This window comes from Metopolophium dirhodum, chromosome 1 (genome assembly GCF_019925205.1).
Source record: "Metopolophium dirhodum isolate CAU chromosome 1, ASM1992520v1, whole genome shotgun sequence".
Classification (NCBI taxonomy): domain Eukaryota; kingdom Metazoa; phylum Arthropoda; class Insecta; order Hemiptera; family Aphididae; genus Metopolophium; species Metopolophium dirhodum.
In genome coordinates, this window is record NC_083560.1 from 152,911,467 (window position 1) to 152,983,555 (window position 72,089).

General features: G+C 31.5%; 7 protein-coding genes and 1 long non-coding RNA gene across 8 annotated transcripts; 4 read left to right on the forward strand and 4 right to left on the reverse strand.

The window, feature by feature from the left end:
- Positions 1-15,277: 15,277 nt before the first annotated feature.
- LOC132933405 (uncharacterized) lies at positions 15,278-23,632 on the reverse strand. Its single transcript, XM_060999697.1, has 5 exons — positions 23,583-23,632; positions 17,812-22,834; positions 15,908-16,275; positions 15,493-15,807; positions 15,278-15,434 (listed from the first exon to the last, which is right to left on the reverse strand). The coding sequence occupies exons 1-5, from the start codon at positions 23,630-23,632 to the stop codon at positions 15,278-15,280; spliced, it is 5,913 nt and encodes a 1,970-aa protein (XP_060855680.1).
- Positions 23,633-27,072: 3,440 nt separating this feature from the next.
- LOC132933406 (uncharacterized protein K02A2.6-like) lies at positions 27,073-30,012 on the reverse strand. The gene is made up of 3 exons (XM_060999698.1): positions 29,133-30,012; positions 27,471-29,015; positions 27,073-27,239 (listed from the first exon to the last, which is right to left on the reverse strand). Exons 1-3 carry the CDS (start codon positions 30,010-30,012, stop codon positions 27,073-27,075), a joined length of 2,592 nt encoding a protein of 863 aa, XP_060855681.1.
- Positions 30,013-38,819: 8,807 nt separating this feature from the next.
- Positions 38,820-39,380, forward strand: LOC132933407 (uncharacterized). The gene has a single exon (XM_060999699.1). It carries the CDS (start codon positions 38,820-38,822, stop codon positions 39,378-39,380), a length of 561 nt encoding a protein of 186 aa, XP_060855682.1.
- Positions 39,381-39,491: 111 nt separating this feature from the next.
- LOC132934117 (uncharacterized) lies at positions 39,492-40,582 on the reverse strand. Its single transcript, XM_061000392.1, has 2 exons — positions 40,351-40,582; positions 39,492-39,610 (listed from the first exon to the last, which is right to left on the reverse strand). Exons 1-2 carry the CDS (start codon positions 40,580-40,582, stop codon positions 39,492-39,494), a joined length of 351 nt encoding a protein of 116 aa, XP_060856375.1.
- A 7,568-nt stretch (positions 40,583-48,150) lies between these two features.
- LOC132933408 (uncharacterized) lies at positions 48,151-50,258 on the reverse strand. The gene is made up of 3 exons (XM_060999700.1): positions 48,581-50,258; positions 48,327-48,431; positions 48,151-48,254 (listed from the first exon to the last, which is right to left on the reverse strand). Exons 1-3 carry the CDS (start codon positions 50,256-50,258, stop codon positions 48,151-48,153), a joined length of 1,887 nt encoding a protein of 628 aa, XP_060855683.1.
- A 2,108-nt stretch (positions 50,259-52,366) lies between these two features.
- LOC132933409 (tigger transposable element-derived protein 4-like) lies at positions 52,367-54,244 on the forward strand. The gene is made up of 2 exons (XM_060999701.1): positions 52,367-53,828; positions 54,231-54,244. The coding sequence occupies exons 1-2, from the start codon at positions 52,367-52,369 to the stop codon at positions 54,242-54,244; spliced, it is 1,476 nt and encodes a 491-aa protein (XP_060855684.1).
- A 2,093-nt stretch (positions 54,245-56,337) lies between these two features.
- On the forward strand, positions 56,338-57,306 carry LOC132934083 (uncharacterized). Its single transcript, XM_061000365.1, has 5 exons — positions 56,338-56,518; positions 56,603-56,746; positions 56,815-56,925; positions 57,048-57,163; positions 57,280-57,306. Exons 1-5 carry the CDS (start codon positions 56,338-56,340, stop codon positions 57,304-57,306), a joined length of 579 nt encoding a protein of 192 aa, XP_060856348.1.
- A 12,676-nt stretch (positions 57,307-69,982) lies between these two features.
- Positions 69,983-70,399, forward strand: LOC132934230 (uncharacterized). The gene is made up of 3 exons (XR_009663000.1): positions 69,983-70,057; positions 70,130-70,225; positions 70,291-70,399. It is a non-coding gene; the product is annotated as an uncharacterized LOC132934230 (long non-coding RNA).
- Positions 70,400-72,089: the final 1,690 nt, after the last annotated feature.

Genomic DNA, 72,089 nt, shown 5'->3' on the forward strand with positions numbered 1-72,089 from the left:
TGATCTTTATATGCTTGACAAAATTTCATATCATTAAAATCAAGATTTTGCAATTCATTAGGATATTTTTTTCCATTAACTTTAAAAGAATAATTTACAACATTACAATCATCAAAAAAAGCAGCATTACTATCTTGATTGTCTAGTTTATTTTTTTGAAAATAAACAACACCAAAAAATGGATGTTCATTATTCCGATAATTAGGTGATACATCGCATCTTATATTTTTTCCAGTAAGATTTCTTATTTCAATTAATTGCAATGTTTTAAAATCTAAAATAAACGGTTTCTTAATTAATTCATCAACTATTTGAATTTTTGTTATTTCATCATATTCTATTGTTTGCATTTGAACTTTTAATTCTAAAATATTAATTTTACCCTTTTTTGCTTTAATATTTTTTGTATCTGCTGTAGCTTCAGTGTTTGTTTCTAGAATCAATGCATCATCATCAGTATTTCTTGTAAAAATTATTTCAAATCTAGCATTGTAAATTTGTTTTATATCTTTCATTGACCCTAAACCTAAGTGTGATAAAGGAATGATGAGCTCGACACTTCCTCCTCATTGAGATGTAGATTGAAATCCTAAATTTTGTGTAGGACCATTTCCATCAACAGCATATCTAAAATAACCTTTTAGTGTACTTAGTCTTCCAGTATTCTCACTGACGCGGTCCCGCGTAATAGCTGTTTGAATTCAAATAGCCTTTTACGCGGAAATCCGCGCTACGCTTCTCAAACAAACCGCCAATCGACGACGGACGACGCCGGCGCGCGACACCCGCGCTGTGAACCGTCGGCCGGCCGTTGGGTGAACCGGATTGTAATGTTACTAGTTTTTCGACGACCGAAAAAAGAGGTTCAACCCGCGGCCGAGACCGTTGCACCACCCATCACCGTTGTTCTCTTTTTTTTTGTTTTTTTTTCCTTTACAGTTCTTGCGTAGAATTTTGTTTCTCCGTTGTCTGTTGTTTGTTTTTTTTAAGTTTTCTCTCACCTAACCTAACCTAACCTAACCTAACCTAACCTGACTGAGAGCACACGGGCCCGACCAACTCGTGTGCGAACACGTGCAAGGTGGAAGTCCGGTTGGGGGACACACACCGTCAAGCACTCAAACCCGAGCATTCGGTACGGACACGGCACCCGGCAAAGAAAACCGTACCACTCATAAAAGGTCGCGTCGCGACAGCGTAAACAGCTGCCCCGACGCCGATGCTAGTGGGAAAAGAGTCGTTGTGAGTACTCTGGATAACGGATCCTTCAAGCTCATCTCGCGGGCGACGAGGATAGCCCCACTGGAAACCCGACTTAGCTAACGCCCGAACGGTAACAGTGCCCGTCGAGCTGTGTGGCGTGCGTCCGGCCGACGTGCGCGGGTACCTCGAGTGCTCGCGCCCGCCGGCCGCGCGTTCGCGACATATGTGGATGGCCTCGCGGGGGCTGCTGGGAGTAGCGCCTTAGTAGAAGGGGAGTTATTTGCCTGGGGTCGAATCCAGCGCTCGCCGACGCGGTTATACGAAACCCACCGATCTATCTCGTACGAGAGTAGCCGGCGGGGGACCGTCAGCCTGGCGCCAGGGTGCCCTGACGTAACCCGTCGGAGGAATGTTTCCGCGTCACCCAAAGGCGTGAAGGAGCCGCCCTCGAGACATATGGCTAAAGGTGTAAAAACCCCCGAGGTGCTGGTCTTATAACTCCCCGTCACACAGTGGTTAGTAATGCCTAATATTTATATGTTATTAAAAATCGCTGTGACGCTACCTGTGTCCAGTGCTTCTACTAAACGTAGTTTCTCGAAGCTTAAAATTATAAAAACAAGATTGCGGTCTACAATGGCTGAGTCGAGATTGGAGGGACTTATGCGCATTGCATGCGAACAGGATGTTCCAATTAATACAGACAATGTGATTAATAATTTTGCTAAAAACAGTAATAAACTGTTAAAAATATTAACTTAATTTATTTATATATATTTTATTTATAATCATTTTTGTATTACATATAATTTTTATTTTTACTATTTTGAGAAATACATAGGTATTTATTAAATATTTACTTAAAAATTACTGGAGCATACCAAAATACAATAACAACTTAGTACTTTATATTTAATATTATACATAGCAGCAGTTAGTTGTTTAATTTTTTTATTGTAGTTAAGTATTTGTCAGTTATCCTACCACCTACGACGACGTAGGTAAGATATTAATTTCTGAACTATGTTTTTTATATTTTTATGTACAGTTTAGTATAAAAAAAAATGTTTCTTATACCTAAAATAAAATAAATTGTATAATTAAATTATTATGCCTGTACTGTCGAGCGTAGTGAGAAATTTTTTTTGGGTGGGTGGGTATAAAATAGGTTTTTGGTTTTACCCCAGATGTTTATAAATGGATCGGCGCCACTGATAATAAACCAGAAATAAATAAACCCAAATAGTTTTATTTATGGTTATCAATAGCTAACAGATACGTAAATAACACACTGAATCTAATAATAAACACTGATAAATATAGAAATGCTTAAATATAAAATAACTTACGTTTTCATTATTGTTAACGCTTGTCGGGTTATCATGTTCTTCGCTATCCCTTGTTTCCCTTGGTGTAGTTGAATCAGAAATGAAAAGTAGCGATTTATACGCAAACCATGAGGAAGAATAATTTTCTTCCGTGGCAGAACCAGATTTTTTCTTAAGTAATTTTTGTCGTTCTTTAGAATAGTACGATCGCAAGCTCTTTATTTTAGATTTTACTGCCGCCGCGTCCATGTTAAATTTTGTGCCTATCGAGACAATGGCATCGTTTCTTTTAATCTTGTTTGTGTAGTCTTTGTGGTTTGCATCCCATAGTATCGGAAACGATCTACATAATATAAAATAATAATAATATTATATAATTAATTAAAACAATTCCTTAATTAAAACTAATTTTAATAAATAAATTAATTTAATTTAATTTAATGTAATTTATTTAATTTAATTAAAATATAATATTACATGTAATCGTCAATGAATCGTGTTGTTTGATTTTGATCTTCGTTTTCAGTCATTTTTTAACAAATACACACAAAATATAAAATAATATCAGTATATACTAATATATTAATATATAGTACAATACAAAAAAGCACAGCGTGTTGAAAGGATTCCCACCGAGCGCGGGAGACCTTGCGTCGAAGCGTGCGTCACTAAAATGTAGCCGTTCAACTTGAAAGGGCATGCGCTATTGCAAGCTTTTTCGTTCAACTCACGGTGCGCTATAATGCATGCGTCTAACGCAAGAAAAAACGCACGAGTGTAAACATACCTTTACGTCCTTATGTAATATGTTACGTAACGCCGGTTTATCCGTTTTCGCCAGCTAACCACGTTTTTGTCGGATCGCGTCGGGGACTTTTTTCCAAGTCGCGCAACGGGGGGGTATATGATGGTGGTAGTAAGGGGTAAGTTAATAAAGGTTTTCACTTACCAGTGATTCCTGTACGGGGAGCCAGTTGTCGCGGTCCTGTGGGGAGCCGCGAGGATGGGATGGTGAGGGGTCAACAGACCAAGTGAACAAAAAAAAGATTGGAAGCGACACAAACGAATTATTGTTCTAGGAACCGGTGCGTTTATTCAGGTGCGTAAACACAAAAAAAAAAATAATAGAAAAACAAATAGTAAGCACACTATATTATATTCGTCAGTGGATGGGTGATGCGACTCGCGGGGACACAGGTAGGTCGTGTCGTCCGGGTCGTCGAAAAACTAGTGACATACCAATCCGGTTCACCGAACGGCCGGCCGACGGTTCACTGCGCGGGTGTCGCGTGCTGGCGTCGTCCGTCGTCGATTGGCGGTTTGTTTGAGAAGCGCTGCGCGGCTTTCCGCGTAAAAGGCTATTTGAATTCAAACAGCTATTACGCGGGACCACCTCAGTTTTTATGTAATTATTTTGGTAAGTACTTTGCTTAACAAATTTTAACTTTTAACTTTAATAGGTAAAACTATGATTTCAAATAATAATTTGGATGTAAGTGAAATAACAATGAACGCTAATGATGATATAGAAGAACTCACTGAGTTTATTAATGCAGCCACTGATACAGATTTTTTAGTTGAAGGTATTGACTCTACTGCTTCTCCTACTACAAACAACTGCTGGGGTCTTTAGTGATTCTTTAGAAACAAAAAAATGGTTGCATTTATATTTTTATTTTTACATTTAGATAATTTATTTATTTGTCAATTTTGAAATATTTATTTTTATTTTAGACTGCAGTTGTGATAATTCAAAATTAATAACTATTATTGAAAAAAATAAGAAAAAAGGCTCGAAGGAATTCAAATGCTCGACTCTGTAAAGGATTTGAAAATATGGAAAATAAATTACAGGCAATGATGAAATCAGATTTTAGAGTAAGGGCACTGGCTCTTCCAAATCCAATAATTCCAACAGTGTTCCTTAGCATTTTGCCAGTCAAATCATTAGACGAATTAGATATAGCTGAAGCGCTTTTGTCAGTTTAAAACATTGTGTATTTGTTACATAAAGAAAATTTAGTAAGATCATGAATTGATTATTTTAAACCCTTACTTTAAATAACTTTATTAATCAAAATTCAATGTTTGTTACAAAAAAGTTATATTCTTATGAAAGTAGGATCACTCAATTTAAGTTCTGCAATTAGGGAAGCTGTAAACTTATGTTTTGATTATACGATATTGCGTCACTTTAGTTATAAGGGAAAAACAAAACGGAAATTTATTGACTTAGAGCTATTTTCTGTTATATATGGTAAATTCTATAGTTATATATAATTATTATAATATATAAATAAACCTAAGTAATTTAATTAATTTTGACTAATTTAGAATCACTGTCCGGTTATCTCGATACACCTTTGAACCAAAAAAAATTTATAACAGTGCTGGACAACTATTTGAGGCACGCACCTAAAGTGATTGCTCATGAATGATTCTATTTTTAAAATAATAATTTATACTGAATATGTAAAGGTATGACTATTCAGTTTTAAACAGTTATTTTTTTTATTTTTATTTTATTTTTATAATGCTTATATCCTATAATATGTATATTAAATGAACCAGAATTTTAGTTTTTTGTTATTAATAAAAGTATGGTTTTATAATATTCAATTGTATTATTTTGATTTAGACATAATCTATATAGAATACTCTATTAAAGATCAATGGTACCAGGCACATCTACAGGATTTTATTTTTATTTTTGTGGGTGGGGAGTTAAAGAAGTAAGGACTTATGAGTTTGAATTAGTGTTTACATACTTAAAAGATGTTAATTAAGATTAACAATTGTAATAAAAAAAATACATTTTTAAACTTAAATTAATTACAAGAAGTGTCTTTTTGGGCAGATGTATAGGGATAGCAAGATTTCAAGTGTGTACAGGTACCCAACCTCACCTATATACAGTATGTTCACAATAAGAGGTAACACTGAATATCTCAGATGGGTGACATTGTATTGGAATGGGGTTTTCGGGAGGTGATAGGGAGCACTTAAATACATATTTTCAGACCAGTTTAAAAATGTTAGCTCACTTGGTACGCGCATGCGCAATACGACTTACTTTTTTTTAAATGGTAACCCCAGTTTTTTCTGCAGGTTCGTGTAGAGTATTTTTTTTAAAACATTTATTGTATAAAAAGTTTTTTTCTATTTTAAAAACTGGCCAAGTTAGAGTAAGTCAAACATAATATATAAAGTTAATAAATTAAACTTATTTAGTAAGAATTGTATAGTTATTTCTAAGACATTTGTATGAAAAATTAAGAATTATATAATTACAGCTAGGAATGGTTGTTGATTACACCAAAACACGAAAAATGCATCGTTATATAATGATACATAAAACTGTAATTTAACTGACAAATACACTATCATTGCACAATTAATTATGGATATTTTTGGTGCAGTAATACTGTTATTGAACCCAACATTGAACTCTCAGTGCACTATTAATGTGTATACTAATTTTTGCAATAACACGAGTATTGAACCGACGGTTGCACTCAAAAACCACAGTGCAACCCATGTACAAATTCGGTATTCAAAATGACCAAAAACACAGTGCAGTGAACCGGAAATTCACCGTGCATTGAACCATAGAATTACTGATTGGTGAACATATTTGCAGCGCCGAAATTGCTACTCGGGTATAATATGCGGAAATCGCTTAAAGCCCTAACCTATATATTATAATATAATATTGCCCGAACACAAATCACATCATAAATGAGTATAATAATAGTCGTCGCTCGAAGCGTGACACAATTAATTTACAACTTGTAATTGAACGGATGATCTACCGCGGCGATAATAGATAAGACCGCCGTGGCCCACGACGCAATGCCTAAAAATAACCGTTTTATGAACAAAAAGCACCGGGTTTAATAATTACTCACTTTCGCAGTAGAACGATTATTATATTAGCTTCTCGCTAAAAAAAATTGTTTTGCATAAAATGGTCTCATCAAGAATATATAATATGCCCCCCCTCATATTATGACCGTAGATCGGCTCTGATATTTATGAATGTATGTCGTATGGACAACATGTAAACAGACTATAAAATTTGCTGTGGTTTTTTCGAATTCGAATAATAACTTATTATGATTATTATCAAGTAAAAAAAAGGTGCTCTGCTGTACTGTAGTAGGTTACAAGTGGGTCACTGTATAATGGATGGTATTAAATTCGAATTCAATCGAAGAGTCTTGCTAGAGACTCCTTTCTGTGCATAAGTAACACCGATAAGAAACAGCACACCGACAACCGATAGCGAGACTATTATACATTAAGTTTCGTTTCGGCGCTCGGACCTCTCACTCGCACGCGTTGGTTGAATGCAGAGTGCGAGAGAGACAGAGCTAAAAACTGCAGTTTTGTGAGTCTTTTTCTTTCGTCCATCATACAGCGAGATGCGGCCGCCCAAACTTCCCCTTCCAACGCCGCGCCGTAGCAACCGCCACGCGCCGGCCGCTACCGTACCGCGAACCTCACCCACAACAACAGATAGCTAGTCTTCTATTCTATGGCTATTCTATTCACTCTGCGAACGCCGTGGAACATACTACGATTTGTGAATTTTGCTGTTTCAATAAGTATAATTTTTTGTCACAAATTCGTATGATTATTATATGATACTTTACATAACCTTTGTATTGTATGTTCTTGTAAAAATGTCCAAGAATTTCAATCAAACATTATGCGAGTACCCATAAAAAATGATTCGAAAATAACGTATGAGTTAAAAACAATTATGGATTTCGAACGTTCAATTAATAAACCTGGACTACATGTTTAAGTTGTAACAAGGATACACCTCATAATGTTCAGGTTGATCCAAAAATTACCAACAAAGTTTTGATTAATCAATTACAGTTGGAAAACTCCTATAATAGCAATCCTGGGGATTATATATTCTGTAATTACAAAATAAAGGCTTTGCCAACGTCTGTACTGAAAATTCAAAATCGCTCCTATAAGCTACACAGCTGCATTTTCTACGAGAATAATCTTAAATCTGGCAGATACAGCATAATGATCAGGGAGAACAAAACCAACTGGGTACAAATAAAAAACCAAATCACGAAAATACAAAAGTGGCCCCAGAATTCCCAAAACGCCCACATTTTAGTATTCGAAGCAAAATAATTACATTGTCCTGAGATATCACAGTAAAACGTGCTTCGGAAAAATAATTGAAATCCTCAAAAAAACTACTTTGGAGTTGTTGACTTGTTTACAACAATATAATTGATATAAATTTAAATTATGGCTGTAATATATTATATTATGATTAATTTACACGATATTTATACGATAAACAATAGTATTATTATAATGCATATTTACAATAATTACAATAAAGTATATAAGTACATGTTTGCTTGTCTTTAATATTTGAATTTATAATATGTAAGAAACATATTTCCAAATAAAATTAAATATAATAATATATATAATCCTCAGTATATCACAGTACAACGTGCTTCCGAAAAATAATTGAAATCCTCAAAAAAACTACTTCGGAGAAGTAAAGAAGGCTTTCTGTGCGTAATTTGAAGAGATTGGGAGAAAAGATAGAACTTTGGTGTTAATAAAGATGTGAAATCAATCTCAAAGTTCTGTGCCAAAAAGGGCCACGGTTGAAAAAATAGAATTTGGGGCTTAATAAAGAAGTGAAATCAATACCCAAATTATGTGCCTCAACTTGAAAAAATATCTTATTCAAAAAAATTGCAAGATGTTCAATTGTACAAACATTAAAAAAAATATTAGCACAGAACGGCGTACAATAATGATGAATTAGCCATAAATCGGAGTTGTTGACTTGTTTACGAGTTAATCTGTCTGACTAGAATTTTTGTTGATAATCTGTAATTAGGGCCGCTTTGTGCTAATTTTCTCATTAGTATGAATTTTTGTTGACAAACTGTAATTCACTCCGTGAATTAAATTTGAATTCAATGATATAATATCATTGTATACGAAAAACGATTCTGAGCGGAGACGCTTTATGTCAGTCTAGGTTTAAGACATATTATATATGTTACTGTGTTACGTACCCACGTATTAATTAATCATATATTAACTATGTACAGCGCGCCGCACGTTTCTAATAATATTTGACACTATAACTAATAAGGCAATTAGTATAGTATAACATGCGGAGGTCGTTGCAAAATCGTAGAGAAAACAATTAAACTATAGAAGGTGCCGTCACATACGTATCCTTCCTGGAAAGCCAACGCCCATACGCAGGATCAGTGGCGTGCCCAAGGGGGGGAGGTTAGGGGTTATATCCCCCCCCCCAATTGGATTTTTTTTGTTAACTTCAACTTATTAGATATTACCATAGACAAACATTTATATATGGATATGGATATTACTTTTAAAATTATCAGTAATAAGTTATTGCTTACAAATTATTTCCCATTGGCTATTATAAACATTCACTATACGGATTATACTGATTATAGATCAGTGATTATGTATTCATGCTCATGAGCAATAAATCCTCTAAGTAATAATTAATAATTAATTATGTTTATGGTATGATAGAAGATAGAATGATGGATCATGCTAATCACGTATACTAAAAATATAAGGTCTATGGGTAAATCAGTGGTTACCAATCACTAATCAGATATAAATTATCAGCTACTTCAATGACCAGTTCTTATCTCTCAGTAGATCATAATATAATTGTGATATTCTATTAATAGCTAATACTCTATTATTGTTACTTTGTGATAATACCAATTGCAGTGATAGTATACACTATACCTACATACAACATACTTACAAACATTTTTATTTATTGTTTAAGTATTTGACATTTAACAATTTTAAGTTCTTTTATTTATAATGGCAAAACGTGATGGATCGATTATGTCATTTTTGTCAAAGAAACCTAAAGCTAATCAGAAGGTAAGTTGGTATTGAAATATTAAGAATGTAAATAATATTATGAAAAAAATAAGTTTATAAAGTATTATACAATTATGTAGTTTAATTTAATATTATGTTATTAATAATAAGTAAGTTTACATAATATTTTGTTAATTTAAATGAGTTATAGACTAAGAAATTATTAACACTCATATATAATTATATTTATATAAAATATACATAAATATTATTACATTTTTAGATAAACACATCACTTATGGATACAGATTTTAACACAACAAATGTTGACAAATCAGACTTTTTTTATGTTGTTGATTCAATATCCAAAAATATTAAGGTAATATTCTTTTATATATCTATTTAAATCTTAAATATTTTTTTTATTATTACAAAATAATAATAGTTTGTTTATATTTTGTATATACTAATGTTAATTTATATTTACCTATTGAATTTCACAACATCATTATTGGACTTACCTCATTGATACATATCAAGAGGATTTGAATAACAGTAGCTTAGTTATAACTGGAGAATTATATTTATGGCAAGAAAAGTGTAATGAGATTCATGTTTCAAAAAGCGCTCTTGATGTTTTTAGTGAATGTGACCATATGATATTTCCACACATACACAAATTATTAAAAAATTTAATAACCCTACCAGTCACTACCGCAACTGGTGAACGATCATTTTCCACATTAAATCGTTTAAAGACTTATATAAGGAATTCTATTGGACAAGCAAGATTAAACGGCTTAGCTCTGATGAACATTCATCGAGACATTAAAATAAATACTGATGAAGTCATTGATGAGATGAGTACAAAATCTAGGAGGTTAAATTTTCGTTTGGAATAACTAAGTTGTTTTTAAGAATTATTTTTCTTTTGTATATTAATTATTTTAATAAAGGTTATAAATGTTTTTAGTTTAATGTTGTCCTTTTATTTAAACAATAGTGTATAGTGTGTGGCTATTTAAATTAATTCTAATTGTAGAATGATACTCAATATGCATGAATGTACATATTATACATATGTTTAGCAATTTTTGTGTTTGGATAACCATGATTAATTTAAATGTACTTTTACTAAAAAATTTACAACATATATCCCCCCCCCCCCCCCCATTGAAATTTCCTGGGCACGCCACTGCGCAGGATACGAGTCGACCAGCATACCAAATACGAGACCCGAACTCTGTCTCATGACCGAGCTTAGCCACTACTACAACCACCCACTCCAAAGGACACAATCATATATATAGAAGCCCAGGACAAGAGCTCTTCAGACGGTCAGGGACATTCAGAGTCAGGTCGTAACACCACTCACAGTTTATATTCTATCTTTATATTATAACATTGTATTTTAGTACTACGTTAATAAACATTCATCATACCTAGTACATCACGTATTTTATCTCTGCGTTGATGTATATATCGACGTCGGTTGGGACGTAACAACTGTGAATGTCCGCAATTGGTGAATGCTGACACTCACCTGGTGAATGTCAACATACACCTAATGAATTGGTGAATGTTGAAAAACTAAAATAATACAGACATTTACTAGTGGATGATGACATTTTCGTTAGGATTTTGGACAATGTTGACATACACAACAAGATTTTGGTTAATGTTGACATAGATACGTATTCGCACATATATTATTATTAAAGTACTATACATATAGTTAATAGTTGAATGTATTTTATGTTATAAAGTAGAAACAACATAATATCTTTAATTAAATCAAAAAAAAATATTATTATTACTATTATTATTAAACAATATTATACAATATTATATTTGTATAATTATTAGGTATTTAAATTATGATTATCTTATAATATTACTTATTACAGCATGACAAACAATATTATACTATATTATATTTGTATAATTATTAGGTATTTAAATTATGATTATTTTATAATATTACTTATTACAGCATGACAAACTGTCATGACATTGTGTACTACATAAAATGCCAACATTTCTACATTTACACTTTTTTGCAGTACACTTTGTTTTACAGTTACATCTTGTATATCCTTGCCCACCAATCAATGAATTTGATGTAGAAGCTTCCCTTAAAGAAATTTGTACATCCCTTTGTACATCAGTGATTGATATTAAATTTTCTTTACACACTGAAAACTGGTTTCTGGTGTATAATCAATTTATAACACCGTTTTTGGTAGCTAATTTATAAAAATCATTATCTACTATATCGAATACTACACCTAAAATATTTTGGGGATCCATTTTACTACGATCAACATCTGGAACTCGAATACGGACAGTTTCTCCAACATTAGCCGGCTGAAACTTTTGTTTTGAAGTTCGCAACATTTTTACAGCTTAATATTTTATATTTGTTTTTCCTGGTTTTAAAGGGACTATAAGTTTATTACTTCCGAGTATATTCAAAACATCATACCGCTTTAATCGTCGATAGTCATTACGTTGTTTATTAGCTTTATCTTTTGAAATGTTCACTTCACTAATTAAAAATTTATATTTTTCAGCTGATAGAAAAAAAGAATTATCATTTCTTTAAATCATTAAATTTATTATAAAATAATTCGCTATTTTTTCCTTTTTAAAAAAAAAATTGTAAATAAAAATAAAAATATACAACTAGGTACGTTGAATGACAATACCACACTAAATTATAGCAAGACAGGATAGCATGGAGGTTATCTAGATATAATAAAAGTAGTTGGGTAAGACAATAAAACACTTTATCGAAATTATCAACTTGTACAATACTTTATGCTGCATAGGTACTAGATAGTATGTAACAAAACATTTTATCAAAATTATCAATTTGTATAATACTTGTTTTATAATTGCGATTAAATAATATCGGCATTACCAACATTCACCAATATCGTTGTATAAATGTCGACATTCACTAGTGTATGTTTACTAAAGTCACAAATTTAATCAATAAGTCGACATTCACCAATGAATTTAGTGTATGTTGGCATTAACCGGTGACTGTCAGCATTCACCAATTGCGGTCTTTCACAGTAACATATACATATCTTTGGTATTAAAAAAAAAATTGACCTATAATAAATTCCAAATTAATCATATCACAATATCCATTAGGTACTTATAACGCGTTATACATCAACAACAAACCGTGGTACTATCATAGATATATAATAGTACACTTTAGAAGTTTCAAGTACCCACGAATAATATTATACAATCACAACAAAATAACTAAAATAGTATTCTAGGTTTTTTAATATGTAATTTTGTCCAAATTTGAATTTAAAATGTCTGTAAAAAATAACTGTGTTCATATATTTTTTAGATTTGTTGGCTACAGTATGAACTATTTATGAGAATCTTTGTTTTAAATTTTCAATCCTAAGCTATAAAAACTGAACATTTTATAATTTATTAATTACGATGATGATTGATAATTTTCGAGATTTTGATAAATTTTGTCAAAATTCGATCTTTAAATGCTTATAAAAGAAAATTTTATGAATTTATAACTCGAAATAATTTGCAAATTTTCGTGATTTTTTCCATATTTTGTCAATTTTTGAACTTTAAATCCTTATAAAAAAAACTGTGACCAACGATTTTTAATATTTTTCATCTGTCTTTGAAACAATATACTAGGAGCCTTGTATTAAATTTTCAAGTATTTTTACTCAATAAATAAATTTTTATTGATATTCATAAAAAAAAAAATAAAAAAATTGGAAACTGAAAATGTCCCTAAAACAGTTCAAAATAAATCAAAATATTTTGAAAATGTTATCATGTATAGAAAATGCAAATATAAACAACCAGTGAAAAATTCATGTATCTACGGTCATTTGTTTTAAAGTTACACGAAAAACCAAAATCGATTTTCTCGAAAACAGATTTTGCGTAAAAATTCCCGTTTTTCCTTAATTTTTCTTTTGTTTTTCCCGGCGCTTTTGAAAGCTACTGGGGAATTTAAATTTTGACCTCCCCAATGCACCAACGATATTCACTTTCCAATCGAACAAGATACTGAAGTTGAAAATCGAAGCATTATTTCGACTATTTATCGTGTACACAGACACAAAAATAAAAAAATAAAAAAAGACACTTAGACACTAGTCACTAACGTATATATATTAACAGCTAGGAGGAAGAGTTGTTCACGTCTTGTACCACAGACTAGTGGCGGTTTTGAGTTTTGACATGAGTTTTTATTACACAGAATTTGGCGATCGGTGGAGTGTTTTAGTTTGTATTTAAGTACAACCTTAATTATATTACTGTCGTCATTTGTAAATAATAAATGGTCAGATTCACGATAGGTTCTAATTTCGTGTTTTTAAAATTAGAGTTTTATATCAAAAATTAAAGTAATCATTATCAATTCAGGAAGTAATTATTTATTACCCTGTTGACCACTGGCGTACCTGAGGCGGTGCATGGGTGTATGGCCCGTTCTTGGAATTTTTTATTGGTGATGTTCACGATTATATCCTGAATAAAATTGTAGTGTATTACCTACAACTTTTAAATTGCCCCTCACTATCCCCACCTTGATTGAGCTCTGCAGCTACTACGCTACTGCTGTTGACTGTTGTTTGTTTGTTTTTAAAAGTAAAAGACATTAAATTAGGTTCAGCTATATTTGATTTTAAGTAATATATATAAAATATACATATATATTGTTATAAAATATGTTTGCCGAGAGCCCGAAGCGCCAGAGAGAAGAGATAGTATTATTATTGCGCACAAATCAAAACGTGTCGTCCCCCGCCAAAACAATAGGTCATCATATATGACATATATGACATCGCTAGCCGTGGTGAGTCGTAAATCCACGAACTAGACCGTGAAGTAATCACATTGTTATTCGTTTGGCAATTTGAGTAATATTTTAATAGTTTAATTTATAAATAATAATATTATATTATAATAGTCGCAGTCGCACGTCCAAAAGAGCTATATAAATAGTAAAAATAGTCATCAACACAGTGGACTAAAATTACGAGAAGTGAAGTATATAGGTATATATATTATTTTGCCTTAACATTAAAAACATGAGCTGTTTAAGTCAAACCAGTAAAAAAAGACGGATTCGCGAAGAGCTTAAAGAACTTAAAAACCAAGATCAGTTTGTAATTAATCAATTAGACTTTGAAGAACATGATGATTGATGATGAAGCTGTTGGCTTAGAATATAAAAATAATGCAGGTTGGTGTATATATATTATATATATATATAATATAATAAATAATTGTATACCTAGTTATTGTATACTAAGTAATTATAAATTATTGTTAACATTAATAGTTTACAATTAGACTTATATATATAGTTTAGAATTATATATATACTATCTAAAATTTCTATATCTATTAGATACTAAACTTACGAGAATAATTACGTTTTACTATTTATTAAATAATGAAAATAATGTTTTCAAAAATGAATAATCGCATTTATTCGTATATTATTGTTTATTACACAAAATTTTTTTTCAAAATGTTTAGATTAATTCTTAGTTTATACCACGGACCTATTTGAATAACAACCGTCGTAAAACCGTTCTATACTGTGTGTCTGTGTATAGGTAAGTCAGTACCTATACCCAGTGATGTATTGATAAAATAAACAGTGGGCCTTATTCAAGTAGATTTATATAATGGAGGGATCCAGGTAGGATCAAAAAAAAATTTTCTCGCTTCGCTCCAACTATGAGTTTTATTTATCTTTTTACAATATACTAAATTAAAAACAAAAAAATTATTTTAACAATTAATAGTCTAATATGACAAATGTTTTACATTTTTTTTTTTTAATTTGCTTAAAGTATTTTCCAAAGGTTTGATTTGTTTTCACTATTTGCAACGATAGCTGGTCGACATAATTTGGTTCTAGTGTCTTCTGCAGATCTATGACTAACCATCCACGATTTCACATAGTCTTTGGGGTCCCATTTTTCTAATGGAGGACCATTAATACTAATAAACATTAAGTTGGAAATATTCTTCATGGTAAGCCTTGCTCTTAGTTTAGTACCTACATTTGTTGTTCATTAAACTGAACCCTCTTTCACATTCCGCTGTTGAAACAGGAAATGTTTTATAAAAATTATCAAATTCTGGCATAATGTCTTTTGGTAAAACTGTTGGATCATGAATTAGTTGCCTGATTCCATTTATTGCATTTTCATGGTTGAGCATAAAGCGCTTACATAAACGTTTAACCTCGGTTTCTCCAAATCGTATGTCAATATTTTCTGGCCAGTTGGTCATATCCATTATTTGCATATCTTGAATAATCATATCATCTTGTTTATTATCGAGCAATCTAGATTTTAAGTTGTTTATCAGACTAGTAAGAAATTGACTGATTAATTTTAATTAGTTTTGTATTGGTGAAAAGCTGAATATTTTTGAACTTCATAGTATCTTCAATTTTTAAAACTTCAGACATATGTTCCCCCGGTACATTTTTAAAAGAAACTAATACCCTAATTGTTCTATTTATATGTTTTTGACCAATAATGAGTGTTGTGGAACGATCTTGTAGTTGTTTTGACAAAATAGTTAATTCTTGAAGACAGTCACACATCAGGGCTAAGTCGGTCAAAAATTCTGGACTAGCTAATCTTGCTTTTAAACCTTGATACTTTTTTCTTGCTTTAGAGTCTTTATGAGTATCTTCTGATGCCTCAGAAAAATGTTTGCATAAAGCCGGGAACATTCTCCAAACAACATTGACAGCTTTCTTGCTGCTAGCTACCCAACGAACATCTAGAACGCGTCCCACTTTCAAAAATAATACATCTAAATCATGACACTTCCCACACAGCAAAATGTTGACATTAATATTCACTGTATATTTATTTTTTGTACATTTTCATATTATATTGCATTTTATATATCTGTGTAGTATTAAATTAGTAACTTAAATATCTAGTAATTATTTGGATAATAACTGTAAGCCAATATTGAAATCTATACATTTTACGGATAATTGTATAATATCCAAATTTGTATGTTTAAAAAAAAACATAAATGATATATTTATTAAATATACAATTTTTAATATTATAGTCATATCATTTTTATAATATCTTAGTAATATCATATTTAAGATAAATATTTTTGATTATTTATTTGATATTTTAGTAATATCTAAAAGTTCATATTCGATTTGATTCAAACAAATACATCAATAATAAATTTCCACAATATACAATGTTGAATAACATGGTAATATTATTTTAATAACATTTTATTAATATTGCAGTGGTACTGGCGATAACTATATCTAAAGTTCATATCAATAATAAGCTATCTCTAATATATGCAATCTCTTTATTTTCGTTTGATTACAATTTACAAAAGTTACAATTATTTTATGAGTCGTAAGTAATAGCGCATACCTCTCAAAACTACGCAACAAACAACTAAAAATATTATCGTACGACACTATACGGTCTATGACGAACGGCTACGCATTTATTACGATCGGACGGACGGCTAGTATAATATCTTATAATATCGTACGATAAATAATAATAATAAAATAGTTATCGATATTCGATATAGTTTTTAGTTATCAACAGTAACATAAAACATATATATATATGTATATTATATAGTACGATGCGATACGCAACACAACTATTCTGTTTCGGCTCAGTTTCAAATTGAATAAAAAAAACTAATGAAATACTAGTGGACTGTATAATTAATTGATATATTTTATTAATAATACTTGAATAATAATTTTAAATAATAAACACTATTTTAATTGTTATAATAATGTGAATATTACATTACGTCGCGTACATTGACCGGCATTGTCACCGACGCGTCGTTGAGATCGAACTGACGACCCGTGCCTTAATATTAAAGGTGAGGTGTTATTGCCCGATCCATAGCGATATCATAAATGATAATAATGGCTGCTATACATTATCGATAATAATATTGTACATTAAACATAGGGGCCACCTTGAAGGATAGTCTTCAACATGATATAATAAAATAATATTAAGGTCACGGTCTCTGAATGGAACAAAAATAAGTAAAAACATATTAAATTAATAACTAATAAATTTAGCCCACAATCAAAAAGATTATTAAAAATAATATAAAGTTTGCGTTAACTCACCATAATATAAATACAAAATTATAATTATTAGTTAAATAATATACTAAAAATAATATACATAATAAATAATTCGTTAATTCAACATAATATAAACACAAATTACAATAATTAATTGAAAAATACCCTAATAATACATTTTTTTTTTACAACTTTTTATTTTTTTTGACTTGATTCATCGTTATCTTGTATTGGCAATAGGCATAATAGCCTCACCGCTCTCTTCCTCGGCCCACTTGGAGTATTGACCGTTGCGACTCGTACGACGCCGTCACTGCCCGGAAATACTTCGCTCACGCGTCCCAGGTGCCATTGTAACGGGGGCAAATTTTGGTCTTTTATCAAAACCATGGAACCAATTTTTAAAACGGAATTATCTGGCTTATTCCATTTGGAACGTTCCTGGAGTTGACTTAGATACTCTAAGCTCCAACGTCTCCAAATTTGATGCGTAATGTGTTGTACCTTTTGCCACCGTGACAACAAATTATTGGTTAAGTTATTTATTTCTGGTTCCGGCAACGCTGAGAGTGAGTCTCCTATTAAAAAATGGCCAGGAGTAAGGACGGATAAATCAAAAGGATCAGTAGATAACGGGGTAAGTGGTCGTGAATTTAGACACGCTTCAATCTGTACTATTAGCGTATAGAACTCATCGTAGGTCATTTTTACGGATCCTATACTGCGATTTAAATGTTTTTTAATGCTGTGAACCGCCGCCTCCCACAGTCCGCCGAAATGAGGGGCCCGTGGAGGAATGAAATGCCATGTCATTTCATTATTGGTCATAAATTGATTAATCCGTATTTTGTGGTCTTCCACCGACATTAATTGTTTTAATTCGTTAAATTTATTGTTCGCACCTACGAAGCAAGTGGCGTTATCGGAGTATATATTTTTACATAAACCTCGGCGGGATATGAATCTTTTTAAGGCAGCGATAAATGCATCTGTGCTTAAATCACACACTAGTTCTAAATGTACAGCCTTCGTCGCGAAACATACGAACACGCATATATATGCTTTTTGAGCTGCGGCATTTCGTCGATTACTGCATTTCAATAGAAACGGTCCTGCGTAATCTACCCCACAATTCTCGAAACATCTACTTGCCCGATCGACTCGAAATTTGGGTAAATTACCCATTAAAGGTGACACATTTTTCGGTCGTGCTCTAAAACATTTTACGCATTGATGTACGACTTTTCGCGCACATTTCCGCCCGTTGAGTGGCCAATATTTTAATCGCACCGTTGCAAGTGTAGCATGAGGACCAGCGTGCATTAACCTTTCGTGTTCGCGTAACATAATTAATTTCGAAAAGTTTGTCTCCTTAGGTATAATAATTGGAAATCGTTGATCTGTATCAATAAGTGTCGCGTTGGTTAGTCTACCGCCCACGCGCACGATTCCATCATCGTCTATGAACGGGTTTAATTTATATATATTACTACTCAACGACACATAGTGTTTGCTTTTTAAATCTTTAATTTCCGAGGAAAAATATGTGCCCTGTAGTAGTTTAATTATTGATTTTATTGCAGTTAATACCTCGTCTGTATTAAGCGGGCCGGTAATTCGCGGAATATTATTACGTTTTGATAATGAGTTGTTTTTGTATCGTAATAAGTACGCAACGACGTGCGATAATTTGTTCAGCGTCGAGTACTTATCAATGTCAAACGACGCGCCCACATTTGTAGTACACACTATAATAGGCGTAATCTTTTCTTCATTTTTGATATCATTTATATGTGCGGAATCTTCTATATATGCTGTTGAATGTTTAAATTCATTATTTTTTAACCATACCGGACCATGCCACCAAAGCGTCTTGATTTTTAATTCGTTCGGCGTACACCCTCGTGACAATACATCAGCTGGATTGTCGTTCGATTTCACATGTCCCCACTCCAAACTATTAGTTAATGTTTGGATTTCACTGACACGATTCGCAACGAATGTTTTCCACCTGCCTGAATCTGCAGCTAACCAAGCTAAGGTGACAGTGGAATCTGTCCAAAAATATCTTTTTGACACACTTATAATAAGTGCTGGTATAACTGTGGACATTAGACGTGATAAAAGTAGCGCCGCGCATAGCTCTAATCTAGGAATAGAAATTACCTTTATTGGCGTAATACGAGATTTGGCACACACTAATTGACATGTAATATTACCGTCCTTATCTGACGTACGCATGTATATACAGGCGCCATACGCCTTCATGGACGCATCTGCGAACCCGTGTATCTCAATTTGTTTATCATTATTGGATCCAAGCCAACGTGGTATATTAAAAGTATTTAATTCATTTAAACAATCGATATACCCGTTCCACACCGATTGCATGTGTGGTGGAATTTGACTATCCCATTCAATTTTCTTACGCCATAAATCTTGTAGTAATATTTTGCCCACTAATATTACTGGACCTACTAGACCTAATGGGTCGAATAATGTTGCTAGTCCAGCAATAACATCTCTTTTGGTTACCTCAATGTTTATTTTCGGTGGTTGAACAACGTAAGTGTAATGATCACTGTTTGGTTCCCAATACAAACCCAAGGTCTTCACACTTTCCTTATCCATTGATACTGACGATGCTTCGTTTTCATTTGTGTCCGGGATTAGGTTTTTATGATTTGCTGTCCATTTAGATAATTCAAATCCTGCCTTATGCATAATTGAAATCAGTTCATTACGTAATTGTATTGCTTCCGTTAACGTATCGGCTCCGGTAAGACAATCGTCTACACAGAAATCGTTTTTTATAATTTCTTTTAATTTTACGTTGACGGCGTCCTCAGCAACGCGGTTAACACAACTTACTGCCAAAAATCCTGCAGGTGCTAAACCGTATGTTACAGTACACAACTTATAAATTTTTATTTCATCATTTTGATCAGATCTCCACAATATGCGTTGATAATCGCGATCTTCTTTGTGTATTAATACATGTCGATACATTTTTGTTATATCGACCGAGAACGCATATCTATGTGTTCTAAACCGAATGACGATTTCTAACAAATCAGGCTGTATTTTCGGACCATTCATTAATGTATCATTTAATGATATGCCGGTACTTGTTTTTGCTGACCCGTCGAAAACAACACGAAGCTTTGTTGTTCTACTGCGGTCATTTATCACATACGAGTGTGGTAGATAAAAGCAATTATTGTCATCGATTACCTGTTTATCACCGCCTGCGTCGCATACGCACTCCATGTGTTTAAGGTTTTCATATTCTAGCATAAACATTTTATATTTCGTATATAGCTCGGTATTATTGCGTAATCGTTTTTCTAATGATAAGAATCTTCGTAATGCTGATGTATATGAGTTACCTAACTGCCGATAATTGTCCTTGAATGGTAACCTCACCACAAATCTACCGTCTTTATTTCTCGTGACGTTCTCAATAAAATGTTTGGAGCATGTATTTTCTTCGTCAGTGAAATTACGTTTTAACGACACCTCTTCCATTTTCCAGAACGCTTCGATTTTACCTTCTAATATTTTATATTGATTCCGAGTTGCTAACAAGCATGTGTTTGGTCTTGTCATACTTAAATTATTCGTCGTTTTACCTACTGCTACCCATCCGAACAATGTTTTTTGTAAATATGGTCCATCATTGATTTTTATTTTATCAGCGCACATTATGTCCCAATAAGTGTCTCCGCCGATAAGTATATCAATATTACCTGGATAATTAAACGACGGGTCTGCCATATACATATCACTCGGAACATTCACACTGCGTATATACGTTCGTAGTAATGGGCCCGTTATCTTCGATAACACTAATAGGTCAATTATCGTAGAGTACGAGTTATTTAATGAGTTGATTACAGCTGTTACCTTATATTTTATTGTATTATTCGTTTCACTGATACCGCATATTGGAATGTTTACTTTTTCCCGCTGAAGTCCGAGTTTGTTTACCAAATTGTTTGTTATAAAATTGCTCTGTGATCCGCTGTCTAACAACACTCGCCCATGCGAATGCCTGCCAGCGGGACTCGATATTTTAATTATTGCCGTAGCTAACAACACTTCGCTATCAATGTTGACTTTTGCTGTATGCGCAGATACTGATGCATTGTTTGATAATATATTGACATTTTCGTCAACTGAACTTGTTTCCTTATGTAAAAGTAAATTATGCAACTGTTGACATTTTATACATTTTCTCGATGGACATAAATTTACATGATAATCTGTTTTTTTTAAACAATTTTTGCATAATTTTAATTCATCGACCTTCTTTATTCTGGACGCTATGTCAAGTGCCAGAAATATGGTACATTTGTAGATTGGGTGTGGTTGTTGACACATGTAACATTTCATTTTGTATGTAGATAAAAATGTTGACGCACCCTTCTTTGATGTTCCAACTTTTGAGATTTTTGATAGTGAATAATTAGATTCGTTTTGCTTGCCTGTTAGTAATCTAGCATTTTCGACTGACTCTAACATTTGATTCCTTTTACCTAAGAACTCCACTAACATTTCTACACTAGGTAGTTCTTCTCTGGACGTTTCCATTTCCCATTGCTTGATAGTGTTCGTATCAAGTTTCGTGTAAATTACATGTAATAACAACGCACCCCAATTGTATGGGTCATGGTTTAGCGCTTTTAATGCTTGCATATGTCCGTTTATCGAATCAGTTAATTGTTTTAATTTGATTGCCGATTCTTTATTGATTGGCTCTAGATCAAAAATACGTTTTGTATGCGTTTGTATTAACATACGTGTATTATTGTATCTTGTGGTAATTATTTTCCACGCTTTTTCATAGTTCGATGAGGAAGTTTCCAAATTTTTTATTAATGAAGTTGCTTCGCCTTCTAACGCATTTCTTAAATAATAAAATTTTTGGATATCTGATAAACAATTATTTGTATGTATCATTGCACAGTATATGTCATGAAACGTTACCCAATCATCAAATTTTCCCGTGAATGTAGGAATTTCGATCGGCTGAAGTTTTACAAATGAAAATTTGTGACTTGTTTTTTCACTTTGATCAGCCTGTATTAATTGTCGACCTTGCGCGAGTGCGTTATTTCCCTCTAATCTATCGTCGACTTTTGACAATAAATCATAGTATAAGTCTTCGAATGTGGACCTATATTGTACCTGTTCATTACTAACGTCTAATATCTCGATATTATTTTGTATGGCATCAAATTCGCTCCATGCTTCACGTATCTTTTCAGCCCGTAATCTTAATTGCGTTGTAACATTGGACTTTGGGTCATCCAGTAATGTTTGAAATCGTGTAAGCTGCCCTTTGATCTGACCGCGACGTAGAACGAATGCTGCTTATTTATTATTATCGCTAGCCATTGTGATCGACCTCTACCCACTATCTACCGTTTATAATGTTATGATGATATAATATTTTGGATATAGGTTTAAGCACAATTTCCCTAACGGATTTATTTTGAGTCAAGGACGAATTAATAAGACTTATAGGAGGCCACTTTTTATTTAAATACGTGTTAAATTGAGACTCACTCACCTGATGCTGTCTTCTTTCTTGAAGCTTTTTACTGATCTTCTTCCGTGAACTTGTAATTCAAAATACTACAATGCGTGTAATAATATTGACGCGTACGTTACGATCCGGTTCGTTTGGACCAATGTTTCGGCTCAGTTTCAAATTGAATAAAAAAAACTAATGAAATACTAGTGGACTGTATAATTAATTGATATATTTTATTAATAATACTTGAATAATAATTTTAAATAATAAACACTATTTTAATTGTTATAATAATGTGAATATTACATTACGTCGCGTACATTGACCGGCATTGTCACCGACGCGTCGTTGAGATCGAACTGACGACCCGTGCCTTAATATTAAAGGTGAGGTGTTATTGCCCGATCCATAGCGATATCATAAATGATAATAATGGCTGCTATACATTATCGATAATAATATTGTACATTAAACATATTCCATATACCTTTTTAAGACTAACACTGGCTTTGAACAGCGGAAGGAGGAAAACCCCATGTTCCTTATCACTGCGTAGCACGACTGTCTGCCTACCGGTAGGTAGTCAGCAGGCCACAGCAGATACCCGTTCGTTCGCAGTTCAACAATATTATTTTTGCATTTTGCGCGCCTTTCGAGTTTCGACGTCCAGCTATTATATTTCGTCATCGTCATATAAGTATATTATATTTCATTATTTAAAGAGGTTGTGTAATACTGGTGATGGGTATAATATTAAGGTAAATAGTAGAACTCTGTTGGGATAGGTATGTAGATAAATTGACTAGTATTTACAATGTATCAAAGTAAAAATAAGTTTAGTAAGTCTACTAAACGTAGAGGAAAAATTAGAGGAAAAATGTTTACAAGAACATTGATTGAGATAGATAATGTCCCTGCAGTAAGTTAATGAACCATCACAAATTACTCATAATATTACTTCTTCTGAGAGTATTGAGTCTACTTCAGATTTAGTCATTTCTGAGATTAATGAATCTTCTAGTTTAAATATAATAGAACTAAACCCTGTTGAAGATAATACTTATGATTTTTTAGAAGAATCTAATGATTCTTCAGCTGATGATACCGAAAGTAAATCTGATTCTCAACAACAACCATTTACTAGTGACTTGGCCGATTGGGCCGTTAATCACAATGTACAAAATTCAACTTTTTCTAATTTGTTAAAAATTTTAGAAAACCGTAAGTTCTTTAATGATTTTCCCTCTGATGCTCGGACTGTTTATAGTAATTATTCAGGTATTTCTTATAACAAAAAAGTGGATGTTACAACTGCACCACCAGGTATATACTACCATTTTGGTATTTTAAATGGTATTAAAAAACATATAGCTAAAGATTTTTCTTGTGACACAATTAAATTAGTTGTTGGAGTTGATGGTGTACCATTGACTAAAAGCTCGAGTAGCACTTTCTGGCCTATATTAGGATATGTTAGACAAACACATTCAATAGTATTTCCGATTCGAATATATTGGGGTAATGACAGTAATATTTTTATGAAAAACTTTAATGATGAATTAAAAGATCTTATTGTAAATGGTATAAGTATTGAAGTATGTGATCAAAACAATAGATATATTACAAGTAAGAAAAAAGTTACTATCGATGCATTTTGCTGTGATTCACCAGCCAAATCATTTTTATTAAAAACAAAAGGGCATACAGGGTTTTATTCTTGTAGCAGATGCACTGTACAAGGTAAATTCCTACAGAGACGTGTATGCTTTCCGTATTTAAATTGTTTAAAAATAACTCATAGTGATTTTGTTAATACAATTAATGAAGAACATCATATAAGTGTTACTGAATTAATTAATATTCCCGGTATTGATATAATTCAAAATTTCCCCCTTGATTATATGCACTTGGTGTGTTTAGGAGTAGTTCGTAAAATACTTCTATTATGGAAGGGGAGTGGAGATATTGGTAGAGTAAATGTTAATTCACAAAAATTACCAACTAATGTTATTAAAACAATATCATGTAGACTCTTATTAGTAAAAAAAGATATACCTAATGAATTTAGTCGTAAACCTAATAGAATGTTGGATGATCTATCACGTTGGAAGGCAACTGAATTTAGACAGTTTTTATTATACCCCGGAATTATTGTACTTCATTCCGTTATACCTAAAAAGATTTATGATAATTTTTTATATTTACATGTGGCTATGATAATATTTTTGAGCCCTAATTATAATCATTTAGCAACATTTGCAAAATCATAATTAAATGATTTTGTTAGAGAATTTGGATCTTTGTATGGGAATCACTTCATATTCCATAACGTACATGGACTTATACATTTATATGATGATTTTGAAAAGTTTGGCGGTCTCGATAAAGTTAGTTGTTTTATGTTTGAGAACTACATAGGTCAGCTTAAAAAAATGGTTCGCAAGCACGAAAAACCCCTCAAACAGGTTGTAAAGAGGTATCATGAACAAAGCATAAAAGTCTTGGGTCATAATAAAAATACCAACAATTTAAGTTATGAACCACAATTTGAAATGCCACACAAAGAAGGTCCATTAGTTGATGAGACAGAATCATATGCATGGTTTAAAATTTTAGTTTTGGAAAAATTTAAAATAAAAATCCACAATGATGCTGATTCGTATGCTGGTGTAAATATTAATGGAGTATTAAGTATTATTAAAATTATAAATATTTGTTATAGTAAGAATTTAAGAACAGAAATAGTAATGGGAAGAAAATTTGAAACACTTGAAAATTTTTTTGAACACCCAATAAATAGTTCTACATTAGGGATTTACAAAGTCAAAAACTTTTCTAAACAAATTTTATTATATTTAGAATATTTGTAATTTAACTACTAAATATATTGTTTCAACTTCTGATGAAGGGTTTACTGTAGCTTTGCCAATTATACATTTTGATAATTAATATTATAAATCATATTAAATGAACAGAATTAGATAATTATACTGTCTTAAATAAATGTAATAAGTAACATTAGTATTACTATAATAATGTTGTATTTAGTATAAACAATATGTATTTAAACGTCTGTAATTTTAGATTAGCTTTAATATGTGGAGTGTCGTTCATTTCTATGATGACAATAGTGTGGAGGTTGTTCCTACTTATTGGATTGACAAAGAAGTGTGTGCATGGCCAAAAAACAACTATCATGCTGCTAAATTAAGAGATGGCAAAGTAAAGCCAAATAAATTTGAATTTGATTACTATAGAGCAAGAGTTTTATCGTCAAATATTTGTAAGTTTATGTTTTTGCTACCTATGTTAACACATCATGATAATAAGACTAATTGCACACTATTATATTAGATTGTTATTTCATTAAATACCTTTAATTTAATGAACAGGATTAGCTAGTCTTTATTTCTATAGTTGTTACTATACAAAATATATGTCAAAATATTAATTATTGGTTAATGATTATATAGTTGTTACTCAAATCCTATATGTATAGTTACATTTATTAATATCACAAATCATCATAATCAGTAATAAATAGTTATGTACATTAGGAATAATAAGACAGTATTATTTTATAAACACTTTACTTCATTTAACTTTTTATAACATTAGAGTTGAGAGCGCACATGGTTAGTCGCTTGCTCAACACATACAATACACTTACAATATATATTAGGTTAGGTTATGTTATCATATACTTAATCATATCACGTTATCACAATCCTTATCCCTAGTTATAACATAATACATCAATACATAATTAATACATAACAAATTTTTTACATTATACAAAATAATTTAACAAAATTAACAATTAACAAAATCATCTTAACCTAAATAATTATATGTTCAACCTATCTGGTTTTTTCCTTTTACTTTTAGATCTCTTAGGTACAGAGACTTCTACTTCCTCTCCTAAACTTACATTTATATTCTCTTTAACTTTTTCATTTATTTCACTTCCTTCTATTTCAATATTTTTTTTTATCAATAGTTTCTTCTTTTGCTTTAATAATTTCCTTTTCCTTCAATACCGTTTGTTCTTCTCCTTTCTCCTTTTCTACTGTTTCCATGCCATTTTCCTTAACCTTACCCACTTCCATTAGTTGGTCAATGTGCCTTCTCCAAATCACATTTTCTTTTTCCAATCTCACTATATATATTCTCTCACCTAAAACTTCCTCGATTGTTCCTTTCTTCTACTCTTTTTTATTTGGGTTTGAATAATCTCTAGCATAAACTATGTCCCCTTCTTTAAAATATACTTTTCTAAATCTTTTTATGTACTTATTTTTTTCTTTAGGAATGCATAATTTATCTAATCTAGTTTTAATTTTCCTTCAAAACATTCTATAACTTGGTGACTCACCCGTTATCCAGTGTGGTGTATTCCTATATACTAACAGATATCTTTGGATTAGTGTATTTAACGAAACATTTTTATTCTTTTTATCTTTAACCGCCTTTAATATACCATTTTTTAAAGACTTAACAGCATTTTCAGCCGATCCATTCGTAGCTGGATGATAAGGAGGGGACGTCACAAATCTGATCATATTATTTTTACAAAATTGTATAAACTCTTCTGATCTAAATTGCGGTCCATTGTCTGACACAATTTTGTTTGGTAATCCAAACCTGGCAAATATTTCCCTTAATTTTTCAATAACTGAACAACTATTCATTATTTTCATTTCCGCTACTTCTGGCCATTTTGTAAATATATCTGTCATTATTAAATAATTTTTTCCTTGTAAATATAGAAAATCTATGTGTACTCTATCCATTGGACAACTCGCTTCCTCCCACTTTTTTGGTTCAGCTAAAATTGGTTCTGATCTACTTTGTAAACAAGCATCACAACTCTGCACCCAATTTTCTATATCTTTATCTAATCCAGGCCACCACATGTATGATCTACATAATGTCTTCATTTTGGACATACCCATGTGTGTTGAATGTACTTCTTTCAATAAATCCTTCCTCAGACTTTTAGGAATTAAAATTCTGTAACCCCACATTAATATATCTTTATCTACACAAATTTCTTCCTTTCTAATTGCATACGGTTTCAGTTCCTCCCTTACTTTAATCGGCCAACCTTCATTCAAATATTTAACAACTAAACTAAATTCATTATCTTTTTTAGTTTCCACTCTAAGTATCTCATAATCAATAGGCATAGTATTTTCCATAAAATCAACATAGTCAGCTTCATTTATTTGCGTTTGTACCTCCTCTTCATCAGGTAATCTCGAAAGTCCATCTGCCACTTTATTATCATTACCTTTAATATGTAATACTTGATAATCAAACTCAGATAAATATAATGCCCATCTTTGAATTCTCCCAGAGGCCATAACAGGAATACCTTTATTTTCGCCATACAAAGCTAATAGAGGTTTATGGTCAGTCTCTAAGAAAAATTTTCTGCCCAAGAGATATTGAGAAAATTTCTTTACACCCCAGAAAACCGCCAAAGCTTCTTTTTGTATTACTGAGTATTTTTTTTCAGCCACGGTTAGGATTCTTGATGCATACCCCACCGGTCGCTTTTCTCCATTTTCAAACATATGCATTAACACTGCTCCTATACCATACTCCGACGCATCGCAAGACAATACAACACTTAACTCTGGATTGTAATGAACCAATAATGATTCTGATGCCATTGCTTGCTTTGTCTTATTAAATGCCTTTCTACATTCATTTGTCCATATAAATTTCACTTCTTTTTTTAATAAATTGTAAATAGGACCCAATAAAGTTGATAAATTTGGTATACATTTAGCATAGTAGTTTACCATGCCTGTAAATGCTTTTACTTCAGTGACACTCTTAGGTTCTACTGCATTAAGCATTGCTTTAACTTTATTTTTATCCCTTTCAATACCTTCTAATCCAATTATGTGTCCTAGGTAATTTATTTTTGGTTGAAAAAAACTACATTTTTTTTTGTTTAATCTAAACCCAGCATTTTGCAACTTTTTAAACACTTCTCTTAGGTTATCTAAGTGCTCCTTTTCATTACTACCAGTCACAATTATGTCATCTAAAAAGTTTTTAACACCCTTTGTTCTTAACAACACTTTTTCAATAACACTCTGAAATTTTGAACAAGCTGGTTTGGTACCGAAAGGTAATCTTTTAACTATATAAATACCTTTACTTGTACTCCAAGCTAATAGTTTTTGTGTACTTTCACATAATTCTAATTGGTTATAAGCATTCAAAAAATCTAATTTAGAGAATGTTTTACCTCCTTGTAACGCCACAAATACCTCTTCTACTCTTGGTAATGGGTGGTTAATATCTACCAAATATTTATTAACAGTAGTTTTATAATCTGCACATAAACGAATAGATCCATCTGGTTTAATAACCGGTACAAGCGGAGTACCCCATTCACTGGTCTCAACTTTCTGTATTATGTCTTCTCTTTCTAATCTATCCAACTCACCCTCAACTTTTTTCTTAAAAGCAAAAGGTATTGGTCTCGGTTTACAAAATATAGGTGTACATTCCTCTTTAACTTTTAACGTCACTTTTTCATATTTATATTTACCAATTTTTTCCTCAAACAATTCTTCAAATTCATTTATTAACAATTCTAACTTATTATTCTTATTTGTGCTTTCTACTTCAATTTTTGAAACACCTCTAATCGTTATTCCTAATTTGTTCATTCTGCCTACCAGAGCTCTATGTCCTTTTTTAACTACTAATAATTTACAATATAGTTCTCTTTCACCATACATTAGTTTAACTTCAATCTCTCCCGTTGGTTTAATAATTGACCCATCATAAGTTCTTAGCTTTAAAATAGTAGGATGAATGTATATATGAGGTAACTTCTCTTTTACAATTTCTTCAGGTAATATTGAAATTCCTGCACCTGAATCAACTTCCATTTCAATTAATGCATTTTAAACTTTTACCATTATCATTACAGGACTTAGCCCGCAGTTATTTTCACTTTTAACCTCAACTTGAAACATTTCCATTACTTCATTTTCCTCCACTTCAATAAAATGATTTTTAACTGTTTTACACACTTTTGCCAAATGCCCTACTGTATTACAATTTTTACATTTATATTGTTTATACTTACATTCTGCAAATTTGTGATTTGTAAGACCACATACATAACAAGCCTTATCATAGTTTTTCTTCGAAGTCTTCTCACCTCCCATCGCTGTTGATTGTTTTTTCGGTGGACCATAATTTTTTTTCTTCTTAACTCCTTCCTTGCTTTTCCCAATCGAATGTACTTCAATGTTCGTTGTTTTGATTGCAGCTTCTTTCTTCATTGCAATTTCAACAAGATCATTTAATTCCTTGGTCGTTTCTTCTTCATACAAACGATCTTTTATCGGACCGTCCTTCATCACCGTAGTGAACTTATCTTTCAGTACCGGAATCAAATTTGTTCCAAAACTACATTGTGCTGCAAAATTCTTCATTTTTGCATACCACTCTGTTACAGACTCATTAGAATTCTGTCTTATATTGTAAAATTCCTCTCTTTTTCTATAAACTAATACTTTTTTAGCAAACTGCCTAGTCAGTACTGTGCATAATTGCTCATATGTCCTATCAGCTGGCTTAATCGGATCACATAGATCCTTAAGCATCTTATATGCTTGTTCGCCCATGCATGTTATTAGTAAAGGTACCTTACGTTCTTCAGGAATTCCGTTTGCCAAAAAAAATTGCTCCATACGTTCCTGGTACACATTCCAGTCGCCATCGATTCTGAACTCAGCCAAAGTCCCCATAGTACCATACGTTTGGACTTTCTGTACATTTGAACCTTCATTCCCTCCTTGGGCGTTCTTAAGGTGGGTATCGACTACTCGCGGCTGCCGCGCGCGCCATGTTCGACCGCGGCAAACCAGACATTTGCCGCGAGAGCCATATTTAGGTGTCAACTTTTATTAGAGCGCGGCAGCCTCGCGCGGCAGGTGATCCAGCTGTTCGCCCGAGCGATCCCGTTCAGTTGTGGTCCAATATCAACCATGGACGTTTCACGTGCCCGTGCTGCTGCTGCTTTCATCGTGATACATCAAATTATTAAAAAAAAGCCTAAACGAAAACCACGTTGGTGGATGAAGAAATTTTTTTTTTTTTTTTTTTTTATTAAACAACTATCCGCGGCGTCTATGGCCATTGGATGTGACAGTACATTATTGTCCTTAAGTATATTTACATATTACATTAATATTTAAAAGGTGTACAAATTAATTTAGTATTTAAAGCAAGACAAGATAGTAATAATTAGGAGAGAGGTTAAGTGATTGGTATTATTTACAATTTACAGTTTGTTTATAAGATTAGTTTGCTTGAGAAATTGTATGATCTTGTGTATATTGTTGGGGTCTGGATTGAGTGCTTCGGCGAGGTGGTTGGATATTTGGTATAGCCTTCTTTCATTGTCGTAAACTTTGCAATCGGTTAAGATGTGTTTCACAGTGAGGAGTGTTCCGCAGCATGTGCAAACTGGGGGGTCTTCCTTCTTCATTAAGTGAGAGTGTGTAAGGTGGGTGTGGCCAATTCTGAGGCGGTTTATAGAGGTCTCATGTTTTCTTGCGATGTTATCTGGAGGAGGATACGGTAGGATGGTTCTCTTGATTTCGCTTAGTTTGGTTGACATTTCATTCCAATCCTTTTGACAGTGAATTAATGTATCCTTTTCGATGACCCTCTTTATGTCGTCGAGGGAGAAAAAGGGTAAGGAGAGAGAATATGGGGATGAGTGAGCGAGTTTGGCGGCTGTATCTGCTAGTTCGTTGCCGTCTATATTGCAGTGGCCAGGGATCCAAGAATATGTGATGTTTTTGTCCTGTTGTTTTGCTATGTAGTGGGTGTTTTGGATTTTTCTGACGATATCAGACGGGGAATACAGATTTTGGAGGCTAGTAAGAGCGGAGAGGGAGTCACTAAATATTGTAATATTGTTGTCATTTATTTCAGAGATGATGAACTCGATAGCTTTGAGGATCGCCAGGGTTTCTGCTGTATATATCGAACATTTGTCTGAAAGTTTCCATTGTATTGTAGTTTCATCGCATATGATAGCCATCCCGACTCGGCCTTCGATGATGGAGGCATCTGTATATATGTGAGTTTGTGGGTAGGTGTGTGAGCAGAAGTCTCTGAATGCATTCTTGAAAAAGTGAGGACAGGTTGAGTTTTTGGGGAATTGATGTAGGTCAATGTTGATGTTCATGCTGAACTGCCATGGGGGACATAGGGGATTTTCATATGGGATTATATTTTCGAGGTCGTATTTTATGAATGAGTGATTGAATGTATGTTTAGGGTGATGAATATGATTTTGGGGGGATCTTGAAATTCTTGCTGCTAATTTATGGGTTTGTTCTCTCCACCGTACTTCTAAGGAGGGGATTCCAGCGATGTTTAAGATGCTTTTTATGGGGCTTGAACGGAAGGCACCGATGGAAAGTCGGATTCCGGAGTTGTGGATAGTCTCCAGTATTTTAAGTTTAGTGTGTTTCGCAGATGAGAAGATTGGAGCGCCGTAATCCAGTTTCGATAGTATGAATGCTTTGTGTATCTTAAGAAGGGTTTGAGATTTGGCTCCCCACGAGGTATGACCTAGAGTTTTTATGATGTTGAGTCTTGGTGTAGTAGTGTTCTTTAGGTTGAAAATATGAGGGATCCATGAAGCTTTATGATCAAAAATGATGCCCAGTATTCTAGCATTGGGTTGGTTTTCTACGACTTGGTCTCCGATGTTAATGTGTATTTTCTTCTTATTCCTCTTGTGGCTGAAAACTATAAGGTTGGTTTTTTCCGGAGAAAATCGGAAGCCGGAAGTTTTTGACCAGGACGTTAGTTTGTTCGTGGAGTCTTGAAGTATCGATTGAATAGAATTAACGTTAGTACTGCGGCAGAGAATAGTGAAGTCATCTGCGAATAGTAGAGGAATGTTTGGGCGTGAAATTCCTTCAGATATATCATTGATAGCGATCAGGAAAAGAGTTACAGAGATAGAGGACCCCTGTGGGACCCCACTTTCTTGGAGGAAGGTGTCCGAAAGCGTGTTGGAGGTTTTTACTTGAAAGGTGCGGTGGTTGAGGAAATTCGAGATGAAATCTAACATGCATCCTTTGGCTATAATTTTGTTGAGTTTGTTTAATATTCTGGGTCTCCACGCCGTGTCGTATGCTTTGACTATATCAAAGCTGATCATTCCCAAGTTTTGTTTGTTGTTTAAGGAAGAATGAAGTTCATTTTTAATGGTTAGAAGGTTGTTCATTGTGCTTCTATTACATCGGAATCCATTTTGTTCGGGAGTGAAAAAGTTGAGGTTTTCAATAAACCATATGAGTCGACGGTTGACTATTTTTTCAAGTAATTTACATAAGGTGTTAAGTAGGCAAATGGGGCGGTAGCTTTCTGCTAAGAATTTATTTTTGTTAGGCTTGAGTATGGGGATAACATAACCGTGTTTCCATGATTCAGGGAAGACGTTGCTATCCCAAATTGAGTTGTAGATGGCTAAGAGGTGGTTTAGGGTGTTTTTTGGGAAGTTTTTGATGAAGGAGTAGGGGATCCCATCGGGGCCAGGAGATTTACTTTTACAATTGTGAAGGGCGTCTTCAAGTTCCTCGATCTTAAGTGGAGAGTTGAGTAGGGATTGCTGTGAGTCGAGAGGATCTACTGTGTTGACTGGGTCTACATAGCATTGCGAGTAGTTTAAAAAATCTTGGTCATAGTTAGCATTGCAAGAGTTTTCATGGAATATACGTCCCAGAGAATTGGCTACGTCATAAGGTGATGTGGAGAGTTTTGAGTCAGAGAGTAGATTTATGACGTTAGATCTGTTGGTCCCTTTTATGGATTTAATTTTTTTCCAAACAATGGAAGAGTCCGTTTGGTTATGTATGCTGGACACGAAGTTTTTCCAACTTGAAGCCTTGCTGTTTTTTACGAGGAATCTGGTACGTGCTTTGCATCTTTTGAGGGTGATAAAATCTTCTTGGGTCTTGGAGGTTTGAAATGTTTTTAGTGCTTTGTTTTTGACTTGGATGGATTTTTTGATGTCATCGTTCCACCATGGTACTCTGGGTCTATGTGTAGTCTTATTTAAAGATTCGCCTATGGACATTTTAGCTGTATCTTGAATAAGGGCGGTAAAGTTTGCTACATCAGAGGTGATGCTCGTTCTAGAAGGAGGAGGTAAAGAGGGGGTATTTACCATCAATGTAGATGAGAATAGATTCCAGTTTGCGTTTTTTATTCTCCACATAGGGGGGTAATTAAGGCGGGAGTTGTCCAACGGAAGGGTGATCGATATTTCTATAGGGATATGATCGCTGCTATATATATCAGGGAGAGTGTTCCATTCTAGTTTGTGGGACAGGGACGCGTTGGTGATGGATAGATCTATAGCTGACGAATGTCCATTAGAAGGATTTATTCTGGTGGGTTGTCCATTGTTTAATATAATAAGACTGTCGTTTGAGAGTAGCTCTTCGATTATTCTACCTCTGTAGTCGGTTTTGTACGAACCCCAAGTTTCGCTGTGGCTATTGAAGTCGCCCACAATTACAAACGTGTTGGGTAGTTGTTGGATGATATGCTCTATGTCGTAGAGTGTAAAATCTTTTTGGTTGGGTATATAAATGTTACACAGAGTTAAGGTTATGTGGGGAAGTGTGATTGAGAGTGCTATGGCTTCTAAGTCAGTGTGGAGTGTAATTTCTTGGGTGGGGAAATTGTGGTTGACCAGAATAGCGACTCCTCCGCTTGATCTATTGCATACATTTCTGTTTTTTTTGAAAATGTTGAAGTGAAGAAGTGCGGGGTTGCTTTTAGTATTAAAATTGGTTTCTTGTAGACATATGATTGTGGGGTTGTGGTCTTTGATTATTAGTTGGAGTTCTTCTAATTTGCTGTAGAACCCGTTTATGTTCCATTGTATAATGTTAGCTGACATGTTAATTGTTTTTAAAGATAAGATTTTGCTCTTGTATTGATAAGTTGTGACCAGTTAACTAGGCGCGGAGTGGTGATAGTACTAAGTGTGAGCTGATTAGGGTTGTAGAGGATGTTGATTGTCTTGGAGTGGTGGAAGTGCCTGGAATAAAAAGTTGGCCAGTCTGGTGAGTTGAGCTTTGGTGGTACGTTCAGTGACTTTAGGTCGTATTGAATCGATCAAGAGCATAAGCGATGTAATATCCGAGTTGATGTCTTTACAGATATTGTGGATGTTAAGATTTTTGTTGGTATAGTTCTCCAGAACGTATTTGAATTGGTGTAGCGAAATGGGGGATTCATTGGAGAAGATGTCCTCTGCTGGTTTGAGCCCATCGGATACTTTGTCGGCTATCTTAGATGAGGAATTGGAACGGGATCTATCTACTTTAGCTTTTTTGGAGATATTCCTGCTTCTGTCGGCGTTTAAGTTTGCCTTAGGGGGAGGAGTAGGTAATGATGTAGATGAATTTTCGGACAAGTGTCTTTTATGTGGTTCGCAAGGTGCATTGAAATTTATCTCAGTTTTTTCGGCCTGGTTGTGGGAGGGGGACTGGGATGTATCATTGGTTTGATGGTCTTCTGAGATTCCTTCCATTGTTTGGAGAGGCGTGTGTGGTGTATTAGGATTTTTTTTTGAGGATGGGGAGGGTATATTCATTTCTGGAGTACTTATGCTGGTATGAGGATATAAGCTAGGTTCTTCCATAGTCGGTTCTTCCACAGGTTCAGGTTGTATGGGTGGAGTAGCGGTTTGGGGATTGACATTAATTTTCTTGCAATTGTTAGAAGTGTGGCCAGTGGATTTGCATAAAAAGCAGGTGATTCTATCGTCGGTAAAGAATATTCTATATTCAGTTTGATTATGTAGTAGTGGTAGAGATCCGGGGAGGTTTGGAGATTCTTCGTGTTTAATAAACATTTGGCGGCGGAAGCTTAATATGTGTTCATATCCCTCAATGTTGATACCTGCTTTGAGGTATGCAATTTCGGATACAGGGATAACATTGATATTTTTGAGCGCATCGAGTATGACGTGGTTGGGGATAGAAGGGCAGACGTTAGAAATGACAATCCTCTTGGCTGGATTTATGAGTCTGCGTATATGTATTATCTGTTCGTTAATTGTAATTGTTTGAGTGGCTTCTAAGAGTGAGTCAAGTATTTGCTTGCTTGAGAGAAAAATGCAAAAACGGTTGTTGGATATGCGGGAAACAAATACAATGTTCTTTGGCGAGATTATTTTACCTATGGCGACAATGTAGTCTCTTTGAGGTATTCCGTCTATAGAATTAAACACAAGTGCTTGTTCTCTACTGGGATAGTTTTCATTAGATGCCGCGGACGCATAATTACGGTTTGTGTTATGTGTTGTGGTGTTGGTAGTAATTACTTGATTGTTGATATCACTGGTCGCGGTAGACGTTGATGGCAGAAGCGTAGGTGCAGTCGGAATAGGAGTGTGAGGTGGGGTGGCGGAAGTAGGGGTTTTGGGTATCTTTGAACGACTGAGTAGATGAAGAAATTGTATTTAAATCGAATGCAGTATGGGGTGAAACTTATGGAAGACATGAGACATGAAGCCATTGAAGATACAATAAAAAATTTTACAAGAATGACAACTATAGAGTTTGAGCACCTGAAATCATTAATTGAGGCACAGGTGAAGAAAATTGACACTCAATTCCGAGAGGCAATTTCAGTAACGGAAAGATTGGCTATAACTCTAAGATTTTTAGCAACTGGAGACTCGTATACAAGCCTGCAATATCTTTTTCGAGTATCAAAACAATCAATTTCACGAATAGTTCCAGAAGTTTGTGACGCACTATGTGTAGCTCTGAAAGATTGGGTAAAGGTAAGTAAATCATTCACAGTTTTAATTAAAATTTTATTGTATACCTATAGCAATCACTTGAACTTAAAAAAATTTTGAAATATTTAATCGTATAAAAATTGTATATTATAAAATATAATATAATACCTATGTATTAATCAAATAAAACGTAAAAAAAAACGTAATCTTAAATATTTTTTATAAAACTTAAAAAAATTAAATCCTTTTTATAACATTTAAAAAAAAATTAAATCTTTTTATAACTTTCGTCTTAGGAAAACATATTTTCTTCATCAGTGATAGACCATGTAAAAGAATGGTCAACCGGATTTTCAGAAGATGATTGTAGAAAAAATTCAACTGGAGGCTGAGGATATGAAACTGTCGAAGTTTGAGTAGACGGGACTGGAGACTTATAATATGGAACTGCAGAAGTTTGAGGAGACGGAACTGGAGACTGAGAAGGAACTGGAGACTGAGAAGGAACTGACAGCTGCGGAGAATTGACTGGAAGAGACTGAGGAGATGGAACTGGAGTCTGAGGATATGAAACTGTCGAAGTTTGAGGAGACGGGACTGGAGACTTATAATATGGAACTGCAGAAGTTTTAGGAGACGGAACTGGAGGCTGAGGAGACGATGTCAAATTTTGAGCAGTGTTGTCTTGTGTATGTCCATAGGTGTAGTATCCCAAATCAGCTTCAAAAATCACATTGTTGATTGCATTTTTCACGTAAATTAAAGTTCGTTGATCATATTTACGGAGCTCGTTTGCAATGTGTTGGCCGTAAGTAAAATATGAGTCAGTTGCCGATGACGTTTCATTTAGAATTTGAAATGCTTTTTTCAGCATATGTGACTCTTCATCAGTATTTTGTTTTCTTTTTGTTTTTTTGACTGTAGGAGTATTCGGAGCTTTGTAAATATCTGTCGGTTCTTCTATATGTTTATCTGTACTGTCCATGGCTGATAATTGTATAGGTTCTATATTATCATTGTTTTCAAGTGTTGTAACACTATTTTGAGTTGTTGATATCTATAAAACAACGAATAACGTTAAGAAAAAACTAGGAACTCACTCTACTGTATAGTAGATGTCGAATAGACCTCAGTGGGTAGTTCACTATATGTGTTAAATTTGAATGCAATGATATATATACTTGTGTACGAAAAATGATTCTGAACGAAGACGATTGTCAGCCTAGGATAATTTATATTATTACATATTTTATACAAATTGTGGAACCTCATTTTAAATTTTCAATTCTTAGCTATAAGAGTGTTTTTATATTTTTTAACTACAAAATAATTTTAAATTTTAAATTTGATAAATGCAGTCAAAATTTGAACTTTAAATGCTTATAAAAAAATTTGTGACTACGGACTTTAAATATTTTTTATCCACATTTGAAACAATATATAAGAAGCCTTGTATTAAATTGTCAAGCTTTTTTACCCAACAAATAACATTTTATAGATATTTATAAAAAAAAACTAATAAAATTGGAAACTAAAAATGTCCGTAAACACCTCGAAATAATTTATTTGAAAATATTATAGTGTAAAGAAAATGCCAATATAAATATTCAGTCAAAATCTTAAAAGGTGGTGACAGACAAAAAAAAAATGAAATAATTGTAAAACCAATACATCCATATCTCCGTTCAGAATCTAAAAATTAATAATATTATGCTTATTAAATTGTTTCAGGCACCCGACTCAGAAGCAGAATGGTTAGAGTTAGCACACGATTTTGAAACAAAATGGAATTTTCCTCATGCAATAGGTGCGTTAGATGGCAAGCATGTAATGTTACAAGCCCCTTTTAACAGTGGTACCGATTTTTATAACTATAAACATTTTTTTAGTATAGTACTCATGGCTTTAGTCAACGCAGACTATTGCTTTAGGTACGTAGATGTTGGTTGTCAGGGTAGAATTTCTGATGGGGGTGTTTTCAAGAATACTAAGTTGTACAAGAAACTCGAAGAAAAATCTATGAAAGTCCCCCCACCATCAATACTTCAGGTCCCCTATAGTTTCAAAGTACCTTATGTCATTCTGGCTGACAAAGCTTTTGCACTCAATGAATACACAATGAAACCATTCCACGGAGAACCGGCCAGAGGTTCTCAGGAAAGAATCTTTAATTATAGGCTGTCTCGAGCGCGTAGAGTCGTTGAAAACGCTTTCGGAATTCTCAGCTCAGTATTTAGAGTACTACGGAAGCCTATGTTACTAGAACCAAAAACAGCTACTAAAATTGTCCTAGCCACTATTCATTTGCATAATTATTTGAGGAAAAAACCAAATACACGATCACTGTATACACCACCTGGATCTCTAGACAGTGAGACAAATGGGGAACTTAGACCTGGAACTTGGAGAAATGAATCTGCCCCTACATCACTACTGCCTATTCCTTCAATCACCACCTAACCAATGGTGAAATACCGTGGCAAAACAGATATTAAAACAGATATTACATTATATCATGTTATTAAATTATTATTTTTATTACATTATTATATTTAAACAGATATTAAAATTTTAACTTACATTTTCCAGCTCCGACATTGTGTCGGATGTTTCATTAGGTATGTCTTTATCTTTCATAAAATTAAATTCGTCAAAAGCAAACCACTTTGATACGTAAACTTGATGTGTACCTAAAATATAATTCATAATTCATAAGTGTAAAAAGTTATAATAAGTTGTTTAATTAATTGTGTTCGAATTAAAAATACTATTAATATACTGACTGTTACAAACATTTCTTAAAATAAATGACTTATTCATTTGGTATTAACTATTTAAATTAAATTGTATTTGGGCATGGGTACATTCATTTTATTATCGTAGTATTTTATTTACCATTTCTATTTTTAGATATTAATATCGGTGAAAACAATTTACATAAACACAGTAATATGGCCATATGGGTAACTTATCTTTATCTGACTCCCGAAAATAATGTATTTATTACGAGTAAACTATATAGGATTATATCACTTAAATAGTTGAATAGTTATATTTGCCGATTGTTATTTTTAAAGGATACTAGATTTTTTAAAATCGCCGACTAATACAGAATACTTACACATATCATATTATCACTTGGTATTTTGTAAACACTTGTAAATTGGGATATATGTATACATTAGTACCTATATTGTATAGAGTACCTATAGTAGCTACTATAACTATTTTTATATTATTAATAATGACATTAATTATTATATATTATAACATAATATGGCATATTTTAATCTGGGTTTTGCGGTCCTAGCCTGGACCAGTCTCACCAATTTAGGGCCCCACCTACGGTTCTGAATGTACGCTAGTAAAAATGTTTAAAGTTTATTGTTTTCTAAAATAAATGAAAGTATATTATGCAATACCTACTTACCAGAACCAGTAATGAGGCTTTTTGCTACTCTGGATTTTTCTCTTCTGTAAGATGCTTGAAGGGTGGTCATTTTTTTCTTTAGTTCAGCAACAGGTAAGTTCATTAGTGAACTTATTTCATTCCACGCATCTTCCCTTACAGTCTTATTGTGGTAAAGTGGAGATTTACTGTTCCACAAAAAATCTTTAGCGCCATACAATCGAATTAAAACTAGACACTTTTCACTATCCATGATGAACTATAATCCGCGTACGAATTTTAACGACAAAACCGTCCCAACTGCTCGCGAGCAATTAACTGAAATTCCTTTGCCGCGTGCCTAAATACCGACGCAATTTGGCTCGTCACGCAGCGTGTTCGAGCGCGGCAACTTTTGAGTTGGCTCGCACGGCAACGCGGTATCCATTTGTCGCGGCTGCCGCGCGAGCCAATGTTCGAGGGTTTGCCGCGCATAGTCGATACCCACCTTTATCCTTTTTGATCGCGTTCACATTTATTGTTTTTGCCTCGTCGCCATTGTTATATCTTATGAGGAATATTAAGACAGTATTATTTTATAAACACTTTACTTTATTTAACTTTTTATAACATTAGAGTTGAGAGCGCACATGGTTAGTCGCTTGCTCAACACATACAATACACTTACAATATATATTAGGTTAGGTTATGTTATCATATACTTAATCATATCACGTTATCACAATTATAAATACACTAATTAATAAATATTATTTATACGTGTAACATTATATATTATAACAAAGGTATATTATATATTAATATTTATGTTACATGTATACTGCAGTGTATACTACAAGTGTTTTCATTCAAATGGTAACACAAAGTATTTCTGTTCTTGTTCAGTGACATTATGGGATTGAATTGTGGTTTTTGGGAGGTGATAGGGAATACATTAATACATATGTATACACAACTGTAAGATTTCTTGATTTCATTTGATTTTGAGTGGTATTTTTTTCTCCCAAAAAACCCTATATCAATCCGAGGTCATCGAACTGATATATTTTGTGTTACCATTTGAGTGAATCACCCTGTGTATATAAGATACAAATGTTAAAGGTTTGTTTATGGTTTCAGAATAATAATTCAAAATATTTAAATTCAACTATCAATTAATTTTAAATGATTTGTATAGTTCTACCCCTTGTTCTACCATATCAAATATTATTTTGTCCAAGTTTTAATTGAATTAACTTGAAACATATTTAGGTACTTTAAAAATATAATCATTAATTTATTATAATTATAGGTTCTTTATTAGAGGCAAGAGAAAAATCAGAAAGAGCTCAGTTTACATCTGATTTATCTGATTTCGATGATAGAACCAAAATACAAAATAACAAAAACATCAACTCAAATGTGCAATTATCTCAAAGTACATTATATATATATAGTTTATTACTTATATTATATAATATAATAGGCATATATTTTATAATAACTTATGCTTAAATAAATAATATTTATCAAGTGTATTATTTAGGTTCTTCAAAAATGTCTGATAAACCATCCAATTTGCATGTGAAACATAGCTTGGATATTGGTTAAAAATCAAAAAAAAAAGGATCTGCTATAATTTATTCAGATGAATCTAAAGCAACTGAATCAAACGATGGTGATAACTAACTTATTTAATTTAAACTTAATATATATATATAAAATGATAATGTATTGATGAAAATTAATTATTTTATTTTAAATTGTTTATTGTTTTGAAATGCTACAATTTTATTTCTACTGTATAGTTGATTGATAATTACATTTATAGTTGTTGTGAGTGAAAGTGCAGATAATGATTATTCCCCAGAACAAAAAAAAAGAAAAGTACCGAATTCGTCAAAAAATAGTTACGACAACACAGATGATGATGATCATGATGGTATCTACGAATTACCAGACTTGATGATATTTCTTCTCAGGAAGGTTTGTTATAATTTAAATTTAAATTAAAATGAAATATCTTACTTTATTGTGCTTCTGTAATAATTAATAATTAATAATGAATGATTTTCATGTGAAGAATATGTTACAGTAAATAAGGCAGTAGATATTGTAAACATTGAAAATACTCCTGGAAAGTTTGCTTTGTCTGTTCATAAAAATAATGGTACTTGATTTAATTTATTATCATAACTGAATTTGTTAGTTATCTATTTATTGCTGATAATATTATTACAGTTATTAACATGAATGTGAACGAACCAAACTCCACTTGTGTAACAAATTCTACAACTCTTCAATCAAGTCATCAGAATAATAATGGTTGGTATTTTTTTTTGTATCTTATAAGATGTATTATTCTATGAGATAATATGCATTTTATCTAATTTGTATAACTAGTTTAATATTATGATATTAATTTCTAATGTGAAGTATTTTAAATATGACAAAAATTTAAGTATGAGTATAAAACATATTTTCATTGGTAGGAGAAGCAAGATATTATCGATTTGTTTTAAATAAAATCAATTATAATAAATTAATTTCAATAATAAAAAAATAGGCATAGGTACATAATAATAAACCATGGATGGACTAAGAATATAAGAGTTACCGTCAACCGGGCCAACTTGGGGCGCGTGCTTAACTTGGGGCAAAAATATTATCTTTTAGATTTACCTCCATAACGGTCTCTTATCAATTAATACAAGTATTCTGTTGTTATCTTAGAAATATTTAAAATCATTTTGCAAGTGTCGCAGCATCAAATTTTCAACGTAAGTATTAATTTTTATTAATTCTTTTTGTGTCTAATATCTATCGTTTTAAAAAGGTCCGAAAACTTACACTAATACTCATTGAATGAAACGCTTTACATACTAATCAATAATAAAAAATATGTTCGGATGCGTGTTAAATTTACTACTCCATAATGTAAATTATTATAATCCTGCATACATTTCTGTAAATTACGTTTAACTCATTTGTCCAAATTGGGGCATTGTTATTCAACTCTGGTCCAAGTTATACCTAGGATCATTAAATTAAATTTAAACAAGACTAACTTAGCTAAAATTTAGTCTAAATACTACTTTGGTATATTTATATTTTTAACTATGTACAGATGGGTAGATGCCGGAAAAAAATTGGTGGACGAACATACGAAACTAACCAAGATTTTAAATAAATACGCGGTAGTATTCAGCGAAAAAGTAGGACGTACCAAATTAATTGAACACGAAAATCTGCTAAAAGACCCGTCCCCAATCGCGCTCAAACCATATCCGCAGCAGAAGCAAACTGCTATCGACGATATGGTACGCGATATGGAACTCCAGGGGCTCGTAGAACCAAGCACCTCTCAACGGGCCGCACCAGTAGTAATGGCAAAGAAAAAAGACGGAACTTTTCGTCTCTGTGTCGACTACAGGAGGCTTAACAACGTTACGGAATCCGACGCGTACCCTATGCCAGATCTCAACAAAATGATTAGGCAAATGCGGGGCGCGAAAATTTTCAGCATTTTTGACCTTAAGTCGGGGTACTGGCAAGTGCCGCTACACAAAAATGCACGAAAATACACGGCATTCCGAACACGTAGAGGTCTATTTCAGTTCAGAGTCCTCCCTTTCGGTCTAAAGAATAGTCCAATGACTTTTCCACTAACACCTGCGAGTTTAATCAAACGAACACACAATGATTACATTACAAGAAAACACGATGAGCATCATGTTGGCAGTTCCATTTCAAATTTGTGTAATCTACCAAATATTAATATTGTGACACATTTTGCACTGGATTACATGCATTTGACGTGTCTGGGGGTTATGAAGAAGTTGATTGGTTTATGGATCGATAAGGGACCCTTAAGTGTACGAATTCCAAGTATGGTTTGTATAGAATTATCTGCATAACTGTTATCATTAAAACCATTCATACCTTGTGAGTTTGCACGAAAACCCAGGGGCTTAAATGAACTATGCAGATTCAAAGCTACTGAACTACGACAGTTATTAATTTACACGGGTCAAATATGTTTTAAAAACTATTTAAGTGAAGACTGCTATAAACATTTTATGACGTTAAGCATTTCTATGAGAATAATATTGAGTAATGAGTTCACTGATTACGTAGAATACGCTCAGGAACTCCTAAATTATTTTGTTGTCAACTTTGAATTGCTACCCAGATAGCAAAAATGTAATGATAATAATACTAAATTATTATTAATTCATTATATTTGAAACTAGCCGACCCGTCACAGCTTCGCCCGTGATTGGTTGTTTATTTTGCCTTCGGACCATGATATGTAGAATTTTTTATTCAAATATTATTATTTAATGAGATCGGCAAGTAAATATAAAAAACGGTTAATGAAAACGGATTGAAATTTTTCTAGCGTTATAAATGATAAAAATAAATACAGATAAAAAAGAAATAATTTATGGTTGTTAAAGAATTTGATTGAAGTTGATGAAGAAAAAAAAAGAATTAAAATAAGAATTTTATAAGACTTCTGAGTATATGATGTTTTTTAATTAATAATTCATCGATGGTAGGTACATTATATTGACCTCTGTGTTCATCTTGAGGAACTCTGTCAGCATGAATAATTAACTTAAAGTTTTGCAACTCATCAAACGACCTCGACTCCAGATTAGATCTAAAGCTCTGTATGAGGTGATTATTTTCACGCAAAACTGTTTGCAATGATTCAATGAGACCTCTTTTTAAATTTGGAATCATATTTGTTCGAATAGATATTTGATCCGACTCTGACATAAAATATATTTGTAAAAATTTAGCATTATTTCCAATTTCGGGTAATAAACTACCTATTAAATGATGCACTTGACCCTGAATTTTAAAAGAGGGCATGAAGTTCCCTTCACTTATTTCGTTTGCTCCAAACGATGTCATTTGAAACAGAGTGTTATACCGTCTAGAATTATCAATGAAATGTTTTGATAGAGGGTGAGAATTATCAATTAAACTTTTAATTAGGTCTGGAAGATCCTCAAATTGGTGTAAAACAACTTTACCGTCAGCGCAGCAAAGTCCATGGGTTTCATCTTTCCATTTTTTTGCATGGCACTTAGGACATAATATAGTCATTCGTCCAATTTGAAGCGCTTTAATATTTAAATAATCAATCTCGGATTGATAATTAAACGCTGATTTCATACTCAAAGCGTTACGTTGCTCCTGAGCACGTGTTTGAGAACGTTCTGGTGTGTTATTTTGTTGCCTTCTGTTATACCCAGGTAGCAAAAGTGTAATGATAATAATACTAAAATATTATTAATTCATTACACCTAAAATAATATAATTAAAATAATATACTATTGTTTTATTTACGTTACAAGTGTTATATTATTATAGTAGTAACAAACAAATAATATTATATTATTATTATGAAATTATGAAATTAATATTATTAATAAAACAATATAGTATCGTTTTATTTTCAACAAACATATAATATTATTTTTAAAGTAACAACAAAATCATCCTATATTATTATTAATTCATTACTAATTTATTATTATTTTTAGAACTATATGGTATCGTTTTATTTTCAATAAATGTATAATATTATATTGTCATAAAGTCAAATCATACTATATTATTATTAATTCATTAGTATAACATAAATATATTATTATTATATTCTTTTTTGTTCTGAGTGATGAGGGGGTTTAAACTCAGCCCTACTCTGCCCCTCCTCGTAAATGTGCCACGACGCATGCATTCAGCATATTATTGTGACGCAAGCATTGAGTTGAGTTTAGAATATATTTTTGTAATTTTTAAATCTATAGTGGTGGATACGTACGTTTTCTGCTTAAATTATTTACAGGACATATTATATACCAGATACCTATAATAGGTACTATAATTTTGACATATTTTCTTCAACAGGAGATAAATACAAAAATGTATGTACATTAGGATTTATAGAATTATTCGACTAGTTAGGTACGCGTATGTTTGGTGATAATCCATGCCTGCAGATAGTAACAGTTGTAACAGTTCATATTTTATTTATCTGTATTTGTAATTTGTTTACCTATTATGGTTTCATATTGTTTTAGTTTATTTAAACTAGTGAATTTTGTATTTGCAATGGTGTTATTATGGCGTATTATTTAATTGTATTAATTTAATCATTAGTGCCATTTCGGTGGATTGCCTACTACTCCTTTATCACCGGACACCGGTCATTCGGCTGCCCAGCAATATACAAAGGTCAGTACTCAGCTGGGCACTTGTGAGCATGTGAACTGGTTTACTAGTGTACAATACACTAATACACTATACAGTGTACCTACTCAAAATTATAAGTATAATATAATATAGCATTCCGACATTCGTATACAGTAGACCGTAGTCCGTACTCCGTTCTATAAATAACTGTGTGTTTATTGTTATTACTGTTATCAGCATTATATTTATAACACCGCCCGCTCGCAATAACGTATTACCCATATCCTGCCGGCCCACGACGCTCCAGTGCACGATTCGTACAACTCTTTACTCTATGGCCATTTCACTCAGTGCGCATCGTGATCGTATTGGTTATTGTAAATTGTTATTAGGTACTTTTAAACTTGTGTAGTTGTGTGTGTACTGTGCCCGGTGTGTCACTTTGTCTCAACTCTTAATTGTTGACTGTTGTGGAAACTTCGATCTGTGTCAAGTACTAAAGTGTGATATTACACTTTATATATTTTCGGCCACAATAGGTAAGTAAATCTACGTATTAGTATAATGTAAATTAAGTTATAAGTATAATACGAGACACGAGATACCTAATACTTATCAGATTCCACGGGGCATACTGACAGGCGACAGCTACCTAGTAGGTACCTACCTATAAAATCTTACATATTTTTGATAATAATATGCTGTGTCGTCGCGTCGATGTGCATTCGAAATCTAAACTACAGTGATCGCTATTCACAATTGTAGAAAATCACGAATGTAAATTGTAAAAACCCATGATGTTTTGACAATTAAGCATCACAAAATGTAGATTTCCAATATGTTCGGTAGGTACATCGAACAAACAAAATTATGTTTAATATAGGTAGGTAGGTGATCATGCGTTATTCTAAGCGACCTATATTATACAATAGCATTTCAATTAGTCTCTACCTAACCTAGGTATAGCCTTCAGAAACTAGATTATTTATGTAGGTATTTAATGATTAATAAATAAATTACAGATACCTACCTAACCTCTATAAATTTCTTTGTTTATACTTAGTTCAAGTATGAAAAAATCATTTCCATTAAGTTATCGATCAAAAAAAAAGAAGAATTAATGAAGAGTTAGAAGCGCATTATAATTCTGTACAAGATAATTCTTTTTTTATTGATGACTCTGTAGATAATATTGATAAATCTCCTAGTAATTTATCACAAATTACAGAAAATAATATAGTTGAAACGAATAATAGCCCAAATAATAATGATTTTGTATCAGATGATAGTTTAACGGATAATATCAATAAGACTCAAAATTATAATTCAAATACTGAACATTTTAACGATCTGTTAAACTTAAATACTTCAACTGATGGTGATAATATATATTTTGTTGCAGACAAATCTTTTTGTTTTGAGTTAGCTGATTGGTCAATACAAAACAAAATTCCACATACTGCTTTAAATAGTCTCCTATTAATTTTAAGAAAACATAAATGTTTTTCTACTTTGCCCAAAGATGCTAGAACTATTTTACAAACAAAACCAGTAGAGTTATGTAAAATGCGAATCGTTGATCCTGGTAAATATTACCATTTTAGAATCGAAAATGGAATTAATAGATACTTTTCAACTTTTAAGTATCTCTGAAGTATCCATCCGGTCAAGTAAGTTTGAATTGCACTTCAAATCTTTGTAAAAATCGTCAGTCTTAATGTGATATATCAGTGAATCTAGAAATAAATTAATAAAAAAAATAAATATAATGTTTGTAATAGAAAAATTGAATAATAATAATAATTTACCTGTATCTGTATACATGAGGTTGATATTATCACCATAATGCGCCTTCATTACATTAAAATGGTAATCGTACATCATGGTTTTACTGATATCTAATACTGCGAAATCTATACAAATAATTAAAAATTATAAATACTAAAATATGACATTTTTTTATGCAAGTAAAATAAATTGTTACCTATATATATTGGCTTGTTAAACATGATAATTTTGTTTTCCAATGAGACAGCAGCAAGATTTTCACTGTATGTCGTACAATGTTTAAATGTTTGCTTGTTGATTAGTTTTTGTAATCTTTGTGGACATGAAACTAGTTCCATCTTAAAACGTTTCCGTAAAGATTCCATAGTTTTCCCAAAAACTGCATTGTTTAAGAGTTTGAAGAAATCCTTTTCGAATTCATTCTTTGCGTTCTTCCTCATTTCGGTATTTAATTTAATGTATTTTGCAAGCCAATCCGATTGTTTGAACTCTAAAACTCTGTGTACTTTTTCTACAATTAAACCATTTGCTATGGCTTGCTGCAGGTTTCGATAATGGATTACGTAATTTTTTTTTGAATGAAGTGTCGCCATAAGTTTTTTCACTTTTGAACCAGGAGGAATTTTGTTCTCAGGTAAAAATGGAAGATCGTTGTGTAAGTCATGGAGTTCATTAGGGTATGATATGTCTACCTCATACACTCTGCCTATATCTGACGTCGGCGTCAAAGCATCTAATCCATCTAACTTAGGCTCCACCCATTTAAAGTCACCGTATGGCATGTGCTGTGACATTGCCCACCCGTACAAATTGTTACAATCTTGGTAAACTATCCACGATTTTGACTTTGTTGGGTCATAATCTTGGGTTTTTTCATTATTAGCTTTAGCGTACCTCATACTTGCTTGTGTGAGGCCGCCGCGGATTGAATTTTCGAAAAATAAGTGGGTGTCAAAATCAGAGAGTAATTCTAGTTTGACTTTGGTATATTTCAACATACAGTCAAAACTAAAACCTGGAGCTGTAAAGTAGTAAACAGGGTCTAAATTGTATGTAGAAATGCACATGTCTCTGAAATTTTCAAACACGTCAGCCAACAGCAGCACGTCAATTTTTAGATACAAATCGCTATATTCTCCTAGGGTTTTGCATTTGAAATGGTTCCATACTGTGACTGCGTGTTCGTATTCCTCATCGTCTATATGTTCTTCCGTTAATGTGCTATAAAAATCTTCTTTCCGAGGCAAAATCGTTTCTTCTAACTTGTCCCAACTATCGGTAAACTCGTAAGGGTATACACCCTTACGTGTGACGAGATCCATATCTCTGGGTGCGAATGCTTTTGCGGTTTCTCTGAACTTCTTGAACCCTGGTGTTAATAAATTTTCTGCGAGTGTTGATAACTTTGATGCCATGAATCGACAAGAGTCTATGAATCGAATTGAAAAGTTGTTGGTAACGTGTTTTGAAAATGAAATGTATTTTTCTTCGCTGTTTGGAATTACTGAGATTGATTTAGTGTCATTTCCGAGTTCGGTTACGATGAAATGTGCATCGTAATTAGACAAATTGTGTAGAAAGCACGGTATAAAGTTAGGTTTTTGGAGTTTCAGGTTGCAAGTATTGCATAAAGTTTGCCTAAATGTCCCTGATAGATGGCAATGATCTGCCACCTTTTGGTTTTTGATAGAAAAATTACATTCACATAGATTGCATGTACTTTTCGATACATGTGCTATTTGCTCTTTTTCTGTCATTATGATGGGTTTATTTGTTTTAAGTAAATCTTGAACTCTTCTCGCGATCTCTGTTACTTCATTAACGAAACGCTTGGCTACATCCTGATGTGACTCGCTTCCACGATAAATAATAGGTGATGTTGGTATGTCATATTTCTCAAGCAAATCAATCGTAACGTTTTCTGTAGCCTTTACGAAAACTCCATAGCTCATTGGCTCGTGCTTTTGAAAAGCTGCTGTTTTTTTGCCTTTTTTTCTTCGCATTTAACAAGGAGTGCCTCGAAATCGGCATATATCGCGAACGGATGTCTTTCAGTGTTACTCCACCCATCGAACTCTAACAATGTACCGGGCTCAGGCATCTTAGGCAGAATTGGCTTATTTGCTCTACATATCAACTTGTGTTGTTCAAGTCCCGCCTGACCTTTTAACTTATATTTTGTATGTATATTGTCAAAACTGGTAAAACATCGTTTGCAAAATACAACATTTTCGGCGTGTAATGTTTTTTGTGATCTCACAAGCCTCGAAAGGTTAGAAATGTAGGTGTAGTGGCTTTTATTACCATCAGTAATTAGTAAGAGATCAAAATGATATTTTTTTTCTTCATCCGCAACCTTAAGTGGATAAACAATATGTTTCTTATTCTTTTCTTTTTTTAATCCATAAACGTTGACTGATATTTTCGGATTATTTTTTTCAAATGTTTTTATTTCCCTCACAGGTGTTGGGAATGTTAAACCAGAAAAATTATATTTGTCCTCGAGCGATGTATAATTTTCAGCCACTTGATTTTTGGCATTACCCGAAACGTGTCTCGCTATGATTGCCCACTTGAAGCACTGTTGGTCTGAGTTTTGGGGATTGATAATTGCTTTTTTATTTTTTATGTCCTCTGGAAGTGTAATATAAGACGAACCACCCATAGGGAAATAACTATATACTCCTAACAGTAAACCATCTGTTGATTGTAGTGTAAATCCACTTCCTTTAGAAGTATACATTTCTTCTTCAAGCAAAAGGTTGACAAAATCTTGATTAATTTTAGCTTCAATATCTGTATCTATAAACATTTCCTTAGCTGAGGTCTTAAATGCTCTATTCTCTGCTGAATTTTCTACGTTCGGGCGTTCATATGTTGCTTCTAATTTAAGATTATATTTAATTGGTTGTTTTGCTGATAGTGACTTGAGTAGTTCTATTAAGTCTTTTTTTGTTGATTCTAAAAATGTTCTGTAGTTGGTCAAGTTATCTGTATTTTTCACGTAATACCAATTGATTTTATTCGACAACGATGTGCCTGTCTTAATGAACCCTTGTGTCTTGACGATTCTCATGCGTGTCTTTTTAGTATTTGCTGCTTCATTCGAATTTTCCGTATGATATGAGCGCTTATGACCATTGCGAGATTGAACTGAAAAAAAAATAATTTTACTATTGTATTGCTAAACATTATAGAAATGCATGTTACAGCTTGATAATAGCTATAAACAATTTTAATGAGATAGAAAAGATAAATTGTTGTTATAAATATAAACGTTTTTTAGTAAAAGTAGGTACCTGAAGAAAAATTAAGAATTTAAAAAAATTTTAGTGATGTGTTTATCGTATAGAAAATACGATTTTTAAAAATATGCATCAATAAAATGAGGTAGGTATCAAGCTCTAGTATTACACACATGTATATGTAATGTAGGTATATATATATATATATATATATATTATATATGTAAAAGCAAAAACAAATATGATATAGAGCTCTCAGTTATAGTAATAATATACAACGTTCTTTTGTGTAGCATGAAACAATAGTAACAGTACGATGTATATACGCTAGCGTTCGTAATAATTTATTAAGATCTTTAGATAAATAGTATGCCTATTTATGTTTTTATTGGTATTATATTAAATATGTATAATATTATGTTTTTCATAGAAAAATAAGATATTCATATTGTATTGTTATACAGTAAAACTCGCTTAAGACGCTCTCGCTTAAGACGCTTTCCCGCATAAGACGCTGTTTTTAGTCGGTCCCTAGACATTTCCTATACTAGTCAATGTAAAAATCACCTGTTAAGACGCTCAGTTTTTCTCTGTCTAATCGGGTAAAACGCTCTTTTTTTCAGCAGATTACGATAAATTTTAGTAGTTTTGTGAAAATAAAAATAGAATTTTTAGTATTATACGTGTTCTTATCGTTTTATTTTATCGCTATACCTATTTTATCATTACTTATTATAACAGTTTTACTGTATTTCATCGTCTTATGAGATTTAGTAAGTGCTGTTCGTTCGCATGTGTATAACCGTAATTTCGTTATGGCTAGTGGTATAAAACGTAAAGCGCTAACGATTTCGGACAAACTCAACATTTTGAAAAAGTACGATGAAGGATTGGCTGAGAAAAAAAAACAAAAAGATATTGCTAATGAACTGGGGATACCTCCTTCCACTTTAAGAACTTTATTGAAAAACAGACATGAAATAGAACAAAGCAGCTTGTTAGGTGGCAGCAAACGACAAAAATTAAAACACGGGAAGTATGAAGAGTTGGAAAATATTTTATTGGAGTGGTTTCAACAAGCTCGTAGTTTAAATTATCCAATAAATGGAGGTATAATCACGGAAAAGGCGATGGAGATTGCCGCACGTCTCAACTTAACCGAATTTAGTGGATCGACTGGTTGGCTGGATAGATTTCGGAGTAGGCATAGCATTGTGTACCGGCAAATATCAGGTGAGGCTGAATCTGTTAATAATGATGATATAGCTTCATGGAAAAATAACGTGTTGCCTTCATTACTGCGTGACTATGCTCCTGACGATGTATACAACGCTGATGAATTCGGATTGTTTTTTAAGCTTATGCCAGATAAGTCTTTTGTTTTTAAAAATGAGACATGCCATGGTGGAAAGTTGAGCAAGGAACGTCTCACGGTTTTAGTATGTACAAATTCTACCGGAACCCATAAATTGAAGTTGGTCGTCATTGGAAAAAGTAGGTCTCCTCGCTGTTTCAAAAATGTTCGTACGTTTCCATGTGAATACCTTGCTCAAAGTCGTGCTTGGATGACAGGAATACTATTCATAAACTGGATTCAACAGCTAGATGCATTTTTCGGTAAACAAAAGAGAAAAATTATTCTATTCGTCGACAATTGTCCGGCTCACCCTAAAGATATCCCTACTACCAATATAAAACTTGTTTTCTTTCCACCAAATACTACATCTAAGTTACAACCCCTAGATCAGGGTATCATTAAAGTGATAAAACAAAAGTACCGAAAAAAGTTAGTTCAGCGGTACTTGAGAGACATGGAGAGTACCAACCAAATTTCAACTAAAGTTAACGTTTTGGACTCCATACATTACGTTAGTGCCGCTTGGGATGAAATTAAACCAGATGTAATAATAAACTGTTTTCGGAAAGCTGCATTTGGTATGTTGAACAACTCTGAACAGGCTGATAGCTCACCTTTAAAAGAAGAGGACTTTCAGCTTCTGCAAAATTTTGCTGATTATGCAACAGTAGATGATGAACTCGTAACCAGTAGCACTCGGACTTTAGATGAAATAATCGCTGATACGAACTTAGTGGACAATGAGAAAGAAGACGACGATCAAGAAGAAGAAGATCAAGACTTTCCAGTATCTACTCCTACAATAACTACTGGTTTGCAACATTTATCGGAAATTCGGAAAGTATTATTCTGTGTTGAAAATTCCGAAGAAATGTTAGGTTGTCTTAATAAAATTGAAAACTTTCTTGCTGAAACACATTGTCAGAACCTTAAACAATCAAAAATAGATCATTTTTTTAATAAACAATAATAAAATATGTATGTAATAATAATATTTTTTTAAATTAAATTCAGTAGCACAAAAATATAAGTATGTATGTATATCGTAATTATAATTAATTTTTAAGTGTATTTCTCATTAAATTATGTTTAATAATAAAAAAATAAACTCGATATTTCAACCACATCATTTTGTTTCATTCCCGCATAAGACGCTTTCCCGCATAAGACGTTTTAGAGAGCTGGTCCCTTAAAGAGCGTCTTAAGCGAGTTTTACTGTATATGTATATTGTATAATATGGTCAAATATATTTATTAAAATTTCTGTTTATACTTAAAAATATATATAAAAATTAAAAATTATTTATATATGTTTTTAATAGCGTTACGACAATAATCGTATGGAAATATTTTCAATTAATATATTATTACACGAATTTATCAAAATTATTGAACAATTTTACGAACATTTTTAATGTATATATACATATTATGATCTTAACGGGTTTAACTATGATAATTATAGGATTTATCAGGAATGTATCTAAATTATTTTATGTTTTCCATGATTTTATACAACTTAGAATATTTTTTCCTATTTTTGTTAAGAAATTATGATGTTTCCGTATGTTTTTATATACTTTCACTAAGATGCTTATATTTTTACAGGTATTGTTTTATGCGATTTTGAAGAAAAAAAAACTAATAGCATTTTTTATTTTATATATTTTGAAAGGTATAAATCAATATTTATTTTAATTCATCGATAAAGTAATATTTCTACATGAAGTGTTCTATTTTTTATAAAATAAGTACCTAATATATTAACTATAATTACCTAAGTAAGTTATATATAAAGTTATGAATAATATATTTACCATTATAATCGTAAATGTGTTCAGCTGGTGTAAAAAAATCTTGAATTTCTTGCTTGGTTATGGTTGGTTGTTGTTGAATTACAATATTTGAACCTGAAATAAGTATTATTATTAATTAGATCCTTAAAAAAAATGATTCATTGAATAAATTACATTTTATTTAACACCTTTATTATTATATATTGCCTTTAGGTAGTATAACGTTTATATGTTGTATTAAATAATTAAACATGATATACGTAGCCTTGATTATATATATTTTATCTAATAAATCTGTAAATAGTTGAAAAATACTTACGATGTTTATCCTTGCTATGCCTGATGATACTATCTCTCCGTGTGAATATTTCTGAACATATACTGCATGAAATCTTGTTGGAAACATCGTGTGACTTGGTATGTCTGTGTAGACTACTGATCCGAGTAAAGGTCTTATCACATATACTACACGAGAACATGATTACGTCTGATGAAAACTGAAGAACACTAGTCGAACTCGCGAAACAAGACTTTACCCTTCAATGAATTGATGGGTAATGAATTATAGAAAAATATATTATAATTTAAATAACAGTGTGAAATAGTTTTATTGAAGCGAATTATTAGCGTATTCGCTAATAATAGAACTAGCGGTAGGAAAATGAACTATGGTGTTCATTAACGTAAAATAAATAATTTGATTTTTATAAAACTTGTAAAATATTTGTATACTATTTTTATATCATAATAATGTTCACTAATATTTACGTCGAATGAAAAAAAAAGTAAACAAATCGGTCAACAATTTACTGAGTAATACAAAATAGAAATAATTATAGTGAACTGATAACGTGGACAAACATAAGGATAGAAGAAATTCGTAATAAACTCGTACAAATTATCCATAGTCCGTTTATTTTTATATCAAGGTCTTTAGAATGTGCAACAATATAAATGTCAAGTTATTAATTGAAGAAATATTTGATCGGGAAAAAAATAAAAATCAAAGAAAAGGTGGGTTATTTTTCGTACCACCGTGAAGAAATGCTTTTTTTTTGGTGGGACATAACGTGTACCACCATGCCGCAAAGAGTTAACATATTAATATTTTACATACTTATAAGTTAATAACAAACTTTTATATAAAAATATCAATAATAGCCTATGATGTGCCATAGATAATATCCTTATATAGCTTTAAGTTTGATAATAATAATAATAATTTATTCTAATATCAAAGCCAACAACACACAAAACTGAATTTGCTGAACACAATATTGGCATATTGCCTGCATATTGACATATTGCATCAGAGAGAGAAAACAAATACTGAGAGAATATATTATTACGTTACTTATTAAGTTTACAATAACATTGTAATATTCAAATCTATTTTAATTTTCTTTCATGGATTTTGTGACAATTTTCAGATTTTAAAATATTTTATTTTAACATTCTTAATTCTTAATAGTATATTAAATTATTTAGATATTAAAATATCTTAAGTTTATTTATATACCTATATAATATAATTATAAAACAAAAATAATTAAGAGCATTATCATTTTGAAAACAATTATAAAAGAAAAATAATCAAACATTCTATTTTTCAGTAGATCAAAAGTAGATCAAAATGTGGACTGTCGTGGAATTTACTAATGAAAATGCAGTTGAAGCTGTTCCTAGCCATTGGGTAAAAAAAGATGTTTGTGGTTGGCCAAAAAACAATATAAAAAAACATATACAATCTAGAACAATCCTAAATAAGCATGGTTTCGATTATTTTCCTTCGAGAACGTTAAAAAAAGGCATTTGTAATTTCAAGTTATTTACCTATTTAATGGATAGTATATTTTTGTTGAGAGTGGGTATCAATTGATTTTTGTATTTTACTATAGCCAGTTATCTTGAAGCTAAATTAAAAGCTAAAAAAGCTGAGGTAACATCTGATCTTTCAAATAGTGATGAAATTCAGACCAAGATTAGAAGAAAAAAAGTATTGGTTCAAGATCCACCTATTTTTAATGAATTGTTAAACGGGGGTAAATTTTAAAACTATAACATTTTAGGGTTACTAAATTAACTATTAATACTAAACTTTTGTCCATAGATAATTTATCAAAATCTGCGAATGACTATGAATCATTACACAATTGTCAAATTATGAGTTCTCAAATTCCAGTTAAAAGAAGATTATTGGATGCAACTTCTTCCAGTCAGTGTATTGTTCTAAAAAAATATGACAGTATTTTAATAAAAACTTAATTATAATCATGCCATAAGAATTAAGATAGTATAAATACTAACTAAATTTAACTTTCAATTATAAACATTTTTCCATAGGTAATTTATCAAAATCTGCTAATGGCTATGAAACATTAAACAATTGTCAAATGATAAGTTCACAAATGCCAGTTAAAAGAAGATTATTTGATACAACTTCTTCTAGTCAGGGTATTGTTCTAAAAATAATAATGATTATATTAATACTATATATTAATAATAATAATAGTTAATACTGTATACACCTATATGTCACATAGTATAAAATAATATTTTTTATTTTTTTTTTCAGGTTTTTCAGATGATTTTTATGGTTTAAGGAATAGTAGCCAGGATGATATTCCTGATTCACCAGATATATTTAACTCTTCAACTAGTTTAAAAGATTCATCTAATACTAATGGTAAACAATACTAGATTATTTGCCTAATATATACTCTATAGTCTATAGAATATTATAATATTATTATATTTATATTTTTTATTAGGAACAATGCAAAAGTCAACTGTTGTACATACAACTGCATCGCCATTTAAAGTCACTCCGATGGATTCAACCAATTTGAAATCATTGAAGTAAATCAACCTACAAGTAAAAGTTCCAGGATGCTTGATTCAGGTAAGAAAAACAAAATGTACTTACATTCCAAACAAAGTTTCGAAATTAATTAGTTTCTAAAATGTTTTTAAAACTTATTCAAATTAGTCCGTTTTTCTATTATAAATTAATTATTCATCTTATATTTTAATTATTTGGAATATTAATGTCAACTATACTAAAAATATATTCAATAATTTTACTCTATAATTGTATTTTAACTATTTTAATATGAATATAAATATATTTATTTTGTATGAACATTATTTTACAGTTTATGTAATACCTAACTGTTATTTCTACAGGGACATCTTCATTTCATGGTATAATAGATAAAAACAAACCAACTTTTAATGCTACTCAAAGTGAATCAATTTCTGGTGGTAATTATTACATTAATCTCTTTTATTCTTATACATTTCTTGAAAAATCATTTCATTGTTTATCTTTGTTGACATAGAAACATTGAAAAAAATATTGAGTGTAGTTATGAAAATTAAATATGATGTTGAGAACATTGGACATAATCAAACACGTATAGACAACATTTTAACTGAAACTATTATAAATATGGGTAGCATTTCCAGTAATAGTCATGAAAATTCAAACATTAATGATGATAATGATTATTGTTTGTTACTCCCACTACATAACGAGGACGAACTAAATAATTTTGAAGAAAAATTATTAAACAAGTCTTTCAGATTAAATGTTGTAAGTTAAAGTACTATTTAAAAATAGTTTTGAAAGGATAAGTTTGATTATAACACTTTAAATATTTCTTATTTAAAATGTTGTATGATTTCCCTTTAATTTGCTTTCAAATAAAAAAATAATAATAATAAATCAGTTATATTAAATTTATTCTTCCAGGTTAATGGTCTCAAACGATTGGCAAAAAAATCATTAACATCAACAATAAGACAAATGTTAAGAACAGTTTTTGACGATGAATTTTTGCAAATATTTAGTTATGTTAGTCAGAAGAAAAAAAGGATATTTTCTTCATTAGCTTCATGTGCTATTATATTTGGTAATAATATTAAAAAAAAAATAAGAACTTACTATGTGAGGTTATTTATTATATATTTCCAAAGGTGGACAAGCATAATAAAAATAATTGATAAGAGAAAACAAGATCAATGAGTTAGAAGTTAACAGTTAATAAATCTTAAATTTAACTCAATAAGTTTGTTATATGGAAAACAAATGTGGTTTTTTAAACAACTCCTTTATTTTTTACACTTATACTTCTAATTACTTCTAATCTATTTCTTTGCATTTCTGTTATATAACACACAGAAGTGCAAAGAAGGATGATAAGTAAATAGAAGTATTATTAGTGTACAAAAAAAGGATATATAACTAACACGTACTTCTAAGTAGGTCTACAATATATTATGTATACAACTACTTCGTTAGTGGGTTACCCCCTGTTAAATTATATCTACTTCTCTGATAGCATAATATGATGTCTAAGTTAGTTTATTAAAATAATAATCTGTATTGAATTTTTTTAGATGCTATAAGAAAAATCAAGAATTTTCAAGACATGTCTAATTCGGATATAGAAGCGCCTATCAAAATATATTTAGCCGGAGCAGCTTTCAGAAAAAAAAAATAATGCATTTATATACCTGTTTTATTTTTTTTATATTAATTTTTAATTCAACAAAGGCAATAAAAAATTATGTTTAAAAATCAATATATGAAAAGGTAATAAGAAATACCTACCTAAAATAAAAGTAATTATTAGTTAAAAAATTTAAAATTTTGTTGAATTTATTTACTCTAAATTATTGCATAATTACATACAAAAATACATGGAAAACTGATATTTATACTGATCAATAAATTTATGTAGGTATATAATAATATATTTATATTTAGGTATATATCTACTATATTTTCTAATCAATACTATTAATATAGTTTATATTGGCACCTCAATAAACAATTATAAACTAAATATTTTTATTCAAAGTTCCTTTTAAGGTAATCAGTTAATGTAAAATTAGTAATTAAATAATCAAAAGGTATTATGCTAATTCAAATACGAAGAAAATATTACGAGCGGAGACTTTATTATGGCGATTATTATAAAATATTTGATATAATAGGATCTACTTGAATATTATTATAAAAACACTATATTTGAAGTCTAAAAATATTATTATTTTTATATTATTATAAAAACATTATATTTGAAGTCTAAAAATATTATTATGTTTATATTGTTATAAAAATGGTATATTTGAAATGTTATTATAATAATTTAAAACTTGCCAAAAAATAATACTATATTAATACAATTATATTATTGTAATGTATTTATATTCAATTAATAGTTATTGTGTAATATTACTTATTACGTTTGTAACTTTATTATAATGTTATAATATTGTTATTTTGCTACCTGGGATATATTCGAGTTGCATTGGCAGTTCTTCTGCTAATGCGTGCTCTTTGCGCTCTCGGCATGATAATGAATTGGCCACTTACTCAAAATTTGGGTAAGAAAAAAAGGTAAAAAAGTAGGTAAAAAAACTAAGTACAAATTATGCCAGTGCGTAACCAAAGCGGTGTGCGTAGCAAAGAACCACACTCGACGGCTACTAAGCTCAGACAGAGTCCGTGATGCCACGTGCGGTGAGCTATGTGCTAATAACCTGCTGTTAGATAAGCAGTAGGTATTGCGTATTATATTAGCGATTAACAATGTAGGTATAAAAATTGATAAAACACTATGTGCGGAAAAACGCGTTTGGCAAGAGTATTATTACAAAAGAGTATTTTTCGATAACGCAAAACGTGATCGGTATTTTCCATACACTTCTTATAATATTAAAACTATTATTAATTTCGACAAATGTTTTTGGACGCGCGTGTACTATTGACGAATGTCAATTAAATCATTTGATGACCTGTTAGATCTAATTAAATCTAACGAATTGGAATCAAATTAAAATATTTTTATAATATGTAATTGCACAATGAATCGCTGTTTCGTTGTCGAAACGCGCGTGTCAACCGAAAGGTCCGATAATGATTTATGGGATTCAATACGCGGAGTCACGCGTAGTTCTCGTTATCGCGATCGAGAAATCCGTATATCTAAACACGCGCGTCCATCGTCCATGTGAACCTAGCCTAAATGATTAGTTAATATAACGAAGTTATAATAATAACAATATAGTATAGATATGAATATTGGGTATGCGTGTTGTCGGTGTAAGTGCGATAAACTTCTCGGAATGCCGATATCAAACACGATACAAAAAAAAGGTCAAGTTACAGGTAGCTGTAAACCCGCGGCCCGCCGTGCCGCACAATATAGGTACAATTGTTTTTAATTTTTTATGAACTTTTATGAACTTTTTTACTGACAAAAGTGGTACTATAACCTTCAGCAGTGTCGGGTTTCAGCCAAAAAAAATTTCAGCCAAATCGGTCCAGTAGTTTTCTCGGTTAGCGCGGTCGAAGAAAAACCCTTACAATTTTATATATAGTATAGATAGATAGATAGATAGATAGATAGATAATATCATTAAAATAATATAGTATTATTTTATTTACATTACATTTTTTATAATATTTCGGTATCGAAAAAGTAATCATACTATATTATTATTACTTCATTACGAAGATATTATTATTAATATAATAATATAGTATTGTTTGTTTTGGAATAAATTTGTAATATTAGTTTTAAAGTAATAACACAATAATATTATATTGTTATTACTTCAATACGAGAATATTATTATTAGTAAAATAACATAATATCGTTTTATTTAGAATACATTTATAACATTATTTTCAAAATAACAACTAAATCATACTATATTATTATTAATTCCGAATTCGTTACAAATTCGAAATTCAAATTTACGAATTCGTCAATATATAAAACAGTATATTTATATATATATCTAATATATAAAAATCTCGTGTCACAGTGTTAGTGTACGAACTACAAACTCCTCCGTATATAATAACGACTCTACGGATTTTAATGACATTTTAGATTCTGAGTGAAACGATGAATGTATTGATTTTACAATGATGTGTGTTTTTTTTTTTATTTTTTTTTTTATTTTTGTGTCTGTGTACACGATAAGTAGTCGAAATAATGCTTCGATTTTCGACTTCAGTATCTTGTTCGATGGGAAAGTGAATATCGTTGGTGCATTGGGGAGGTCAAAATTTTAATTTCCCAGTAGTTTTCAAAAGCGATGTGAAAAACAAAAGAAAAATTAAGGAAAAACGGGAATTTTTACGCAAAATCGATTTTTAACAAAATCGATTTTGGTTATTGGTGTAACTCTAAAACAAATGACCGTAGATGCATGAAATTTTCACTGGTTGTTTATATTTGCATTTTCTATACACAATACAATTTTGAAAATAATTTGACTTTTTTTGAACTGTTTACGGACATTGTCAGTTTTCAGTTTTTTTAAATTTTTTTTCTATAAATATCAATAAAATTTTATCTGTTGAGTAAAAAAGCTTGAAAAATTAATAGAAGGCTCCTAGTTTATTGTTTCAAAGGCAGATGAAAAAAATTAAAAATCCTTAGTCACAGTTTTTAATTATAAGCATTTAAAGTTCAAATTTTGACAAAATACGGAAAAATCACGAAAAATAGCAAATTATTTTGATGAGAATTCATAAAAATTTTTCTTTTTAAATCTAAGATTTGAAAATGTAATATAAGATTACTCATAAGTTTGTCTACCTTTATCAAAAAAAAAATGTCTAGAAGAAACTTAAATTAAATTTTTATGAGCGTCTGAAATTTATATTTTTACAACATTTGATATTTACTCGATTTCTCATGTAACAATTTTCTTATTTTATTGTAATTAAAAAACGAATGACTGTAGATACTTGAAAATTTCACTGAATGTTTATATTAGCATTTTATATACACCATAAAATGTTGAAAATATTTTGACTCTTTTTGAGCTGTTTACGGACATTGTCAGTTTTCAATTTTTTTAGTTTTTTTTTCTATAAATATCAATAAATTTTTATTTGTTGGGTAAAAAAGCGTGAAAATTTAATATTAGACTCCTGATATATCGTTTTAATAGCAGTTGAAAAATATTAAAAATACATATGCACAATTGTTCGGTGCGTATGCCAGTTTGGACTTTACCCTAACGTTATCGTCGCGGATAATGTCCAACGCGCGACCGTTCCGTTATCTGTGTACCGCCGGTTAGGTTAGGTTAGGTTAGGTTAGTCGCAGTCGCAGTCGCTGTCGCAAGTCGCCGTAGCCGTCTTGACAAAATATATCGCTCGCCTTTTTTTGTCGTCTGTGTGTCCGGTATATGTGCGAACCGGTGCGCCGTCGCCGTCAATATCCGTTGTGTGATTCTGTGCCCGTCCGAGCCGTTTTTGCTCACCAGCATAGTGCTCGCGTTCGTTGTCAATCGTTACAACAGCGTTGAGCACTTCGCTAAACCGTTAAGCTTCGCTCAGCCGCCCGTAGCCCCTCGCGCCACGTGGTTGGTCGTTCCGACTGGCACGTGTACCTACTCAGTCGTTTGAACACCTCGCGCTTTCCCGCGTCACGCCCTCGCCGTGACCGCGTATCATTTTTGGATATAGGATATTTGTCAAATCACGGCGTATCCATTTCGTCCTCGCTTCAGTTTTGTTTTAAAGTCAAAATATTCGCACGCGCTTCGGCGCCCGCACGCGTAGTGTTGTAACCGCCGTTGATACCCGCACGCGTAGTGTCGTAATCGCTTTGTTACTCGCACACGCAGTCATTATTGGCCGTCGTCCGACGACAGCCTACGCACGCACGCGTCGACCACCGAACGCGGATCAGCTGTTCACCACCGATGCAGATTGTCCAGCTACTCCGTATCAGGTCGTACCGTCTACGCAATCACATTTCATTATCATCCACCTTTTATTATTATTATTATTATTGTTTACGCTCGTAATATTTTGTCACTCGACTATTGAATTATTATTTTTATAAGTTTATTATTTGTCATTTTTTGTCCCTTTGTATTGGCGATCGCTTGTGGTCGGCCCCCACCTACTACTAACATAATATTAAGCGTAATTTTCCCTGTAGCAACGGTTAATATACATCATATTTAATTGATAATTTTTATACAAAAATTCAACGACATTATTATTTCTCATTTTCATTTTCCGTCACCCATTCTCAATTTTCCTATTTACAGTCCACTACTATCGCACGACAATTACCATACGCACACATAATTCGTGAGCGGGCAATACCTGACAGTCACATATACGCCGTCGAACTGCGCGGCTGCTTTAACTCAGGTTGCCTCCACACAATTTTTTTTTATAAGCATTTAAAGTTCAAATTTTGACAACATTTATCAAATTTATAATTTATTAATTATTTTGTGGTTAAAAATTTATAAAATGTTTAACTTTTATGGCTAAGGATTGAAAATTTAAAACAAGGCTCCACGTTAATAGGTTATATATAAATTACTTTATTCACAATAATATCATCAAATATACTTGGTAATATCATAGGGTGACTGACCGTTTTCGCTCAGAATCGTTTTTCTTATACAATGATATTATATCATTGAATTCAAATTTAACACCATCCATTACAGTGACCCACTTGTAACCTACTGTACAGCAGAGCGACATCCACTTATCCACCTTTTTTTTTATAATTTGGTAGGTATATTATATGCGGAGAATAGGTAAAAAAGTATTCTTCTCACTCCTCTATAATAATATAATATACCACCACCCGCGGGGATGTGCTCTAACGGGGATTTTGTGATTTACAGTGGAAATTTTTGTTTATACCTAAATTATTGCTAATTGGTTATAAGATAAATAATTAATAGTAATTAGGTATTAGTATTTATTTATTATTGGTTGCCATTGGTTATTCAGGCAGATCAGGTAATATTATTAGCATGCATTAAATCGAATTTTTGAACATTTTTGCCTACCAATATAATCTTGTTCAGAATTAAAAATACTATATAAAATGCAACAAATTATTAGACGGTGATAATAATATTATAATATTATTTTGTAAGCACTCGAAACGTACTCGCCGATATTTCCCTCCACGCAAGCCTACCCAACGGTCAACAACATAGCGGGCCGGCACCCTGTCACCCGCCTACCAACTATTCCAGTCCATTATTCGCCGTACTCCGTGGACATTTTGGGTTTTTCCATCCATTAATGATAAGATTAATATATTGAATTGTACATTTGTACTTCGTAGTCCGTGTGTATACTCTCTATATAATATATTTTTGCTCTGCCATGAAGGCATGAAACAATAAAATAAAGTATAAACGAAAAAGATAATATACGAATAGGTATACGAATTACGAATATACGACACCGAGTAACATAATTAGTTATTACTTATTATACATTTAACTATTTTAGGTTATGCTGAATGCGTCGTTTTGAATTGTCACTCAGTCACTACTTACTGATCTTATAATATGTTGAAAGTTGTTCTTTTTCTGCTTTTATTGTTTTATATATTGTACGCAATAGTGAAATACTAAGTATTATTTTCTTTGTCTATGCTAAGTATCATATTATATTATATAAGTGCAGATACTGTGTTGTGACTTGTGAGACTATGGTCTGTGAGACGTGACACGTGAAGTTCATATAGTAAAATTATTAAATTAATTTATATATATTTTTTATTTCATCAAACGTCAGAGGATTTAATTCGTTTCAAATAATATATTCAGGTAAGATACTTAAGTATTAAATATTAATTATTCATTAAATTATATTAGCAAAATAAATAGTTATATAATTAGGTATAGTAGTAGTTTAATTATTTAAACAGAAATTGTGTCTAACGCGGCATAGGTATCTACTCGTAATATTTTTATTGATGATTCAGTATCAAATTAATTTAAAAATGTAATGCGTACTTTCTCATTGTAGGTAAATACATAAGTGCCTATTCCTTCTCTTATAGTTTGTATATAGGAATACAAACTAATTATTTCTATATTATATACAATATTTGATTAATATCTATATTATAGTATGTTTATTTACATTTAAAAAATTTTTAGATACATTAAAGATAGTAAACTTGAGAGATTTATATGCGCTTACATGGTAAAAATAATATCATATAGGTAGGTAATAAAGCTGTTGGATACCTAGTTACCGCTATTGAATACATTAAAAAAATAGTTGTATGTTTTTCAAGTACCTAGGTAGGTATATGTAGGTAATACCTATAGGCTATAACAAAATTTAATAAAAATGTGTGCAGTTGGTGATTAAAATAATGTACAAATATTAAGTATATTATCATTTATTATATACATAGTGTACCTATATAGAAACTGGTTTCATCAAATTCAAATTAATATAGTAATATACCCAATTATGGATAAAATTGGGCAGGTGGGCAAACCAGAGTTCCTCATATTTAGGTTTTGGCTATGAATATTACCTATCTAATAATACATTAATAAACAATTATATTTCACAAGTATGAAGTAGGTATGAATTTTTACATTACCATTTATATACCTATTGAATATATACATAGGTAATGTATATATTTTATCGTATTTTATGATGAGTATATTATATATAAACTAGGTTCTTACCTTATTTATTGATTTAATCATAGGTCCCTAAACATTTATTTAATAGAAGTAGGTAAACTAAGTATAAAATATTGAATTATCCAACTCTGTATTAAATTTTTTTGTCTGATTCACAAATTTAAAGACAAGGTTATGTATAATATATATTAACGATAATATACCTATTTCATATTTCCCGAGATATTTCCTTTGTATAATAATATTATATGTGTTCAATTTGTTTTGTAATTTTTAGTACCTATGTCAAGTAATAGAACCAAAAGGCGTAGGATCTGAGAAGAGCTTGAGTCTGTTTTCTATGAGGGTTTATATGAATCAGAAAATGTCAATGAAAATTGTGCAGAAAATAACACTGATTTTATAAATATTCAAAATGAAAATACTGCTGTTCAGTTACCTAATACTTCTGAAATATGTCCAGCTAAGAATAAAAATATATCAATTCAATTGAATAATATTCCTGATCCTGGAACATCTTTTCTAGATGGTACTGATAATTATTCCCATTGTAATCAATTATTAATACCTATTGGAGTACCTACTGCAGATCTATGCTCAGAAGTAAAATGTAGACTAGCTGAATGGGCAGTTAATTTTAATATTCCTCAAAATGCGATAAATGGATTATTGCCAATTTTTAAAAGTATACCTGGCCTTTCAGGAATGCCAATAGATGCACGAACAGTATTAAAAACAGGAACTCTGGAGCAAGCTCAAAATCTCAAAATCGTTAGTCCTGGTTTTTATCATCATTTTGGTTTAGGTTCTGCTATTGAAAAACATTTTCATTATACTGAAATAGGTGATACTGATGTAATTAAAGTGGTAATCGGAATAGATGGACTACCTTTATCCAAAAGTAGTTGTAGTCAATTTTGGCCCATTCTTGGTTACATACGATCTATAAGAAATGTAGTTTTTCCTATTGGTGTATACTGGGGTCATGAAAAACCTAAAGACTCAAATGAATTTTTAAGAGATTTTGTTAATGAAGTTAATACTTTAATACATTTTGGTATAAATATTAATGGTATAACCAAACAAGTAAAGATTGATGGCTTCAGCTTAGACGCGCCTGCAAAAAGTTTTATTTTAAAAATCAAAGGTCACTCTGGATTTGATTCTTGCACCCGATGTACTGTTGAAGGGGAATACCTTAAAAACAGAACTTGTTTTCCTTATCATCCAAATACAATAAAACGTACCCATAATGATTACATCAGTAGAACACATGAAGAACATCATGTTGAAAGTGCGATTTCGATATTGTCAGAACTACCTATTGATAATATAACTTGCTTATTTGGTCTTGATTATATGCACCTAACTTGTCTCGGTATAATGCGCAAATTAATACATTTATGGATTGACAAAGGCCCTTTAAATGTAAGATTACCTAGCTTAACAACAAAAAAATTATCTTCTTCACTCTTATCACTAAGATCATCTATACCTTGCGAGTTTTCACGCAAACCAAGAGGGTTATGTGATTTAAATAGATTCAAAGCTACTGAATTCCGTCAAATATTAATTTATACTGGCCCAATTGTCTTTAAAAACATTTTAAATCATGACTGCTATAAACATTTTATGTCATTGAATATAGCTATGACTATTTTATTGTCACACAATATGGACAATTATGTAGAATATGCTCAAAATGTATTAAATTATTTTGTTCAAAACTTTGAAACTTTGTATGGAAGACACTTAATGTCCTTTAATGTCCATGGGCTAATTCATATTACCGATGACTATAAAAAGTTTGGTCCTTTAGATAACATTGCTGCTTTTCCATTTGAAAATTATTTAAAACAATTAAAAAAGATGGTACGTAACACGATAAGCCACTGCAACAAATAATAAAAAGATTGAATGAAAAAAATTGTATTGAAGTCAAACAACCTGCCAATAATTTGATAGAATGTGAAGAGCTGAAACATAAACATGCTGATGGACCTCTTTTAGAAAATATTGTTGGAACCCAATACAAAAAGTTATTTTTAAAAAATATAAAAATTAAAGTTGGGTCAAAAGCTGACTCTTATATACTAAACAAATCCAATGAAATTATTAAAGTTGAAAATATAGTTAACCTACATGAAACAAACAACATTATTATTATTGGAAAAATGTTTGAAACTAAAACATCTTTTTATGATAATCCTATTACTTCAACATTTTTAAACATTTATGAAGTGAATAATCTATCAGAAAATTATAATTATTGGTCTCATGATTGTATAAAAACAAAAATTATATTATTTGAATTGGATGGAAAAAAAATAGCTTATCCAATTATTCATGCTTTAAACTGATAATAGTTAAAAAAAAAATATATTTAATATTTTTCTTGTAAATATATTGTAACTAAAAAATATATTAGTTAGGTACCTATCTATATAACAGGTGTACTACTAATTGTTTTCTTACTAATTTAGCATTTGGCTTTTATAATATTATATGTTAAATTTAAAATTTATTTTATTTTTTATTGTTTAATAATTAGAGGTAAAAAATAATTATAAATTATAATTATAATTACAAATAATTATATTTGTTGTGCAAACATTATTTAAATGTTGATGTATATTTTTCAAATGTATAGGTAAATACCTAAAGAATTAATTATAATGTGGACAATTATATGTTTAGATGACGAAAATTGTGTGGAAGTTGTCCCAAATTATTGGTTTAAGAATGGCTATTGTGCGTGGCCAAAGAAAAGTATAAAAAATCCAAAAAAATATGTTGTCCGTCGTTCCGAACCAAATGAATTGGAATTTGATTATTTCAAGGCAAGGCCTATATCTAAAAATATTGGTAATTTTCTTGACTAATATTTGTATAATTAGGTATATCGTAAATTGTAATGTTTATATTATTTTTATTATTTAGCTAGTCTAGAAGATGTACGTTCTAGACTAATAATGGCCCAAGAAACATCAGGGTTGTCAACTTACGAAGATGATAAGTCAACTCGTAACCAACGACACCGTCGACCAACAGATGATATCATGGAAATAAAACAAACCGATAAAACAAAACAACCAAAGAGACCATCATACAATAGTAATAAATTGTCTGGAAATGCTATTGAAGATCCTCCTTCAATGATCAATTTGAATAGTAGTGACAACAAAGGTGATTAATTTAATCAAAATAATTTATAAATTAAATAATTAGTATTATCCTCAATTATTTAGAAATTATTTAGATTTTTACTTTTTTCTAAAAACTATGTGATAAATGATTTTTATTTATATAGTGATATTGAGTAACAAAGACAGCAGTGATGACAGCAGTTACGACAACAGTGATATAGATAAGAGTTATAATCCGGAAAAACATTCAAAACATCTTAATACAGGTAAATAACCAAATTTAGTTATCATCTATGTTTGCATTATAAATTATTTGATTTTACATTGTGACTATTACAAATTACAATGCATGGAAATTATGAAACTATCAAACTAAAATACCTCACTAAATAGATATAAAAATACTAGATATTATATAAAAATTGTTTGTAAATTAAGAGCACTATTTATTTGTTCTCTCTGACCCATTATCGCAAATTTGTGTTCAGCAGAACCAAACTTATGTTATTTTAAGTATATAAGAGTGAATACTGACCTATTATTGAACTTACATTTACGAACATTATCTGTTTATTAAATTAATGTATTTATAATTTAATAACTCAATATTTTCATGTTCAAAGAACTAAATTACATTTTTTTAAGGTCATACTAATTACCAGATCTTAGGAGGTTGTCCACCTTCAAAAGTCAAAAGAACACTTTTTGGACCACTCAACGATTCTATTGAAGGTACTTATTATACATTATACGTCAATATTTGATTTTAAATATTTAAACTATTGGTGTTGCTTCATATTATAGATAGTGAGTGTTTATCATCTCCCAACAGCAGAAACAAAATATCATCTGTTGCAAGAAAATTATCTGCTTTTAAACCAAGCACATTAGTTGATAATGGTATTATTATATTATATTATGTGTAAATATAAGAGTCAAATAAGTATACTTTTATAATGATTTAGATGTATTGGAAATTAAGTCTTCAGAAAGAGCATATAAAACAACTGCCATATATAATACATCTTCATCACCATTTAAAGTGTCATCACCAGAAAACCACCAGATATTCACTCCCACTGTACACAAAGAAAAATTGGCATTTTCAGCTGCTGGGAACAGTAATAATGGTTTGTATACATAAATTTAAAAAATATTGGTTACAGATAACAGATGTTAATATTTGAAGAAGTAGTTAAAATTATTTAGAATATATTATCCTCTAAAATAAAAATTACTTAGGGAAACGTCAGACATATAGGTACTTAAGAAAAAACAATAACTGTTTATACCTATTATATAAGTACTATTATGAATTCAACTGTAAATCAATACTTTTTTTGTCTGATTTTAAATGCCATAATATTTATTTTTAGTCTATAATGCACGCTGAATAAATATTATCTATAAATGTTTAAAGTATGCTACCAATATAGTTATACATTGTTTAGTAAATTTTACTCATTTTTTATAATATAATTACATTTTTTATTTCAATTTATTTATTTATTTATCATAAGTTATAACCTAACGGGAAGAGCATAATTCATACAGCATATTACATTAATACAAAGATAACAATATAAAACAGTAAATAGTAAAACAGATAGGTTACAGTAATAGTTATGACAAAAAGGTATGTTGTTCATTAGCCATACGCATAATGCCATGGATGGGGTTATTTCAACCCTATTTTGTGGTAGAATTCGGCACCGAGAAAGGAGTATGATAACGGAGGAAACGATGTGGTACTCTAAAGTTGATATTGGAGACGAGAGTGGGGGCATCTATAGAACTGTCCAAGAGTTTGTTTAGAAACGATGATAAATTAGTAGCTGGCGCTCTTCTATATCGACCAGTGAAAAAAGTTTTAGTTCGATGAGTACAGGGAAATAGTCATGTGGAGCATGATCTATCTTTAGTACATATGAAGCAAAAGATGGAAAACGTCTTTGAATGCGCTCTAGTAGGAAGGAGTTTGAGGTTGTATATGAGGGTCCCTCTAGCACTGATCCATATATTTAAATATATATATATTATAAATAATATGAAGGATGTATGATAAAATATATTAAATATTGTATAAAATTAGTTCTATAATTTTTTAAGAATATAAAACTCAGTTTTAATTCTGTTATTTAATTTTCTTAGAAAACTTATTGAAGAAAATTTTGGGAGTGGTATTAAAAATAAGATACGATCTTGAGGCAGTTGCGCAGAGACAAAATGAACTGGAAAAAATTATGTTGAACCAAAGTCAATGGAAAGATGGACAAGCTTTATTTGAAGATCAAGTCGATGAATTTGAATTCTGTGTTCCGATAACCAATGAAGATTCTTTAAATGATTTTGAACAAAAACTTGCTACATCTCAATCATTTAAATCAAATGTTGTAAGTGTAAAATTTAATTTGACAAATTTATGCTCTCTTAAATGTTTAAAAATTGTCCATTTATATTTTAATAGAAATTAACGATTAATGTTATAGGTCAACGGGTTGAGACGTCTATCACGTAAAACATTGGCATCCACAGTACGCCAGATGTTGCGTAAGCTCTTTGACGACAAATTTTTAACAGAATACAGTTATGTTGGCCAAAAAAAAAAATAGATCTTTTCTTCATTGGGAACATGTACTGTCATTTTTGGTAAGAATCAATAAGATTATACATATTATTATCTCTTATATTATAATATGAACAATTGTTTGAATAATGCACAAATTAGGTGCATGTATAGTGTATACAAATACCCTCCCAAAAT

What these genes read in the sequence shown, in the direction of transcription:
- LOC132933405 (XM_060999697.1), bottom strand. Translation starts at nt 23,632, where the DNA reads ATGGGGTTTTCCTCCTTCCGCTGTTCAAAGCCAGTGTTAGTCTTAAAA. An exon ending in GTGGGCCGAGGAAGAGAGCG is followed by an intron (nt 16,276 to 17,811) that starts GTGAGGCTATTA and finishes CTGTGTGGGAAG; the next exon opens with TGTCATGATTTAGATGTATT. An exon ending in TTAATGAACAACAAATGTAG is followed by an intron (nt 15,435 to 15,492) that starts GTACTAAACTAA and finishes AATGTTTATTAG; the next exon opens with TATTAATGGTCCTCCATTAG.
- LOC132933406 (XM_060999698.1), bottom strand. Translation starts at nt 30,012, where the DNA reads ATGGAAGTTGATTCAGGTGCAGGAATTTCAATATTACCTGAAGAAATT. An exon ending in TGACATAATTGTGACTGGTA is followed by an intron (nt 29,016 to 29,132) that starts GTAATGAAAAGG and finishes TAAATTACCTAG; the next exon opens with GACACATAATTGGATTAGAA. An exon ending in TACACCACACTGGATAACGG is followed by an intron (nt 27,240 to 27,470) that starts GTGAGTCACCAA and finishes GATTGGAAAAAG; the next exon opens with AAAATGTGATTTGGAGAAGG.
- LOC132933407 (XM_060999699.1), top strand. Translation starts at nt 38,820, where the DNA reads ATGGCTTTAGTCAACGCAGACTATTGCTTTAGGTACGTAGATGTTGGT.
- LOC132934117 (XM_061000392.1), bottom strand. Translation starts at nt 40,582, where the DNA reads ATGGATAGTGAAAAGTGTCTAGTTTTAATTCGATTGTATGGCGCTAAA. An exon ending in AAGCCTCATTACTGGTTCTG is followed by an intron (nt 39,611 to 40,350) that starts GTAAGTAGGTAT and finishes ATTATATTTTAG; the next exon opens with GTACACATCAAGTTTACGTA.
- LOC132933408 (XM_060999700.1), bottom strand. Translation starts at nt 50,258, where the DNA reads ATGAGCTATGGAGTTTTCGTAAAGGCTACAGAAAACGTTACGATTGAT. An exon ending in CAAGCAAACATTTAAACATT is followed by an intron (nt 48,432 to 48,580) that starts GTACGACATACA and finishes TTATTTGTATAG; the next exon opens with ATTTCGCAGTATTAGATATC. An exon ending in CCTCATGTATACAGATACAG is followed by an intron (nt 48,255 to 48,326) that starts GTAAATTATTAT and finishes ATTTATTTCTAG; the next exon opens with ATTCACTGATATATCACATT.
- LOC132933409 (XM_060999701.1), top strand. Translation starts at nt 52,367, where the DNA reads ATGGCTAGTGGTATAAAACGTAAAGCGCTAACGATTTCGGACAAACTC.
- LOC132934083 (XM_061000365.1), top strand. Translation starts at nt 56,338, where the DNA reads ATGTGGACTGTCGTGGAATTTACTAATGAAAATGCAGTTGAAGCTGTT. An exon ending in TAATGAATTGTTAAACGGGG is followed by an intron (nt 56,747 to 56,814) that starts GTAAATTTTAAA and finishes TTTTGTCCATAG; the next exon opens with ATAATTTATCAAAATCTGCG. An exon ending in CTTCTTCTAGTCAGGGTATT is followed by an intron (nt 57,164 to 57,279) that starts GTTCTAAAAATA and finishes TTTTTTTTTCAG; the next exon opens with GTTTTTCAGATGATTTTTAT.